We start from the raw sequence: 72,089 nt of genomic DNA on the forward strand, positions 1-72,089 counted from the left end.
ATCAATAGCCGGTTTTTGACAAGTCCTTTATTGTAAAATAGCTCCAAGCTGTCTTCTTCCCTGAGCCATCTTCTCCAGACGCTGTCTCTCCCTCCTCCATCTTCTCCCCGAGCTGTATTCTCCCAGAGCCGTCTCTCCTGCCGTCGCCATCTTCTCCATCTGCTGTGTTCTTCCGCACCGCTGGTTACCCGCTAATAAAAAAAGCTGCTCTTCTTCCATGGTGGTCTTCCTCCGCTGTGTTGTCACCCGCTGTGTGGCGTCTCTTACATGACGCCATGGAGCGGACTCTCCGGGTGACATTATCGGATGGCCACAGAAGACCGCCACAAGAAGAGCGGCTTTTTTTTATTAGTGGGTAACTGGCTGTGCTGAAGAACACATCAGCGGGAGATGATGGTGGCAGCAGGAGAGACAGCTCGGGGAGAAGAAACATCAAACACTAGTGAATGTATTTTCTATGTATTTTCTATGTATGACTGTGCTACACCCAAAAGGCTAGCAGTCAGCACTTCTACCTTGAAGAACTCATGGGTACAAATCCCACAGAGAAATACTAAAAGATTGAATTGTTAAAAAAAAGCAAATGACTATTAGCCAATTAGCCAAAGCAGCATATGCTGAAAATAGGTGAATGCCAATTAGCCAATGCACTTTAAATTTGGCTGATTCTATTATATTAACTCTTCAAATGCATGCAATGATATGTAAGTATTCAATACTATTATGGTGTGAAATTCCAAACACCACACACTAACTAATGGGCAGATTACATTTTTTTGTTTGTTCATTTTAATTCGCTTGTGCACTGAAAAAATAAACACAGCTGGGGGAAGGTAGGTTGGCTGGTATTTGAACTTGTACCGTGATTGCTGTGGAGACATCTGAGCAGACTACTAAGCCATTGTGCTAAGTATGAGACCTGCATAATAGTGTAGTATGATTAAAGAATGTATATTAATAATTACCGCTTTATAGTCACCTAAATAAAAAAATAAAAAACAACATACAACAAATAGGTAACCTAAATGATTAATACATGTAACTTTACAGAATAGCAGACATTACTATGTAATAATCATTCAGAACTGCATTTCTTAGCAAAAGAAGGAAAAAAAACTAGGAATACTAATTGCAATATAAATCAATAGATGCACGGGAACTAAAGCACATCTCTGATAAAAATGTTTCTTTCACATACATGGATCATGGCTACAGTACAGTGCTATATAACAACTTGATAAGAATTGGCATTTGTATATACGCGGAAGCGCTAATTAGCGGCAATTTTAGAATTCACAAACGTTTGTTCCCTGCTTATATCGCTAATTTTCATGCGCAAATTCGCTGTTTTGTTTCCATTTGGCTAAAATGGGCTCTATTATTTGCCATAGTGCCCAGTACCTCCTGGAGTTATAGTAAATGACCCCCTTTGTGTTCAATACCTTGTATCTATGTTGTTACATACGTCCCCATAGTGTATGAATACTGCCTAGGCCCTACTTGACTAGCACTGGTTGTGGGTTTTCCATTTCAGTATCTCTAATTCGCAATATATATTTTTATCATCTTGATATATGGTAGTCAATATTTTAGTAATTTTTCAGTATATTTTTTCTAGTTATATTTATTTGATGTTTTATATATTTCAGTAAATCTGCCCTATGTTCCTGAAGAAGCGCTATGGCGTGTAACATGTTGAGCGACCTCTAGACACCTATTACTACCAACTACATAGTTTTCTCCTGAAAACATAGTAATCCTATGGTGGAATGATTGGTATCCTATTCTTGTATTATCTGTTTATACCACATTGAGCTATGTATGGAGTGTATAATTGTAATTGTATTCTTATGGACTGAATTTTGTATTTGCTTTCTTTCCCTGTTTTTAATAATATTTGTACATTTAATAAATCTCAGTTTGTAACTTTACTATATTGGTTATCGTGCCCATAAAGTCCAAGCCCATAGATACTTCTCTATTCAATAATTATTCCGGGACGTGGCACATAATACTCTATATTTATCCACAGTACCACTATGTGTTGATACCTAATTGATTTAATCCTTAATAGAGCAAACAGATCTGCCGTGTCCATGGGAAGGTTTCTGCATCCAATGGTCTTCCACCAGCGTCTGTATGTGCGAGTGCCCTCGCATGAGTGTATTACAGCAAAACAGACACTGGGGGGCATCTGACAACATACATTAATAAAAATTTCCACAACAGCTCCTCCTCTTTGTCATATGCTCCCATGTGTCCCTCAATGAATCTAAAATGAATCAGTCCTTACAGTCCATAAGAGTTCATAACAAGGCTTGACTTGTAGACTCTGTTTTTCAGGAGGGATGACCTATAGGGAGGACACGACATGGTGAGCTGAACCATATCAGGCCACATGCCCTCAACATGGGGGGTGCTTTGGGGCAGGGGGGCTCTGCCTCCCCCCCAAAAGCACCTTTTCCCCATCAACAAAGCACCCCCCCCCATGTTGAGGACATGTGGCCCGGCATGGTTCACGAGGGGGGCGCTCACTTGTCCCCCCCTTTCATGACCTGCCAGGCTGCATTCTCGGATAAGAAAGTAGTGCAGGAAGTACTTTAAAGTCGCTGCAACTTGAAGTCACACTCATATGAATGGTTATCATTAGGAAACATGGGGTGTGACTTGTTACCAATCATTATCAGTAGCATACATTTCAAACTCTTTACTTTCAGAATAAAAAAATGAATTAAAACAAGTCCATTTCACTTGGGAAATATACACCTAAGTATAATGCATGGGTTTATATTTAAAAAAAACTATTATACATATTTAACTTGACTAAACAGTGGATGAAGACAGTGGAGGGCAGCATTGTACAGTAACAAAAGAACATCTCCCTTCACAGTTTAAAGTTAGTTGCCAACTGTCAGAGATTTTTGTGAGGGTTACTTTTTGTAACTCAACACAAAATGGGATTTTTACAATACAAGTCTGCTGAACTACATAGTGACAGATCACCAAGGACAGGCAGAAACAATTTTAGCCAAGATCATGGACAATTTCATTGTAGAATATGTCAGGTATTACAAGAGGATGATCTGTATTTGTAAAGGGGATGACTTTACTTTTCAGACCACAGTGTAAGTGTACTGTCAGCACTGACAACAGATATGTCCTATTATAAATCCCAGCTATATCTGTTATGCAAATTGATTGTCTGTTCTCAGGTACTTAAGGAAAGCAGGGGAGCGAGTAACATTTTACAACAACAGCTATCAATTTAGAAACAATGGATACAGTTGTGCTCTTTATTGCAATTTTCCCTTTAAGTATGAGAAATAATAATAATTAGTGTTTTTATATATTATAATAGTACTATAAATAATTGTTCTTAGCTGATTATTTGACTCATTAGTTATTGTGATTTTGTTTTTCAGGTGTCCTCTCCCAGACTTTACGAGAATCAGGCCCAGGAATTGTAAAACCCTCACAACAAATAAAAATCACCTGTACAATGTCTGGGTTTGAATTATCCAGCATTGATGTACACTGGGTGAGACAACTGCCTGAATCAAAATTGGAGTGGATTGGAGTTATATGGGGTGGTGGCGGCACTGCTTATGCTCAATCACTAAGAAACAGACTCTCAATCACCAAAGACAATGCAAAGAAAGAGGTCTACCTGCAAATCAATGCAGCAGAAAATAAAGATTCTGGAACATATTACTGTGCAAGAGCCACAGCAACAGAAAGTAACTGACAGGCCGCTCAATATCCCATTTCATATCTATGTGGTAACCCACACAGAGGAAGAGGAAGTATATTGCTTTCTATTTTTATTACTATTCCTTCAGAAAGTATATGTTTTAAATCAATTTTAGTACAACCATCAAAAAAGCATGAATAGTTAGGAAAACAATAATAAATATGAAATCACTATTTTTTAAAAAATACCTAGTATAATTTAGGATAGCTAGATAAATTGTATTATATTTTTTGTGATCATAGCTATTAATAATGTGGTCTTGCTGTCCTTGCTTTTTTGGCTGTATGATCTGAAGAGACTGGCCTGTCTGGTATAATATTAGTTACCTATTTATTAACACAAGATCAAATCACATTCATATGAAAATACTGATAATCTTACTTTAGTGAATAAACAACCTTACTGCCAGAATGGATGCCCTCCTTCATTTCATCACAAACTACTAAACCAAGGGTCTGGAAGGGGCTTTCTATATTCTATAGATGTACAGTACATTATTTTGTGTGATTAAGAGTAAGGCTGAATGAACGCACACTGTGTATAGTGACATGCGTTTTACTTTTTAAAATGCCTGTCACCTCAAGGGCACAGAGAAAAAAATTGTTTCCTCTGTGTCCCATTCACACTGCGACGCAGCCTGCTGCAATTACATGCACTGCTGTACCATGCCATGAATGAAGTGCACATTTTTACATTTCACGTAAAGTTTGTACAAAACAAAAAAAAAATAGGATCTGTGTGATGTGCTGAACACTACCACACTATAGGGTTGCCATCTCATCCCTTTACCACTTCAGCCCCAGAAGATTTTACCCCCTTAATGACCAGAGAATTTTTTGCGATATGGCACTGCGTCATTTTACCTGACAATTATGCAGTCGTGTGATGCTGTACCCAAACAAAATTGATGTCCTTTTTTCCCCCACAAATAGAGCTTTCTTTTGGTAATATATGATACCCCGCTTTTATTTTTTTGCTATAAACAAAAAAGACTGGCAATTTTGAAAAAAAAGCAATATTTTTTACTTTTTGCTAAAATAAATATCCCCAAAAAATATATAAAAAACCAAATTTCTTCCTCAGTTTAGGCCGATATGTATTCTTCTACATATTTTTGGTAAAAAAACCCTAAAAAAAACACAATAAGTGTATATTGATTGGTTTGCGCAAAAGTTATAGCGTCTACAAAATAGGGGATAGATTTATGGCATGTTTATTATTTTTATTTTTTTATTAGTAATGGCGGTGAGCTATGATTTTTATTGGGACAGATCGGACACTTTTGACACTATTTTGGGACCATTGACATTTATACTTGTACAGCGATCAGAGCTAAAAATAGCCACTGATTACTGTATATATGTCACTGACAGGGAAGGGGTTAAACACTAGGGGGCGATCAAGGGGTTAAGTGTGTTCCCTCAGCTGGTTCTAACTGTACGGGGGATGGGCTACCACTGACATGACAGAAGATCCCTGTCATGTCACTAGGCAAAACAGGGAAATGCCCTTTTTTTCCCCGTTCTGCCTCTCCTCGCTGTGATTGCTGGCCGCTGGCGGACACCGAATCCACAGGACCGGCGGGCAGATACCGACGCACGTGCGGCCATCCACTATCCTGCTTTTGCGGACAGACGTACAGGTACATCAGTTTGCGCAGGAGTGCCATTCTGCCGATGTGTATCAACTTGAGCCGGTCGGGAAGTGGTTAAACACCTATGAATTACACAGGTTCTGTGACTGATTAAGTTGGTAATTAAACTCACTTGGTGCCTTAGCTGCATTAAATTTCCTCAGAACCTGTGTAATTCATATGTGTTTGGTTTTAAAGGGATGAGGTGCCAACCCTACCACACTATCCCCTACCACAGCCAGACCGGACAGCTGCCGTAGTCAGGGCCGCCATCAGGGAGCACAGCCGTTACAACTGGAAGGGGCCCGGGGCCCGCCCGGGCCAGAAGAAGGCAGGACAGGTGAAGGGGGTCTGTTCTGACTCAACTACAAAGCCATAAACATTATCTCCAGCTTCATATAGGGCTTATACGACCTGGTGTTCCATTTATCCCTTGCATCAATTCAGACAGCTTAACTCAATGAATAAACTCACTGTATGGAGTGACAGACGATGAATCCTTTCAAATGTTCCGTTTAATGATGGATAGTCATAGGTAGAAAAAAGTTGGTGTTGTAAACCACATGGAAAGACGTTACAACATGGTGGTATACTGAGAAAATGAATCAGAGACAGGAAGAGGAAGGGAATATACAGAACTACGGTGGGGCAGAGAGTTCAGATAGACAGAGGGAACAGAGCTTAAAGACACAGAGCAATAATAAATCACATAGTGTAACACAACAGGATCCGTGCTGTGCAGTATAGAAACAATCTCACAGTTTCTGCTGTTCTCGTGTCATTGACTCAGACATCAAGCTCTTTACTGCCACCTCTTTCTACTATGTGCATGTGCACCCCTCGTGTGACAGTGATCTGCCTGTACTATGCTTCACAGGAACAGGTCAGCTTTGTTTAAACAAGCTGGGACCAGATAGGAAGCTACAAGTAGGGGCTGTGAAGGTAAGGGAGGGGGACTGTTTGTGTACAGGGAGGGGCCAGAGACTTGTGTGTGTACAGATTTATGTATGTGGGGCTGCCATATATACAGGTGTGTGTGTGTGTGGGGGGGGGGGTGGCTGACATATATGCAGGTGTGTGTGTGGGGGGGAGCTGACATATATACAGGTGTGTGGGGGGCACTGACATATATACAGGTGTGTGTGTGTGTGGGGGGTGCTGACATATATACAGGTGTATGTGTGGGAGGGCTGACATATATACAGGTGTGTGTGTGGGGGGGGCACTTACATATACACAGGTGTGTGTGGGGGGGGCTGACATATATACAGGTGTGTGTGTGGGGGCTGACATATATACAGGTGTGTGTGGGGGGGCTGACATGTATACAGGTGTGTGTGGGGGGGTTGACATATATACATGTGTGTGGGGGGGCTGACATATATACAGGTGTGTGCGTGTGGGAGGCGCTGACATATATACAGGTGTGAGGGGGGCTGACAAACATACAGGTGTGTGGGGGGCTGACATATATACAGGATTGAGGGGGGGGCTGAGTGCGTACAGGTGAGGTGGCTGGTGTGCGGATTCGGCAGGATGGCCCATAGGCAAGCTCTGGGGAATGTTGGTGGTCAGGCTCGGGAGGGTGGGGGGTCCAGGCCTAAAGCTGTGTAAGGGGCCCAAAAATTTCTGATGGCTGCCCTGGCCGTAGTGATAAAACCCTCTGGAAGCTTTCCATGCAGGTGTGAATTCACACTAAGAGGACTAAGATGGAGGTTATGTACATGGGATCAGAAGTCATGTGGGAAGGGAAGCCTCGAAGTGTCACTAAATTGTCCAGAGATACAAGCAGTGATCTCCCATTGACACTAATCAAAGCTCCCAATTATTAGGTTTTTAAAACCAGCTCCAGCATTCTGTAAGGCTCAGTTATCTGAAGAGAGGTAAAGCCTAGTGTGTGCTCCCATGGAGAGACAGGAGGAGGCGTGTGTTTCTATAAATGTAATGTGTTTTTGTTTTCAGGTAAATAAAAAGATTGTTGCCAAATGCCTGCTGCTTACAGATTCAGTAGCATAAACTGGAATTTACAAACTGAAGTGAATGGATCTAAGCATTGCTCCCCACCCAAATTCATCCTGCATATGGCATTATTCAAAGTTTCAGTGTGCCTGAAATGAGATAACTTTTGCTATAATTTCTCTATAGTGCTCTGCTAATCCCTTGTCATGTATAATAAAAACAATGTTAATTTTTCCTATTTAAATTGCCACTAAATTACATTTCCTGCATGCTTTCTTCTTCTTTTAAACAAATTGCACAGATTCCCCCTTAACATTCACATCAGACCCTTGATTAGGTTCTGGTATGAATGTTCATGGGAATGCCACAAAAAATGAGGGGTCCTTCACAAAATTCATGTGGGACTCCATTTTTTTTCTTGTTTTTGTGCATGATGTACCCCCACAATCCATATTAGACTCTTATCTGGGCGTGTAGCGACTGACTAGTAAAGGGGCAGTGGGCTTGCCTCCTCTCCTGAGCCTTACTAGACCACATGTTCTCAACATTGGGGAGACACCTTGCTAGGAAGGACCCCAGGCAAAGAACCTTGTACCAGTGTTCAAAAGGATAAAGGCCCCCTTTCCCACATTCCTGGCCAGATGGATGTGGTTTAGTAAGTGGTGCAAATCCATCATCAATTGCATTGTCTAAAGCCTCGTACACACAATCCGATTGTTGGCCAACAGAGCGTCAGACTTTTGTCCGAAGGGCGTGTGCCAGGAACTTGTCTTTCATACTAACGGCACACAATTGTCGGGCAACAAACACGAACGTAGTGACGTACTACGTGGAGTTTCAGTTCTTGAGAGCCACCCTTTGGACACCTTCTGCTAATGTCGTGTTTGGTGAGCAATGATTCCGAGCATGCATGTTTGTACTTTGGACTTGTGTACACATGATACGAAAATCTGACAACAGACCGTTGTCCACTGAAAATTTATTAGTCTGCTATCCAACATTTGTTGGCGGAAAGTTGGACAACAATTGTCTGATGGAGCCTTCCAACGGTCGGATTTTAGGCAAACAGTCTGTCATCACACAATTCCCTGCCGAAAATCTGATCGTGTGTACAAGGCTTTACTTGATCAATTATGTCACCCAGCCCTTTGTTTAGATTCAGCTGCCAAGCCAGGAAATGTCAATTGAGGAGTCTGTCAGATGCAGATTATGTTGGCATTGTGTGAGCCTAATAGGAAATTGAAAGAGTAGTTCCCCATCAGGTCCACCTTGCTGTTGACAGCACATGGCAATGGACTGATTTAAAAAATACTATTGGACTGAATAGAAATTATAGATCTACCCACTGCTGTGCACTGCTAGTCAACAGCCAGGTGATCCTCATGGCTACAAGAGCCCTTTCACATTACTAGCACAGCCGCGTTAGCGGTAAAGCGCCACTAGTTTTAGTGGCACTTTACCATTGTTTTAGAGGTTCTCTTTGGCCGCTAACGGGGCACTTTTAACCCCCGCTAGCGTCAGAAGAAAGGGTTAATAGCGCCCATGTAGCGCCGCTCCTGCAGCGGTGCCCATTCATTTCAATCGGCAGGGGCAGTGGAGGAGAGGTGTATACACCTCTCCTCCACTGCACCAAAGATGCTGCTTGCAGGACTTTTAATATCCTGCCAGCACTCGGGCTTTCACATTGGTGTGGCAGGGGAAGTGTTTTTCAGGCGCTTCACAGGCTCCATTTTTAGCCCTTTAGCGCCTGAAAAATGACCATCAGGCTTTACCCACCCTACTAAAAAACACCTTGGCCATGAGACCGTGTAAGGCCTGGTACACATCTATGCAGGTTGCAGTTTGCATATTCCAGGTGCATTTTTGTCAATACACGTTTTTGATCCATTGAAGTCTATGGAATAAAAACCAGAAAAAAAAATCCCTGGCCCTTTCCATAAAATGCACAGATGTGAACATGACCCATAGGAAACCATGCAAAATGCATAGGTGTGAACCAGGCCTAAGGGAGGGAGGAAGTGGACATGGGAGAGGCCTGGGGCCAACAAATTCCTGTACCAGAGTGTCTATGCCACCCTCTATGAATTCTCCAGAGAGAGTTTGCAGTGTGTGATAGAACTGTATATCTGTACTATTACAGAACTATATTCAGTGTTGTATATTGCCAGCAATACTTTGCAGTCAATTGCAGTTTGCATGGCTATGGAGAGTGGAATGCAGGCCCACCTGCATTTACTGTGATTTCATAAGGTTCTTAAAGCGGTTGTATACCCAGCTTGCACATTTTTAATAAGGCTTACCTGTAGGTAAAATGAATATTTCCTAAACCTATACATGTTCTGACTCAACTACAAAGCCATAAACTTTATCTCCAGCTTCATATAGAGCTTACGTGACCTGGTGTTCTATTTATCCTTTGAATCAATTCAGACAGTTTAACTCAATGAATAACTCACTTTTAGAGAGACAGACGATGGATCCCTTCGAATGTTCAGTTTAATGATGGACATTCATAGGTAGAAAAACGTTGGTGTTGTAAGCCACATGGAAAGATGTTACAGCATGAGGTATACTGAGTACAATGAATCAGAGAGAGGAAGCGGAGGAGAATATACAGAACTACGGTGAGAGAGAGTTCAGCTAGACAGAAGGGAACAAAGCTTAAAGACACAGAGCGATAATAAATCACATAGTGTAACACAACACTCCCCGTCTGAAATCTTTAGATTTCATAAACTAATATATATAATCAATAAGTCCAATACTGTTAAATGTCCTGAAACCTGAAATGAAAAACATGCAACAAGCAAGCATAAACATAGGTCCAACAGGATTGAAGAACATGTAGTCTGACGTATGACATCTTCAAAGAATTCCAAAGTTCTGAGTAGAACCTGAAGATAGCAACAATATACTCCAATGTACTCCAATGTACAACAGCATGGCTAGTCCTTGCATAAGTCACTCACTTGGCAAAAGGAGTACTAACTCTGTAATTGGTCGAGTAAAGCTTCATGTCGATTCACCCTTAGTTACCTTGACTTCTACCTTCTGGACCTTGTTATCGTCACTGGGCATAACTTTAGTAATAAGACCCATAGGCCACTCATTCCGACAAACTTCCTTGTCTTTTAGAAGGATGAGATCTCCAACCTTAAGATTAGGCTTAGATGTTGTTATGACCATGAAGGTGATGAAGATACTCCTTCCTCCAGCGATGCCAAAACACATTGGCTAGATGCTGCACCTGCTTCCATTGATGCCTGTAGATATCCTTGGGTTCAATCTCACTTGAGGATATCGAAGTAGTCCCAATCTTTTGAGTAAGAAGCAAAGCTGGAGTAAGGATCACTGGAGCATCAGGATCTGCAGATCCCGACACTAAAGGTCTTGCGTTCACTATGGCAGACACTTCAGTGAGAAAGGTAGACAAAGTATCATGGGTGAGTGGTAAAGACTTATGAGTCTGCAACATGGAGTCAATAGGGGGTGAGTAGGACTCCTCACATAAAAAGCTTGGAGGTGACAGCCACAAGCTGTGCTGAAGAACAGCAGATGACAAGGCTCTAGTCCCACAGTCAGCTGGGAAGAGTTTAGTTGGAACGTGATGCCATTGACTTGGTAGAGAGAATCTCTTAATATGTTCAACCCTGTTGCTGACGTACACACAAAACTGTTTTGTTTGGTTGTATATGTAACCAAGTACTACCTTACTGTCTATATAGAAGGTGAAGGAATCAATTCTAGTGTCCATTTCACTTCATATGACTTCGGAAATTTCTACTGCTAGCACGGCTGCACAAAGTTCAAGTCTTGATATGGTACATTATCTCACAAAAGTGAGTACACCTCTCACATTTTTGTGAATATTTTATTATATCTTTTCATGTGACAACACTGAAGAAATGACACTTTACTACAATGTAAAGTAGTGAGTGTACAACTTGTATAAGAGTGTAAATTTGCGGTCCCCTCAAAATAACTTAACACACAGCCATTAATGTCTAAACTGCTGGCAACAAAAGTGAGTACACCCCTAAGTGAAAATGTCCAAATTGGGCCCAAAGTGTCAATATTTTGTGTGGCCACCATTATTTTCCAGCACTGCCTTAACCCTCTTGGGCATGGAGTTCACCAGAGCTTCACAGGCTTCCTCCTCCACTCCTCCATGAGGACATTACGGAGCTGGTGGATGTTAGAGACCCTGCGCTCCTCCATCTTCCATTTGAGGATGCCCCACAGATGCTCAATAGGGTTTAGGTCTGGAGACATGCTTGGCCAGTCCATCACCTTTACCCTCAGCTTCTTTAGCAAGGCAGTGGTTGTCTTGGAGGTGTGTTTGGGGTCATTACCATGTTGGAATACTGCCCTGCGGCCCAGTCTCCGAAGGGAAGGGATCATGCTCTGCTTCAGTATGTTACAGTACATGTTGGCATTCATGGTCCCCTCAATGAACTGTAGCTCCCCAGTGCCAGCAGCACTCATGCAGTCCCAGACCATGACACTCCCACCACCATGCTGGAACGTAGGCAAGACACACTTGTCTTTGTACAGTATTTGACTGTGATATTGTGTCAATCTTGCCGCTGTTATCGGCAAGATTTGACACCTGCGAGCCCCGTTGCGGGTGCCAGCGCCAAGCTGGCTCGCTCATCGGGAAAGGAAAACTTTTTTTTCCTTTCGCGATGAGCGACAGGCAGTGCTGAAAGCTGTCTGGTATGAATCATGAGGGGTAACGCCGCGCCAAATTTTAAATAAAAAAATGGCATGGGTTTCCTCCCCAGGGGCATACCAGGCTCTCTGGTATGGATTGTAAGGGGAACCTCCCTACGCTAAAAAATCGGCAGGAGGGTCCCCCCCAAAATCCATACCAGACCCTTATCCGAGAACGCAGGCCGGTCAGGAAAGGGGGTGGGGACAAGTGAGCCCCCCAGAACAGTACCAGGCCGCATGCCCTCAAGATGGGGGGGTGGGCGCTTTGGGGTAGGGGGGCGCCATGCGGGCCACCCCACCCCAAAGCACCTTGTCCCCATGTTGATGAGGACAAGGGCCTCTTCCCGACAACCCTGGCCGTTGGTTGTCGGGGTCTGCGGGCAGAGGGCTTATCAGAATCCAGGATCCCCCTTTAATAAGGGGGCCCACAGATGCCGGCCCCCCACCCTATGGGAATGAGTATGGGGTAAATGGTACCCCTACCCATTCACCTAGGGAAAAAAGTATAAAAAAAAAAAACACACTACACAGGTTTTAAAAGTAATTTATTAGGCAGCTCCGGGGGTCTTCTTCCGACTTTGTGGTCTTCTTCCGACTTCAGGGGTCTTCTTCCGATTTCTCCGCTCTCTCCAGCCTCTTCTCCCGGTGTTCAGGTTCTTCTCCCAGTGTTCGGCCTCTTCTGCCGGGCTCCTCCGCTATCTTCTGCTCTTTTGATGCTCTTTTGCTAGCGGTTGCCTGGTCTTCGTCGTCTTATGTCTTGTTCCTTCTTCTCTTCTTCTCTTCTTCTTCTGATGTTGACACAATGCTGTATCCCGCTGTTATGCTGTGTGAGCGGTGCACGATCACTTATATAGGCATGGGGGCATATGCTGGGACTGTGATGTCACAAGGGGGCGGGGTCACCACCTATATAAATGGTTGCGCAGCTCGCACACAGCATTCCAGCGGGAGAGAGTGTCGTGTCAATATCGGAAGAAGAGAAGAGGGGACAAGACAGCACAGAAGACCGGGCCACCGCTAGTAAAAGAGCAGAATATAGCGGAGGGGCCCGGCAGAAGAACCGGACACCGGGAGAAGAGGCGGAACACCGGGAGAAGAAGCCGGAAACAGCGGAGAAGTCGGAAGAAGACCCCCGGAGCTGCCTAATAAATTACTTTTAAAACCTGTGTAGTGTGTTTTTTTATTGACACTTTTTTCCCTAGGTGAATGGGTAGGGGTACCATGTACCCCATACTCATTCACATAGGGTGGGGGGCCGGGATCTGGGGGCCCCCTTATTAAAGGTGCTCCCGGATTCTGATAAGCCCTTCACCCACAGAACCCGACAACCAACGCCAGGGTTGTAGGGAAGAGGCCCTTGTCCTCATCAACATAAGGACACGGTGCTTTGGGTTGGGGGGGCCGCAGGGCGCCCTCCTGCCCCAAAGCGCCCACCCCCCCATGTTGAGGGCATGCGGCCTGGTACGGTTCGGGGGGGGCTCACTTGTCCCCACCCCCTTTCCTGACCGGCCGGGCTGCGTTCTCGGATACAGGTAAGGGTCTGGTATGGATTTTGGGGGGGACCCCCACGCCGATTTTTCGGCATAGGGGGTTTCCCTTAAAATCCATACCAGACCCTTAGGTCTGGTATGCCCCGGGGGGGAAACCCACGCCATTTTTTTTTTTTTTAAATTTGGCGCGGCGTTCCCCCCATGATTCAAACCAGACAGCTGTCAGCACTGCCTGTTGCTCATCCCGAAAGGAAAACAAAAGTTTTCCTTTCCCGATGAGCGAGCCAGCACAACACGCACAGTACCCTGTCGCCGAAGACCAGCGCGATAGGATCGGGCTGGAAACACAATCTCGCGGTCAGGTACTGTACTTTTCACCTGGTTGCCGCCACACACTTGACATCATTTGAACCAAATAAGTTTATCTTGGTCTCATCAGACCACAGGACATGTCCATATCCTTAGTCTGCTTGGCTTTAGCAAACTGGTTGCGAGCTTTCTTGTGCATCATCTTTAGAACAGGCTTCCTACTGGGATGACAGCCATGCAGACCAATTTGATGCAGAGTGCGGCTTATGGTCTGAGCACTGATAGGCTGACCCCCCACCCCTTCAACCTCTGCAGCAATGCTGGCAACACTCATACATCTATTTCCTAAAGACAACCTCTGAATATGACGCTGAGCACGCGCACTCAACTTCTTTGGTCGACCATGGCGAGGCCTGTTCTGAGTGGACCTGTCCTGTTAAACCCGCTGTATGGTCTTGGCCACCATGCTGCAGGTCAGTTTCAGGGTCTTGGGAATCTTCTTATAGCCTAGGCCATACTTATGTAGAGCAACAATTCTTTTTTTCAGATCCTCAGAGAGTTCTTTGCCACGAGGTGCCATGTTGAACTTCCAGTGACTAGTATGAGAGAGTGAGAGCAATAACACCAAATTTAACACAACTGCTCCCCATTCACACCTGAGACCTTGAAACACTAATGAGTCACATGACACCGGGGAGGGAAAATGGCTAATTGAGCCCAATTTGAACATTTTCACTTAGGGGTGTACTCACTTTTGTTGCCAGCGGTTTAGACATTAATGGCTGTGTGTTGAGTTATTTTGAGGGGACAGCAAATTTACACTGTTATACAAGCTGTACACTCACTACTTTACATTGTAGCAAAGTGTCATTTCTTCAGTGTTGTCACATGAAAAGATAGAATAAGGGGTGTTCTCACTTTTGTGAGATACTGTATGTGCAGGTTTGGGAGTGAGTTTTGCCTTGCCTAGGACAAAACTACAGTGTGATTCTCCATTCATTTCAGAGGTCTTCAAATAGGCTACTGTAGCAATAGCTTTGGAGAAAATATGAATTTTTCTCTGGTTAACAGTTAAAATGGAACCTGGAACATAGCAACGGGAGATCTGAAGTTTTTCTAGTGACTTCAAAGAATATGTCCACCTTTCCCACTTGTGTTGCTTCTCACTAGGCAAGGGAGTATCCCAGTCTATGTTCTCAGTAGATAACTGTGTTAGTAGAATCTTACCTTGAATGGTAACTGGAGCAAGGAAACCCAATGGGTCATAGATGCTATTCACCACTGACAGGACTCCTCTCTTAGTGAAGGGTTTGTCACAAGTTGACTGTGACTTTTTGATGTTCCACAACAAACCCAGACTCCGCAGTACAGGAGGCACATCGGTACCTAAATCAAGGTTTTTTAGACTAGTGGCATAGTCCTCAGAGTGAAAGGCATTCATAAGTTCCTGGCTGTTGGATATAATCTTGTGCAGTCTAAGGTTTGCTGTAGCCAGCATCTCCTTTGTTCTAGTGAGGAGATCAAGCGCTTCCTTAGCGGTTTGAAAAGACTTGAGTGCGTCCTCAACGTAGAAGTTTCCTTCAACAAATTGACGAGCATCAGATCCATATTCTTCTCCAGTCTGAGCTGTTCTCCTTAGCCCATAAGTTGCCACTGCAGGGGAAGGACTGTTACCGAAGACATGTACCTTCATTCAAAAGTCTATAACTTCCTTGTTGATGTCATTGTCTTTGTGCCATAGAAACCTGAGGTAGTTTCTGTTGTCTTCTCTGACAATGAAGCAGTGAAACATCTGTTGAATGTCTGCCATTACTGCTACAGGCTCTTGTCTGAAGTGAATCAAGACTCCTATTAGACTGTTGTTCAAGTTGGGCCCTGTAAGGAGCATGTTGTTAAGAGAAACACCTTCATGCTGAGCACTGGAATCAAAGACTAACTCTGATTTGGTCTGGTTTGCGTGGGTGATACGCACCAAAGGATGGAAGGTACCAGCATTCTTCTCCCTCCTTTAGTGGGGGTACAGGCTCTGCATGATCTCTGTCAAATATATTTTGCATAAAGTCCACAATGTGCTTTTGCATCTCCGATTTCCTGCTTAGGTTTCGCTTTAAGGAGGAGACTCTACTGATGGCCTGCTGTAAGTTGTTGGGCAATCTCTCTCTTGGGAGACGAAAAGGTAGGGGTGCTACCCAGTTATTGGAGTCGTCTTGAAAGAACTCATTGTCCATTACCTTGATTAATTCTTTGTCTTCCATTGAAGGAGCCAGTATGTCATCTTCACTGGTTGCATTAAACACTGTAGAGACTAAATCATCCTCGTGGCAGGAGAAAGGGCTTGTGTTATCTGAGATACCATGTTTCCATCCGTGGCTGGCTATCTTCTCTTTTATCCAGCAGTGATGTGGGCATGGCTCAAAGTAAGTGTTTCGCCTATTTGGCAGAACATTTGTTTTGAATGACGAAATGTTGGTAGATCTCTTTGTTTTGCCTATACAGACATTGCCTATGATGACCCACCCTAGATCCCTGCGCTGGGCAAATGGGGCATCTGGGGGTCCACTGACTTGTCTGTGTACCTTGTGAACTCGTAGAATGTCTCTTCCTAGCAGAAGGATCTGAGCGTCTTTGTTAAGCGGCAAATTTGCTATTACCTTCAGGTGAGGGTGGTGGAAAGCAGCAGCTGGAGTAGGGATTTCTTCCCTGTTAGCAGGTATCTGATTGCACTCAACAAGTGTAGGTAGGTGTAATTGCAAGTTACCTTTGAGAGAAGATACCATGAATCCATGAGTCCTTCTTCCAGAAACCTCTGTAGTTCCATTACAGGTACCCAAGGTGTAAGGATGAGCTTCGCCTTTTATTTCAAATGGATTAAACAGTTCTGATTTTGCAAGCGATCTATTACTCTGATTGTCTAGGATAGCATACGCCTTTAGAGTCTTTTCTGGTTGGTCCTTGCAGTATATATTCACCAAGCTTATTTTAGCACAGGACTTATCACAGTGGTCTTCTCCATAAACTTCAGTGCAGGATGAAGAAATGATGGTAGAATTAGGCACTTGGTCTGTATTCTCCCCGCCATGTGTTAACCTGGGAGGAGAGTTAGCAGGTTGTGCAGAGCTGGGCTCAAGCAGATGGAGGTCTTGCACATGTTCTTCAGAGCCACACTCTATGCACTTGATGGACACATTACAGTCCCTTGCAAAACGTTCTGTAGAAGCACAACACCTGAAACATACCCTAAATGTCTTTAAAAGCTCCTTACGCTCTTCAAGAGGCTTTTTCCTAAAGCTGATACATTTTTTGAGGGGGTGTGGCTTCTTGTGAATGGGACACTCTCTGTTAGGGTTTTCAATCTTCCTACACTGTTTGTCCGTGGCCACAACTGTGGTAGGAGTGGGAAGGATGTCAGTCTTTTTCACGGATACTGGGCCTGTATGGCTTCTATAGTTGCCCTGAAGACTGGTTCTCTTAGGAAAGGGTGAGAAGAGACTGTACTCATTGTAGGAAAAACTTGGATCATTCTTGGTCTCTGCAATTTTCCTGATGAATTCACAGAAGAAAGAGAATGGAGGGAAGGAAACCGTGTTCTCTTTTTTGTATGCTGACTAGGGATGAGCTTCGAGTTCGAGTCGAACTCATGTTCGACTCGAACATTGGCTGTTCGCAAGTTCACCGAACAGCGAACAATTTGGGGTGTTCGCGGCAAATTCGAATGCCGCGGAACACCCTTTAAAAGTCTATGGGAGAAATCAAAAGTGCTAATTTTAAAGGCTAATATGCAAGTTATTGTCATAAAAAGTGTTTGGGGACCTGGGTCCTGCCCCAGGGGACATGGATCAATGCAAAAAAAAGTTTTAAAAACGGCCGTTTTTTCAGGAGCAGTGATTTTAATAATGCTTAAAGTCAATCAATAAAAGTGTAATATCCCTTTAAATTTCGTACCTGAGGGGTGTCTATAGTGTGCCTGTAAAGGGGCGCATGTTTCCTGTGTTTAGAACAGTCTGACAGCAAAATGACATTTTGAAGGAAAAAACTCATTTAAAACTACTCGCGGCTATTGCATTGCCGACAATACACATAGAAGTTCATTGATAAAAACGGCATGGGAATTCCCCAAAGGGGAACCCCGAACCAAAATTAAAAAAAAAAAAAAATGACGTGGGAGTCCCCCTAAATTCCATACCAGGCCCTTCAGGTCTGGTATGGATATTAAGGGGAACCCCAGCCAAAATTAAAAAAAAAAAATGACGTGGGGTTCCCCCTAAATTCCATACCAGACCCTTCAGGTCTGGTATGGATTTTGAGGGGAACCCCGCGCCAAAAAAAAAAAAAAAAACGGCGTGGGGTCCCCCCAAAAATCCATACCAGACCCTTATCCGAGCACGCAACCTGGCAGGCCGCAGGAAAAGAGGGGGGGACGAGAGTGCGGCCCCCCCTCCCTCCTGAACCGTACCAGGCCACATGCCCTCAACATTGGGAGGGTGCTTTGGGGTAGCCCCCCAAAACACCTTGTCCCCATGTTGATGAGGACAAGGGCCTCATCCCCACAACCCTGGCCGGTGGTTGTGGGGGTCTGCGGGCGGAGGGCTTATCGGAATCTGGAAGCCCCCTTTAACAAGGTGACCCCCAGATCCCGGCCCCCCCCTGTGTGAAATGGTAAGGGGGTACATAAGTACCCCTACCATTTCACGAAGAAAGTGTCAAAAATGTTAAAAATGACAAGAGACAGTTTTTGACAATTCCTTTATTTAAATGCTTCTTCTTTCTTCTATCTTCCTTCATCTTCTGGTTCTTCTGGTTCTTCTGGTTCTTCCTCCGGCGTTCTCGTCCAGCATCTCCTCCGCGGCGTCTTCTATCTTCTTCTCCTCGGGCCGCTCCACACCCATGGCATGGGGGGGAGGCTCCCGCTCTTCTCTTCTTCTCTTCTTCTCTTCTTCTCTTCTTCTTTTCTTCTCTTCTTCTTTTCTTCTTTTCTTCTCCGGGCCGCTCCGCAATCCATGCTGGCATGGAGGGAGGCTCCCGCTGTGTGACGGCGCTCCTCGTCTGACAGTTCTTAAATAACGGGGGGCGGGGCCACCCGGTGACCCCGCCCCCCTCTGACGCACGGTGACTTGACGGGACTTCCCTGTGACGTCACGGGGAATGCCACAGGGAAGTCCCGTCAAGTCACCGTGCGTCAGAGGGGGGCGGGGTCACCGGGTGGCCCCGCCCCCCCCATTATTTAAGAACTGTCAGACGAGGAGCGCCGTCACACAGCGGGAGCCTCCCTCCATGCCAGCATGGATTGCGGAGCGGCCCGGAGAAGAAAATGAAGAAGAGAAGAAGAGAAGAAAAGAAGAAGAGAAGAGCGGGAGCCTCCCCCCCATGCCATGGGTGCGGAGCGGCCCGAGGAGAAGAAGACAGAAGACGCCGCGGAGGAGATGCTGGACGAGAACGCCGGAGGAAGAACCAGAAGAGCCAGAAGAACCAGAAGAACCAGAAGATGAAGGAAGATAAAAGAAAGAAGAAGCATTTAAATAAAGGAATTGTCAAAAACTGTCTCTTGTCATTTTTAACATTTTTGACACTTTCTTCGTGAAATGGTAGGGGTACTTATGTACCCCCTTACCATTTCACACAGGGGGGGGCCGGGATCTGGGGGTCACCTTGTTAAAGGGGGCTTCCAGATTCCGATAAGCCCCGCGCCCGCAGACCCCCACAACCACCGGCCAGGGTTGTGGGGATGAGGCCCTTGTCCTCATCAACATGGGGACAAGGTGTTTTGGGGGGCTACCCCAAAGCACCCTCCCAATGTTGAGGGCATGTGGCCTGGTACGGTTCAGGAGGGAGGGGGGCCGCACTCTCGTCCCCCCCTCTTTTCCTGCGGCCTGCCAGGTTGCGTGCTCGGATAAGGGTCTGGTATGGAATTTAGGGGGAACCCCACGTCATTTTTTTTTTTTTTATTTTGGCCGGGGTTCCCCTTAATATCCATACCAGACCTGAAGGGCCTGGTATGAAATTTAGGAGGACTCCCACGTCATTGTTTTTTTTTAATTTTGGTTCGGGGTTCCCCTTTGGGGAATTCCCATGCCGTTTTTATCAATGAACTTCTATGTGTATTGTCGGCAATGCAATAGCCGCGAGTAGTTTTAAATGAGTTTTTTCCTTCAAAATGTCATTTTGCTGTCAGACTGTTCTAAACACAGAAAACATGCGCCCCTTTACAGGCATACTATAGACACCCCCCAGGTACGAAATTTAAAGGGATATTACACTTTTATTGTTTGACTTTAAGCATTATTAAAATCACTGCTCCTGAAAAAACGGCCGTTTTTAAAACTTTTTTTTGCATTGATCCATGTCCCCAAACACTTTTTATGACAATAACTTTCATATAAGCCTTTAAAATTAGCACTTTTGATTATTCATGTTCGTGTCCCATAGACTTTAACGGTGTTCGCATGTTCGAACGAACTTTTTTCCTGTTCGCATGTTCTGGTGCGAACCGAACAGGGGGGTGTTCGGCTCATCCCTAATGCTGACCCTAGTGCAGACTATTTCTCTTGTAAACCATACGGGAGCTTGGAGACGATTGGGCTTACTCCTCTTGCAGTGTCAAGGTAACTGAGTCCAGGTAATTTTGGGTCTGCCTTGGCTAGCTGAAGCTCAAGGAGAAGGTCGACCAGCCTATGGAACTCCTTGTTGTCCTTACCAGATATCTTTGGAAAACTTTCCAGACGCATGAACAAGGCATTTTCTATAGCTTCTGGACTGCCATAACTTTACTCTAGTCGCTCCCATGCAGCTGTCAGGCCTGCTGTAGGATTGTCCTTGAAAACTGATCTTAATAGCTTAACACGTGCAGCAGATAGGGGACCAAGCCATCTGATCAACAGTTCCAATTCTTCAGCAGCTGTAATGCCAAGGTCGCTGATTGCAGTTCTGAAAGCACATTTCCAGCTTCTGTAGTTCTCAGGTTGGTCATCAAAACTTGTAAGACCAGTCTTTGTGAGCTCTCTGCAAAGTATGTACCTCACAAACTCTGTGGTCTCAGTTGTCCCTGCCCTTATTCAAGATGTTGTTGGCTGAATGGTGCTGATTGCGCTATCTTTGACATTGTTGTTAATGGACACAGGGAAATATGGTGCAGCAGATGCTTTCAGGTGAGTTGCTTGCTTGAAGTCACTTGTTCCAATGGTACGTTGATATAAGGCTGTACCGATGACCGGAAATTGATGACTTGCTTGCAGCTTGCTCTGATGCTCTGTGACATAAGAAGGAAGGTTAGATAGACAGGCAGGAAATGCATTGGAGTGATTTTGCATGCAGGAAGTTGCTGGAACCTCTTTAACTTGAAGCTGTGCAGGAGTCTATGTTGTCAGGAGTAGGGATGAGCTTCGAGTTCGAGTCGAACTCATGTTCGACTCGAACATTGACTGTTCACCTGTTCACCAGTTCGCCGAACAGCGTACAATTTGGGGTGTTCGCGGCAAATTTGAATGCCGCGCAACACCCTTTAAAAGTCTATGGGAGAAATCAAAAGTGCTAATTTTAAAGGCTTATATTCATGGTATTGTCATAAAAAGTGTTTGGGGACCTGGGTCCTGCCCCAGGGGACATGGATCAATGCAAAAAAAGTTTTAAAAATGGACGTTTTTTCGGGAGCAGTGATTTTAATAATGCTTAAAATGAAATAATAAAAGTGTAATATCCCTTTAAATTTCATACCTGGGGGGTGTCCATAGTATGCCTGTAAAGGGGCGCATGTTTCCCGTGTTTAGAACAGTCTGACCATTTCACATAGGGGGGAGGGCCGGGATCTGGGGGTCCCCTTGTTAAAGGGGGCTTTCAGATTCCGATAAGCCCCCTGCCCGCAGACCCCCACAACCACCGGCCAGGGTTGTCGGGAGGAGGCCCTTGTCCTCATCAACATGGGGACAAGGTATTTTGGGAGGCTACCCCAAAGCACCCTCCCAATGTTGAGGGCATGTGGCCTGGTACAGTTCAGGAGGGGGGCGCTCTCTCTCACACCCCCTCTTTTCCTGCGGCCTGCCAGGTTGCATTCTCGCATAAGGGTCTGGTATGGATTTTTGGGGGGACCCCACTCCGTTTTTTTTATTTTGGCGCGGGGTTCCCCTTAAAATCCATACCAGACCTTAAGCGTCTAGTATAGATTTTGAGGGGGACCCGACGCCATTTTAAAAAAAAATTTGGCTGGGGTTTTTGCATTGATCCATGTCCCCTGGGGCAGGACCCAGGTCCCCAAACACTTTTTATGACAATAACTTGCATATAAGCCTTTAAAATTAGCACTTTTGATTATTCATGTTCGTGTCCCATAGACTTTAACGGTGTTCGAACAAATTTTTTGCCTGTTCACAAGTTCTGGTGCGAACCGAACAGGGGGGTGTTCGGCTCATCTCTAGTCAGGAGTAGGGATGAGCTTCGAGTTCAAGTCAAACTCATGTTCGATTCGAACATCGGCTGGTCGCCAGTTCGCCGAACAGCGAATAATTTGGGGTGTTCGTGGCAAATTCGAATGCCGCGGAACACCCTTTAAAAGTCTATGGGAGAAATCGAAAGTGCTAATTTTAAAGGCTTATATGCATGGTATTGTCATAAAAAGTGTTTGGGGACCTGGGTCCTGCCCCAGGGGACATGTATAAATGCAAAAAAAAGTTTTTAAAAAGGCCGTTTTTTCGGGAGCAGTGATTTTAATAATGCTTAAAGTCAAACAATAAAAGTGTAATATCCCTTGAAATTTCGTACCTGGGGGGTGTCTATAGTATGCCTGTAAAGGGGCGCATGTTTCCTGTGTTTAGAACAGTCTGACAGCAAAATTACATTTCAAAGGAAAAAAGTCATTCAAAACTACTCGCGGCTATACTGAATTGCCGGTGTAGTGTCGATGAGTGCCTCCTGTCGAATAATGCCTCCTACGCTATGTCACACCATCTGATTTACCGATCAGCTGGCGTGATGTAAGACTGCACATGCGCAGTTCATCGGATGCATTTTCCGATGGGAGGCAAGCCTCAGGAAGAGAAAACAGTTTAGGAGAGGCTCGGGAGATAATTTGAGCTCCTGTATCCGTGAAAACCCACCAAACTTGGCACACTTGTAGGGAAGACCCATGGCTGCATGTGGAAGAAATTTTGGGTCCAGGGAACTGAAGGGCAGCCAGTACCGAATCCCCAAATTGGGCCCCTCGGTTCATTTTTCCGTGCGGAGGAAGCGAAAACAGTGTAGGAGTGGCTCGGGAGGTATTTGAGCTCCTGTATCTGGGGACCCACTCAGTGAAATCACACTGAATTTGGCACACTTGTAGGGGGGAGACATGGCTATATGTGAAAGAAATTTTGGGTCCAGGGAACTGAAAGGCTGCCAGTACTGACTCCCCAAATTGGGCCCCTCGCTTCATTTTTCCGCCTGGGGGAAAAAAAGGGCGTTTGAGCTCCGGTTTCTGGGGAACCACCAAGTCAAATCACACCAAACTTGGCACACTTATAGGGGAAAGCCATGGCTACACGTGCAAGAAATTTCCTGGGAACCGAAGGAAGGCCGGTACCGGCTCCCCAAAATAGGACCCTCACTTAACATGGGAGTCTATGGGGAAACCAGGCCAAATTGTGGCGGATTTCACTTATCGCTCAACCATTCGACGACTGAATGAGCTAGCGACACCAAACTTGCAACCCTTCTTCCCAGATATCACAGCTACACCTCATAAAAATTTGGAGGTTCGGGGACCCTTTACCGGGGATTTACCGGGGCCAAAATGTTGACCGTCTTCACTGTACCGGTGCTCACTGACCATGGGTCACAAAATTACAAAACTTGGGGGTGATGTAGAAGCACTCTATGGGTACCACCACAACAAACCGGGGCCCGGTACCCCAACCAGAACATTCCGGTAACCAGAAAATGGCACTTTGAAACAGTGTAGTTCGGATCCGGTTAACCATAGAAAGCTCAAGGGGTCTCATTATAATATTTCAAGCCTTTTCCACCATATGGCTCCCCACTCGACTTTCGGGGACTGGTGGCCCCCTTACACAACACTGGCAAAGATGTGCGTGGTGCTCTCCGGTTCTTTGGATCATAAAAATACACCAACACTGGGAGGCTGTGGGAATGCTCTTCAGGTACTCACTGGCCAAGTTTGGGGTTCAGGGAACCTATGGCGGACCGCTGGCACCCCAAAAGGTCAACTGGTAGAAATCGCACGTTTAACATTGGAGTCTATGGTAAACTTGGTCAACTTGGGGGGATGATATTTATTCGGCTTTTGGGGTTAGGAACACCAAACTTGGCACACTTATAGGGGAGATGATGCACTACATTTAATCCAAATTTGGACCCTACGGTTGGCCCGTAACCGTCTCCCAAAGACGGCACCCCTCGCTTCACTTTGCCGCCTAGGGGAAAAACTGCCTATATTTGGGCGACTTTGAGCTCCGGTTTCCGGGGACCCACCGAGTCAAATGACACCAAACTACACGTGCAAGAAATTTTCAGGGAACCGAAGGAGGGCTGGAACCGTCTCCCCAAATAGGCCCCTCACTTAACATGGGAGTCTATGGGGAAACCAGGCCAAATTGTGGCAGATTTCACTTATCGCTCAACCATTCGACGACCGAATGGCCTAACGACACCAAATTTGCACTCCTTTTTCCCAGATATCACAGCTACACCTCATAAAAATTTGGAGGTTCGGGGACCCTTTACCGGGGCCACAATGTTGACTGTCTTCACGGTACCGGTGCTCCCTGACCATGGGTCACAAAATTACAAAACTTGTGGGTGATGTGGAAGCACTCAATGGGTACCCACACACCAAACCGGGGCCCGGTACCCCAACCGGAACCTTCCAGTAACTGGAAAATGGCACTTTGAAACGGTGTAGCTCGGATCAGGTTAACCGTAGAAAGCTCAGGGAGGTCTCATTATAATATTTCAAGCCTTTTCCACCATATGGCTCCCCCCTCGACTTTTGGGGACTGGTGGCCCCCTCACACAACACCGGCAAAGACGTGCGTGGCGCTCTACGGTTCTATGGGTCTTAAAAATACACTGACACCTAGAGGCTGTGGGGATGCTCTTCGGGTACTCACTGGCCAAATTTGGGGTTCAGGGAACCTATGGCGGGCCGGTGGCACCCCAAAAGGTCAACTGGTAGAAACCGCACGTTTAACATTGGAGTCTATGGTAAACTTGGTCAACTTGGGGGGATGATATTTCCTCGGCTATTGGGGTTAGGAACACCTGGGGACAGGAACTCCATCTCCCCTGAGGACAGGGAACCCACCTCCACTAAGAACAGGAACCTGATCACCCAGTGTATACCAAACTCACCTCCCTGCCCCTGTGTGTGCCAACCTCACCGTCCTGCCCGATCACCCTGTGTGTGTCAACCTCACCACCCTGCCTGACATGTGTCCTGTGTGAGGGCCCTCCTGTGACAGCTGTTATCAGGACTTTAACCCACTTGGTGCTCCCCTACCTGGATGTGCTCTCACTGCACGACTGTATATAAGGGATGAAGGCCCAGAGACATGTCCAGGGTACACAGAGGATACATGAGATAGATTATAAGGGATGGAGGTCCAGAGATATGTCCAGGGTACACAGAGGATACATGAGATAGATTAGAAGGGATGGAGGCCCAGAGACATGTCCAGGGTACACGGAGGATACGTGAGATAGATTAGAAGGGATGAAGGCCCAGAGATATGTCCAGGGTACACGGAGGATACATGAGATAGATTAGAAGGGATGGAGGCCCAGAGACATGTCCAGGGAATACGGAGGATACATGAGATAGATTAGAAGGGATGGAGGCCCAGAGACATGTCCAGGGTACACGGAGGACACATGAGATAAATTAGAAGGGATGAAGTCCCAGAGACATGTCCAGGGTACATGGAGGATATATGAGATAGATTAGAAGGGATGGAGGCCCAGAGACATGTCCAGGGTACACGGAGGATACATGAGATAGATTAGAAGGGATGGAGGCCCAGAGACATGTCCAGGGTACACGGAGGATACATGAGATAGATTAGAAGGGATGAAGGCCCAGAGACATGTCCAGGGTACACAGAGGATACATGAGATAGATTAGAAGGGATGGAGGCCCAGAGACATGTCCAGGGTACACGGAGGATACATGAGATAGATTAGAAGGGATGAAGGCCCAGAGACATGTCCAGGGTACACGGAGGATACATGAGATAGATTAGAAGGGATGAAGGCCCAGAGACATGTCCAGGGTACACAGAAGACACATGAGTTAGATTAGAAGGGACGGAGGCCTCCTCTGTGTACCCTGGACATGTATCTGGGCCTCTATGCCTTTTAATATTACTGTCCAAGGGGGAACTTTGTGAATCCTGATGTAAAGGGGAACACTGATGTAAAGGGCAATGCTGCAGACTCTCATGTAGTTAGGAACCCCTTACATCAGAGTTCCTCTTTAGATCATGCTCTGCATAATTTTTTACATCTGAGTTCCTCTGCACTGCAAGGGGGAATCCTGTAGACTCTGATGTAAAGGGAAATGCCAGTAACTCTGATGTGGGAGGGGGGGACTGTGCTGACCAGAGACCACCTTCCGCAGAGTGAATACACTAAGGTAAGTGGGGGGTTTCTGATATAAGGGGAAACCTTTATATCAGTGCCCCCTTACATTTTTGTATTCACTACCCCCTTACATCAGTGACCCCCTTAGATTGGCCTGGTGGTGCTGTCACTGACCTCTCAGGTGCACTGTGCAGGGCTCAGTTAGATGGCTCCAAGTTGGTGGCTCTGGTTTTATTCTATAGTCTCCACAGTACATAAATGTCTGACGCTGCCCATAATACCCATCCCGGTGGCACTCTTAATCTTGATCCTTCTACAGACTTCCCCTCAGAGAATGCAGATATGATAAAAGACAAGAGATAGTCAGAGATTGTAGACATGAGGTGGTTAGAGGCTGCGGACATGGTACAGGAGGTAGTCAGAACATGTGTACAGGATAGAGGAGATGGTCAGAGTATGCAGACATGTAGGGGGAGCACACAAAGGGGTCAATCATGTAGAAGTAGATGAAAAGATCTGGATGCCACACACCCGACAGGATGACAAGTGCCTTTATTGATAAAAAGCTGGATCACAAAAGTATACAAGACACTACAGCAGGGATGTACAGAGATCAGCTGACGCGTTTCGCACTCATAACGGGTGCTTACTCTTACTCATACTTACTCATGCTTTGCTTGCATCTCTGGGTCAGTCATGTAGTGGGAGAAGATCCATGTATTCATTTAGGGGGAGCACACAGTGAGGTAAAGGCCTGATAACAGCTGTCACAGGAGGGCCCTCACACAGGACACATGTCAGGCAGGGCGGTGAGGTTGACACACACAGGGTGATCGGGCAGGACGGTGAGGTTGGCACACACAGGGGCAGGGAGGTGAGTTTGGCACACACAGGGTGATCAGGTTCCTGTTCTTAGTGGAGGTGGGTTCTCTGTCCTCAGGGGAGATGGAGTTCCTGTCCCCAGGAGAAATGGAGTTCCTGTTCCCAGGTGAGATAGGATCCCAGTCCCCGGGTGAGAAGGGGTCCCAGTCCCCAGGTGAGAAGGTGTCCCAGTCCCCATGGGAGAAGGGAGTCTCAGTCCCCAGGGAAAATGGGTGTCCCTGTCCCCAGGTGAGTGGCCTAGAGGGTCCTAAGTCCCCAGGGGAGATGGAGTGGGGTATGGGATGGTGTGGGGGATATACCACTTTGTGACTTGGTCACTCACCATGACCAAGTCTGTAGGGCTCTCATTTATGGTCACCTGGGCTCCCTCCAGCAGCAGCACGGATGGGCGATCAGCATATCCCCAGGGAGCACAGCTACGGCTTGACATGCTCTATCTAAAGCACACTTGTCAAAAGAACAAAGAGTAAACCAGAGATAAACTGTATGTCATTTTAATAGATTGCAAGCTCTTGTGAACGGGATCTCTGATGGGCTTTCTTAAACTGCAGTGTAGGTCACTTACACATACATAGCTATTCAGGGCCCCGCCCCCCTCTTGAAGCACAGACCTTGGCCCTCCCGCTGGCACCGCTGTGTCAATCCAAGCTTCCCTGACAAATACACTGCTTATGCATGGCGCTCGCCCCCTTTCTCTAGAGCAGCCTAGGGGTGTGTTGGGGGCGGGGCTGGATGCGGTGTTGCCCCTGACGTTATTAATCCAGCGGAGTTATCCCTTACGTCAGTGTTCCCTGCGGAGTTCTCCCTTACGTCAGTGTTCCCTGTGGAGTTCTCTCTTATGTCAGTGTTCTCTTTCCGCGCGCTCCCGTGGCTTGCCTCTCGTCGAAAAATGCATACGACTAACTGCACATGCCCAGTCCATACGTCACTCCACAGAGAGCAAGGCAGAATCTTACATTTAAAGCGGAGGTTCACACAAAAATTGAACCTCCGCTTTTCAGAACCCTCCCCCCTCCAGTGTCACATTTGGCACCTTTCAGGGGGGAGGGGGGTGCGGATACCTGTCTAAGACAGGTATTTGCACCTACTTCCACGGGAGTCTATGCCCCCTCCCGCCCCCCCGCGCTGTCTGCTGGGACACACACAGGTCCCAGAGACAGCGGGGACCAGTAAGGAAGCGCAGCGCGACTCGCGCATGCACAGTAGGGAACCAGGAAGTGAAGCCGCAACGCTTCACTTCCTGATTCCCTTACAGAGAATGGCGGCGGCAGCACCCGAGGACCGAGGGACGACTCGGACCTCAGGTGCCGACATCGCTGGACCCTGGGACAGGTGAGTGTCCTTATTTTAAAAGTCAGCAGCTGCAGTATTTGTAGCTGCTGACTTTTAAATTTTTTTTCGCGGGACTCCCTCTTTAAGATCCTCTCCCTCCACACGCTCCCCGTGGCTTGCCTCCCATCGGAAAATGCATATGACGAACTGTGCATGTGCAGTCGATACGTCACGCCAGCTGATCGGGAAATCAGCTGGAGTGATGTGACGTACTGCGCATGCGCAGTACGTAGGAGGCATTTTTTGACAGGAGGCAATAATCGACGTTACATCGGTGTAGTGTTGATTATTGCCTCCCGTTGAAAAATGCATACTACGAGTCCCCTCTTTTCTGGGGTGGTATTTTGGGCTCAATCGGAGAGAAACTTCCACATGGTTGCTCGCAGGAGGGTCGGTCTACCTGGATCTTGTGTCTAAAATCCATCGGTACTGACCTGCCAAATTTGGGGTCTCTAGCTAAAAGTATGGGGGAGATATGGACCTCCAAAGGGGACCAACCCATGGTGCCCACCAAGGCCGAGGGGGCAGCGAGCGACCGCTAGATCGGAACCGGTCCCTTGGTGCCCCATGGCCGGTATGAACTTTTCGCTTTACCGGTCCATATCTCCGGAACCGTAGGTCACAAGAACTTCAAACTTGGTAGTTGGGGGTTCATAGAGGCCCCCTAGCTGCAGGCCAAATTTGAGGTCTCTGGAACGAAAACTGTCCGAAATGACTTTTCTGAAACCACCATGCATGCTTTGTGTCGACCTAACTTTCAAACTCAAGCATTTTTGGGGCTCCAGGAAAGTCATCTTCCGAACCGTTTGAGCTAGGAGTCCAATTTTTGGATATGTTGTAGATCTAGATCCCATGAGTCGGCAAACCAAATTTTGGGTTCCGGAGATATGAGCCCTCAAAGTCATCCGACCGGTAGACGCCAGAACCTAAGTCCGAATTTTCTGAGTAGCAGAACCGGTTTTACTGCCCTAGGGGTGCCATCTTTGGGAGACTGTTATGGGCCAACCGTAGGGTCTAGGAACCCCAAATTTGGACCACATGTAGTGCGTCGTCTCCCCTACAAGTGTGCCAAGTTTGGTGTTCCTAACCCAATAGCCCTCAAATTGACCGAGTTTACCATAGACTCCAATGTTAAACGTGCGGTTTCTACCAGTTGACCTTTTGGGGTGCCACCGGCCCGCCATAGGTTCTCTGAACCCCAAACTTGGCCAGTGAGTACCCGAAGGGCATCCCCTACCAGTGTGCCAAGTTTGGTGTGATTTGATTTGGTGGGTCCCCAGAAACCAGAGCTCAAATTCGCCCCAATATCGGCAGTTTTTCCCCTAGGCGGCAAAGTGAAGCGAGGGTTGCCGTATTTAGGAGACGGTTACGGGCCAACCGTAGGGTCTAGGAACCCCAACTTTTGTATCACATGTAGTGCATCGTCTCCCCTACAAGTGTGCCAAGTTTGGTGTTCCTAACCCCAAAAGCCGAGGAAATTTCGTCCCCCGAAGTTAACCAAGTTTACCATAGACTCCAATGTTAAATGTGCGGTTTCTACTGGTTGACCTTTTGGGGTGCCACTGGCCCGCCATAGGTACCCGAAGAGCATCCCCACAGCCTCCCAGTGTCGGTGTATTTTTAAGACCAATAGAACCGGAGAGCGCCACGCACGTCTTTGCCACTGTTGTGAGAGGGGGCCACAGGTCCCCAAAAGTCAAGGGGGGTGCCATTTTGTAGAAAAGGCCTGAAATATTCAAATAAGAACTACCGGAGCCTTCCCCGGTGAACCGGGTCCGAGCTATACCGCTTCAAAGTGCCATTTTCCGGTTACCGGAGGGTTCCGGTTGGGGTACTGGGCCCCAGTTCGGTGTGGGAGTACCCATAGAGGGCTTCTACATTACTTCCAAGTTTTGTAATTTTGTGACACATGGTCAGGGAGCACCGGTACCGTGAAGACGGTCAACATTGTGGCCCCGGTAAAAGGTCCCCGAACCTCCAAATTTTTATGAGGTGTAGCTGTGATATCTGGGAAAAAGGAGTGCAAGTTTGGTGTCGAATGGTTGAGCGATAAGTGAAATCCGCCACAATTTGGCCAGGTTTCCCCATAGACTTCCATGTTAAGTGAGGGGCCTACTTTGGGGAGTCGGTACCGGCCTTCAGTTCCCTGGACCCGAACTTTCTTGCACATATAGCCATGGCTCTCCCCTACAAGTGTGTCAAGTTTGGTGTGATTTGACTCGGTGGGCGACCTGAAACCGGAGCTCAAATTTGCCCATTTTTTCCCCCAGACGGAAAAATGAAGCAAGGGGCCCAATTTGGGGAGTCGGTACCGGCTGCCCTTCGGTTCCCTGGACCCAAAATTTCTTCCACATACAGCCATGTTTCCCCCCTACAAGTGTGCCAAATTTGGTTGGATTTGACCCGGTGGGTCCCCAGAAAGCGGAGCTGAAATTCGCCCATTTTTTCCCCCAGGCGGAAAAATGAAGCGATTGGCCCAATTTGGGGAGTTGGTACCGGCTGCCCTTCAGTTCTCTGGACCCGAAATTTCTTCCACGTACAGCCATGGGTCTTCCCTACAAGTGTGTCAAGTTTGGTGGGTTTTTACCAAGTGGGTCCCCGGATACAGGAGCTCAAAATATCTCCTGAGCCACTCCTACACTTCTCTTCCTACGCGTGAAAAAATTAAGCGAGGGGCCCAATTTGGGGAGTCGGTACCGGCTGCCCTTCGGTTCCCTGGACCCGAAATTTCTTCCATATGCAGCCATGGGCTTTCCTACAAGTGTGCCAAGTTTGGTGGGTTTTCACTGAGCGGGTCCCCGGATACTGGAGCTCAAAGTATCTCCAGAGCCTCTCCTACACTCCTACACTGTTTGCTCTTCCTCTGGCTTGCCTCCCGTCGGAAAATGCATCCGACGAACTGCGCATGTGCAGTCTTACGTCACGCCAGCTGATCGGGAAATCAGCTGGTGTGATGTAGCGTAGGAGGCATTATTCGACGGGAGGCACTCATCGACACTACACCGGCCCGACAATACACATAAAAGTTCATTGATAAAAATGGCATGGGAATTCCCCACAGGGGAACCCCGAACCAAAATTAAAAAAATAATGACGTGGGGGGGTCCCCCAAAATTCCATACCAGGCCCTTCAGGTCTGGTATGGATTTTAAGGGGAACCCCGTGCCAAAATAAAAAAAAAAAATGGCGCGGGGTACCCTCAAAAATCCATACCAGACCCTTATCTGAGCACGCAACCTGGCAGGCCGTTGGAAAAGAGGGGGGGACGAGAGAGCGCCCCCCCTCCTGAACCATACCAGGCCACATGCCCTGAACATTGGGAGGGTGCTTTGGGGGTAGCCCCCCAAAACACCTTGTCCCCATGTTGATGGGGACAAGGGCCTCATCCCCACAACCCTTGCCCGGTGGTTGTGGGGGTCTGCGGGCAGGGGGCTTATCGGAATCTCGAATCGCCCTTTAACAAGGGGACCCCCAGATCCCAGCCCTCCAACCTGTGTGAAATGGTAAGGGGGTAGTACCCTTATCATTTCACAAAAAAAATGTCAAAAATGTTAAAAATGACAAGAGACAGTTTTTGACAATTCCTTTATTTAAATGCTTCTTATTTCTTCTATCTTCTTTCTTCTATCTTCCTTCGGTTTCTTCCTCCATCTTCTTCTTCTGGTTCTTGTTCTTCTGGTTCTTCATCCGGTCTTCTCGTCCGGCATCTTCCTCAGTGGCGCTGTCTTCACTTCATCTTCTTTCCTCGGGCCGCTCTGCATCCACGATTGGATGGGAGGCTCCCGCTGTGTGACGCTTCTCCTCTTCTGACAGTTCTTAAATAACGGAGGGCGGATGACCCCGCCCCCTCTGACGTCACGGGGAATGCCACAGGGACGTCCCCGTGCGTCAGAGGGGGGCGGGGTCACCCACCCTCCGTAATTTAAGAACTAGGGGGCGGGGAGGGGTTCAGTATGTCCTAGGGGAGTGATTACTAACTGTAGGGGGTATGGGCTAGCAGTGTCACTACACTGATCACTGCTCCTGATTACAGTGTTTACATCAGCATCTCCCCGTTCATCCTCTCCATGAGGCGATCGCGGGTATTCCTGCGGCGATCTAGTCCGCGGGACCCGGGACCCGACTTACGGAGCTCCCGGCCGTGCACGCAATGGCACGGCAGGAAATTCAAATGGACCTACCTGTAAGTCCATTTGCCCAGACGTGCCATTCTGCCGATGTACATCAGCGTGCAACGCTCGGGAAGGGGTTAAGGTTAAAGTAGAGGGCCACCCTAAAAAAAATTGCATGAAAAATCCTAAAAAAAAATTAAAAAAAAACATTTGAAAAAAAAAATTAAACTTACCTAAACCCTTGTTGCTAGGCAGTCTTCCTAATCTGCCTCTTCCTATTCTGCGGCGTGTTCTGCTCCTCAGTGAGGGGCCCCGTTGCCTTCTGGGAACTGTGTGCTTCCAGAACACCACGGGGACATTCACAGAGCACTCGCGCGTGCGCAGTAGGAAACTGGCAGTGAAGCCGCAAGGCTCCACTGCCTGTTTCCCTTACTTAGGATGGCAGCGCCGGGACCCGAGAACCGACATCGCGGGCGCCCAGGACAGGTAAGTACTTATTTAAAGTCAGCAGCTACAGTGTTTGTAGCTGCTGACTTTTAATTTTTTTTTTCAGGGACGGAATCCCGCTTTAACTCAATGAATAACTCACTGTTAGAGAGACAGACGATGGATCCTTTCGAATGTTCCGTTTAATGATGGATATTCATAGGTGTTGTAAGCCACATGGAAAGATGTTACAGCATGAGGTATACTGAGCACAATGAATAAGAGAATTGAAGGGGAGGAGAATATACAGAACTACGGTGTGAGAGAGAGAGAGTTCAACAATACAGTTTAGGAGATATTCACCTTGAAGGTCTGAAGGTCCGGCGTATGCCAGAACGGAGGACTCCTGAGCGTGGGAGTGACGTCATCGTAACTCCGGCCACTCCCAGCACTGGAGCCCTGAACCCAGAAGAAACGCAGATGGAACATGTCAGCCCCCTCAGCAGTCACCGTGAGGCGATGCCGATGCTTCGTTCTAAGGTAAGTCTTTCATAATGAGCTAGTATGCCTTGCATACTAGCTCATTATGCCTTTGCCTTACAAGTTTTTTTTTCCAGGGCATACAACCGCTTATTTTTATGCTTTTCTATTTAGTTGTGTAGCAGTATCTCTGACCTCTGCCAGTCTAATGGGAGCCTTCAAAGCCAGAGATAACTGACATCCTTCAATAAGTTGTGGGTTGTGAGGCATAGTGAGTACAAAGGGTGTAAAAGTCATTGGGCGCCAGACACTTCTTGGATGTAGAGGTTTTATTTCTTTGACAGTCCTTTTTATATTTTGCAGGGGAAAGAGGGTCAGGGCCAAGAAACCCTTAAGTAGTTACAATTTCAAATGGCAGACTCAGATACTTCAATAGGAGAACAGCCGTACAGAGAAAGACCCCAGCAAGGTGCCACTTCTGCACGTGCCAGATTGATGTCTCTTATGGTAACAGTACTTAAACAGTTCCTAACTCAAAGTAACAGTTCTCTCAGCTGTACTACAACTTCTCTTTGTAGTTTGTCAGCCCCTTGAGCTCCTGGTCTCTCACTGGACCCTCTGATACACTAACTCTGAATCCCGTTAGCTCCTCAAGGCTTTTGTGGTGGTATCTCCCTCAAGCGTCACCCATGCTTCCCTGCTGGGTCCCTAGCTTGGCACTTCGGATACCTTCAAGCTTCACCCACACACAAGGCTGCTCTGCAAGCGTCACCTCCGCTGGATGGATCCCTGACTTGATCACCGTCTGAAGTTTCCCGATTCTCCACCATGCCCGTTCGGTGAGAATACTGCTCTGGTACTTGCTTCAGTTACTCACTGTGGTCCCTGGTAAAGGCGTTTGGTCCCTTAGTGGCGACAGCTTTCCTTCTACCCACGACAGGTTCTCCAGCTGGCAGAACATATTTACTAATACTACATATTTATTTATATTTCCAGTTTATTTCTGTACTCAACTCCTGATGAATGGCATATAGCTATGAAACGCGTCGAGTTTCCATGGGGTGCTCAGTCAAGTCTGGCTCATTACCTATTCACTGGCCCATATATATCTTTTATACATCTTAAATCCATTGAGTACTATGTAACTATTAATGTGTATGTGTCCCTATTATATAGCAGCTCTTTTGCATATGGTGTACCAATGCCTGCTTATATGAAATACCTTGTATTACATTTATCAATATTTACTGTCTCTTATGTGTTGCCAAGCTGACGTATACGTATTCATTATGTTTATGCCATGTGTGCATGTATATATATATGAAAATACTTTTTTACTATTGTTACAAATGCCATGTGTGCATGTATATATATGAAAATACCTTTTTACTATTGTTACAAATAAAAAGTGTTTACTAAATAGTCTACCTCCACAAGTCAATTGCCTCATTTAAAGTCCCACATTCCCTTCTTATGTATCTGGCCAAAGGAACCGTCACTTTTGGTTGGACTGCAAGCCACAGTCCCAACCCTGCGCTGCCCTCTTACTTCTAGATAGGCCCTCACACAGCCTGGCAGCCTGATGCCCCCAGGATAGGCCCAATCGCTGGCCTAGTAGCCCGAGGCATACGACACACATCCACCCAGATTGTGGTCTGGGTGGCACACAAGAACTTGGATCACCTGACCTCACCCGAATATATAGGCTCTCCCAGCAGGCCAAGGGATTCAACAAAATCCCTGCCCATTGGCTGAGATAACCCATATACCCATAACCTGATCATCAGTTGTCCTTCTCATTCTAATATCTCGAGGGGCCCGGCCAACTGGTGGTAGAAGAGGAAAGTGCAACCAGGCCAAACTTAGGGAGAAGTCAATGGATCCCCTTGTAATTAACTACAGTAACCACTTCTGACAAGGAATTTGGTGAGGAGCTCCCTGACTAAACCCCAGGACACTACACTTGTCATTAGCATTTTTTCTATGTTAAAAAAGGGTTTTATTTGCATGTAGTATTTTAGGGTTGCTGTTTGCTAGTTCTGGGCACCAATCCTTAGGAAGCATGTTCTGGAACTGGAGAGAGTCCAGAGAAGGGAAACAAAACTAATAAAGGGACTGGAGGACATTAGTTATGAGTAGGGTTGCCACCTCATCCCTTTAATCCGAACATATATTGTTTACACAGGTTCTAAGGTTAATTTAATGCAGTTAAGGCATCAAGTGAGTTTAATTACCACCTTAATCAGCCACAGAACCTATGTAATTAATATGTGTTTGGGTTTAAAGGGATGAAGTGGCAACCCTAGTTATGAGCAAAGGTTATGAGCATTAAACTTATTCTCTCTGGAGAAAATACGTTTGAGAGGGAATATGATTTCAATGTACAAATACCATACTGGTGACCCCACAATAGGGATAATACTTTTCAACGAAAGAATTTAATAAGACACGTGGCCATTCACTAAAATTAGAAGAAAAGTGGTCTAACCTTAATCACTTCCCGCCCGGTCAACAGCATATTGAAGTCCGGGAAGTGGTTGCGTTATCCTGACTGGGAGTCATATGATGTCCAGCAGGATAACACGCCAGGACGCGCCCATGGGGGCACCCATGGGGGTGCGCAGCGCGGCGCTCGAGGATGGCGTGTGTCCCTCGGACACAGCTCTTCCCCGATCACGGTAAACAGCCAATGAATTTGGCTGTTTCCCACGTGATCGGCTGTGTCCAATCACAGCCGGTCACAAATGTAAACATTAAGGAGCAGTTACTATCTGATCCCTGCTCTCTCCTCACATACCGATCGTGTGAGGAGAGAGCAGGGATCAGTGAGTGAAATCAGTGTCTGTCTGACATATTTTATTGTATTGTACTGTGCACATCACATGTTTGTGCGTCTCTCCACGATTTTTTGAAGGCATCGCTCATCCTAAGTCGCATGCTGGCTGTCGGTACACTTTATGTTGTGCCTCCTCCACCTATTGCTTGTGAGTTGTTTCTTTTATCATTTTTATAATAAATGTTTTTAAAAAGTTAATGCACAAGGCTGGTGCGCCCCTGTTTTTCTTTTATTTCGATTCCCACAAAATCTGTTGACAAAAAAATTGCAAAATGGAGAATCGGCATTCATGAGGAATGAGGAGGTGTTGGCCATGAAGTGGAGGGACAAGATAGATGTCCACATCCTCTCTACCATCCACAATGACACCGTGGTGGAGATCCAAAGAAGACGTGGCCCCATTGTAAAGCCCAAATGTGTCCACGGCTACAATATGTATATGGGGGGTGCATTGAAATGATCAGATGCTACAGCCTTATTTATCAACCAGAAAGTCCCGTTATTGGTACAAGAAAGTTGCGTTTCACCTGTTTCACATGGCCCTTTTTAATTAGTTTGTCTGCTACCAAAAAGCAACTCAAAACCAACAAATCACATACCTCAAGTATATTGAAACCACTGCCCTCATTTACCAATAAGGTCCCACCCCAGGAAGCATTCGTTCTGATAGTGTGAGTCAACTTCACGGGCAACACTTTCCCTATAGCATTCCCCCCCACAGAATCTGGAAGAAGACGCCAAAAGAATTGCCGTGTATGCAGCAGAGGAGGAGTAAGAAGTAAGAAGAGATTCCAGCTATTATTGTCCCCAATGTCCCTCCCAACCTGGCCTGTGCATCGGAGATTGCTTCAAAAATTATCATACATCCATCCAATATTAGTTCCCTTTATTATTACTGTCACGGAACGTCCCACACTCCGCTTGAGTGCTTCCGTCATATACCACTTCCTCCCAGTCTGTATACAGATATCAGATATTCCAACCTCTCTGAGCAGAAAACAAGGCGACACTTACTTCACTGCTAACGTGGACTGTTTATATGAATCAAAGTTACAAGACTTAATATGCCGTTGGAACCTCCTCTAACAATACAACTGTAACTTAATTAACATGAGCTAATTATCTAATCCTCTATACAGTCTAGGTGACTGAGACATGACCTTTCGCCCAGACTTGTGGTCACCGAGCTTCACACAGTTATCAACACAATAGCAGTCGTCCCGTCTCCTACATTGTATAGAGGACAATGTTATTAGCTCATTCAATTAACATAAACACAGGTAGCTGGAACTGATGACACCAGCATCTCCTCACAGGATGTGTCCCAACAGAATGAATCAGTCTTATCAGCAGGGGGCTGCTGGAGGAACCCCCCCTCCCTCTTCAGGGACACAAATCTACAGTAAGGAGTTCCCATACAATATATACATATATACATGACTGAGTCCGATTAGTACAGTTCAGCCTGGATTTCTCATTCACCTCACAAAGAGTATTGTTCCATTGAAAATCCAGGGCCCATAATCAAAAGGCAACAGGCTTGCATACAGTCCTCTCCAACAGCCTCTGTTCTGGCTAGGTCTGTCACATTTCTCCCCTTTCGGCAGGAGACTAACACAGGAGGAGACCCCAGACGGGTTGACTCCGAAGTTAGTCCATAGTTCCAGTCCTCTACTGCCTGTACCCACACAGTACCCCAAACAAATTATTCCAAACAGAGTATTACTCACCCAGCCAACCTCTGCCTTTCTCAGAGAACATATCTGCCGCTGGGGAGAGGCCTGGACTGGCTCTTCTCTCTGGAATCCTTTCTGCCGCTGGAGAGAAGACAGGGTGTCTGGGCTCACTCTGTCATGCTGTTGGGGATCGGGGCCCACTGCCCAGCATCCCTGAGGTATACAGGTGGAGACTGAAGTCCCATCCACCTTCACAGGAAATCCATCCTCTGTTAGTTGAGGGCAGAGTCCAGCAGTCCTCGGCCCTGTTGCCAGCCCTTCTGCTGGAAACCCCACACCATCTGCTCTGGCTACCTGTTGGGGAGGGAGGCCAACTGCCCCACCTCCCTGGAACTCTGTAGTTGTTGCAGGTGATGGCCAGAGGTTGGTAGCACTCTGCCCGGTTGCCGGTGCTTCAACTGGGGAAGTTCCCTGTAACTCCACAGATACTGCTGTTGGTGCGGGGCAGAGCACAGTGAAGTTTGGCCCCAATAGCAGCTTTTCTGCTGGAGGCTCATCAGGTTGTTCTTCCTCAGCAGAAAAGTCTATTAAATCCCCTACCTCTATAACTGGTGTCTGTGGATAGAGGTTCACCATCTCCTGTCCGTGGAACTCAGAAGATGCCATCAGTGCTGAGCAGAGCGCAATGAAGTTTGGCCCTATGCCCAACTCTTCTGCTGGGGGCTCACCCGATGGTTCTTCCTCAGCAGAAAAGTCTATCAAATCCCCTGTCTCTGCAACTGGTGTCTGGGGATGGAGGTTCACCATCTCCTGTCCATGGAACCCAGAAGATGCTATCATTTCTGGGCAGAGGTTAGCTGTGCTCTGCCCTGTTGTCAGCACTTCAGGTTTGGGGACGGCAATCTCCGGATTTTCCACTGCCGATTCTCTGGCATGCTGCTGAACTTGTTCTAGCAGTTTCCTGTATGCCCTTTCCAGATGCTGTTCCTTCCTTAGCAAATGGTCCAGATCAGGTTTGAGCTCTGAGACCCCTGCAAGACCGAGCATAGACTCTCTATAGTCTCTCAGGTCCTCAAGGTCAGGTTCCCCTTCATCGCCAAACATAAAAAGATCTGTAAGGTTCTCCCACAGCAATCCAGGGCCGCCAAAGTCATATCCCTCTGGAGAGCATTCTGTTGTCTCCCCTAAATATCCCTCCTCTGCGTGCCATTGCAGAGCCCGATAACGATTGTCCAGCTCTATCTCCTGCTGGACCAACCTGTCCAACTCAGTCACCCATTGCTCCTGGGGCTGCTCTCCCAGGAATGCCATCCGCAATGCCCGTTGGTCACTGGCCCGTTGCTCTTGGGTTGGAAAGCACTTGCCCTGTTTTATACCAGCGAGACGGAGGGCTGCAATCCAGAGCTCCACCCGAATCAGCTGCCTGAGCTCCAGGTATTCATCCTCAGACACAGTCCTGGTGTACGTTGAAAGGATGATCCGCAGCAGCCCCGGGAATTCTGATGCCAGGTCCATATCTCCGCTGGGGTGACTGAAGTCTGCTATGCTGATCCTGGATCCAGTTGGAGGTTTGGATGTCCCAGACTTCAGGAAGCTTTCCCGCTGCTTGCCACCAATGTCACGGAACGTCCCACACTCCGCTTGAGTGCTTCCGTCATATACCACTTCCTCCCAGTCTGTATACAGATATCAGATATTCCAACCTCTCTGAGCAGAAAACAAGGCGACACTTACTTCACTGCTAACGTGGACTGTTTATATGAATCAAAGTTACAAGACTTTATATTGGAACCTCCTCTAACAATACAACTGTAACTTAATTAACATGAGCTAATTATCTAATCCTCTATACAGCCTAGGTGACTGAGACATGACCTTTCGCCCAGACTTGTGGTCACCGAGCTTCACACAGTTATCAACACAATAGCAGTCGTCCCGTCTCCTACATTGTATAGAGGACAATGTCATTAGCTCATTCAATTAACATAAACACAGGTAGATGGAACTGATGACACCAGCATCTCCTCACAGGATGTGTCCCAACAGAATGAATCAGTCTTATCAGCAGGGGGCTGCTGGAGGAACCCCCCCTCCCTCTTGAGGGACACAAATCTACAGTAAGGAGTCCCCATACAATATATACATATATACACGACTGAGTCCGATTAGTACAGTTCAGCCTGGATTTCTCATTCACCTCACAAAGAGTATTGTTCCATTGAAAATCCAGGGCCCATAATCAAAAGGCAACAGGCTTGCATACAGTCCTCTCCAACAGCCTCTGTTCTGGCTAGGTCTGTCACAATTACCAGACTGCCATTTCCCCATTTGCCTGCTACCATGTTAATTAACTGACCCTGGCCTGTTTACCGACAATGTTTTTGCTTGCCGATTTAAACCACGTTTATGACTTCCACGTGCACCAACCTGAGCCTGTTTACCGACGATGCTTCTGCCTGCTGATTTAAACCACGTTTCTGACTTCCACGTGACCTGACCTTGGCCTGTTAATTGACCATGTTTTTGCCTGCCACTTGGACTGATCTTTTGGCCATCTACTTTAGTACACAGGGGTCTCACATATGTGAGGGGCTTCAGAATAGCGTTCTGAGTAGAGAAAAACAGTTTTTCGTTTTCTGTGCTCCCAGAACAGGGTCTGGTTGCCCGGAGGCTTCAAAGCGATTTGGGTGGGAGAAGCCTCTACCCCTGTCCCCCTGGCCCTAAGCTTGATGATCCTTCCTGCTGCCTGAACCAATACTTTGGCTGTGCTGACCATATTTCTGCCTGTAAGGACCCATGACATTATGGACCATGTTTCTTCCTGCTGTTTGGACCAATACTTTGGCTGTGTTGACCATATATCTGCCTCTACTGACTTTGGACAGTATTTCTGCGGGGACACCTCTGCCTGCTACCTGGACCTGTGCTTTGGCTGTGCTCTGGCTGTGCTCTGGCTGTGCTGACAGTATCTCTGCCTGTATGAACTATGGACAGTATTACTGCCTGCTGCCTGGATGATTGCTTTTGCTGTCGCTGACCTCATTCCTGCCTGCTGCCTGGACCGATGCTCTCCTCTGTGGACCACTGCACTTCTAAAACCACAGGTAATCTTTTGTTATTTGGTATGTACCTGCTATGTGTTAGAAATATGAAGGGCCTTCAAAAATGTGATCGGTAGTCAGAAAATGATATGTGTATTTAATGCTGCTAGAATGCCTGGAGGTGCTACTTGGATTTTGTGCCCCTGTATGTGGCCAGGCTGTGTAAAAGTCTCAAACATGTGGTATCGCCATATTCAGGAGGAGTAGCAGAATGTATTTTGGGGTGTTATTTTTGCTATGTACATGCTATGCGTTATAAATATCTTATAAAGGGACAACTTTGTGTAAAAAAAATGCATTTTCATTTTTTCTCCACATTATCCAAAAACTTCTGGAAAAAAAGGAACTGTTCAAAAGACTCATTATGCCTCATAGGTTATACGTTGGGGTGTTTTCTTTCCAAAATGGGGTCATTTTGTGGACAATTCCATTGTCCTGGTGCTCACGGGCCTTCAAAAATGTAATAGGTGGTTGAGAATTGAGATGTACAATTTATGCTTGTGGAACGCCTGAAAGTGCTACTTCAATGTTGGGCCTTTGTATGTGGCCAGGCTGTGTAAAAGTCTCACACATGTGGTATTGCCATACTCAGAAGGAGTAGAGGAATGCATTTTGGGGTGTCATTTTTGCTACGTACATGCTATGTGTTAGAAATATCTTATGAAAGCTGAAAATTGGTCTGGGCGGGAAGGTGCATAAGTGCCTGGTATTGAAGTGGTTAAACTGCATAGAGGGTTCTTTACTGTAAGAGCGGTAAGCAGGACCAATGCTAGGCTATTTTACACCCTAGGCAAGACCAGCTACGTGCGCCCCCCCCCCCTCCAAAAATAAAAGGTCACTGCATTATGGGTGAGCGGGGACTTAGGTAGAAATACACCTGCATAATTGGAAAAAAGTTCCTGCCCATTGATGGTGTCTGGAAGAAAAAAATTGTCCTTGCATCCATCATATGTGACGTGCACCAATAACTTTAAGGAGGTGGGGTAGTAGGAAGCTGACAGTGGGGTACAGGTGGGGATGAAGATGACAGGAGGTATGTTGGTAGGAAGCTGACAGTGGGGTACAGGGGGGGTGAAGATGACAGGGGCTGGGGTGGTAGCAAGCTGACAGTAGAGTACGGGAGGATGAAGATGACAGGAAGTGAGGTGGTAGGAAGATGGCAGTGGGGAACAAGGGGGATATAGATGACAGGGGGTGGGGTGGTAGGGAGCTGACAGTGGGGTACAGGGGGATGATGATGACAGGGAGTGGGGTGGTAGGAAGCTGGCAGTGGGGTACAGGGGGGTGAGGATGACAGTGAGTGGGATGGTAGAAAGTTGACAATGAGGTACAGGGGAGATGAAAATGACAGGGGGTGGGGGGGCAGGAAGCTGACAGGGGGATGATAAAAGGGGGTAGGATATGGCAGGGGGTACAGGGGGGAATGATGATGACAAGGGGATGCATATGGCAGGGGGGTACAGGGGGATGACGATAACAGGGGGATGCATATGGAAAAGGGGGTGGTGATAATGACAGGGGGATGCATATGGCAGGGGGGTACAGGGGGGATGATGATGACAGGGGGATGCATATGGCAGGTGGGTACAGAGGGGGATAATGATGACGGGGGATGCATATGGCAGGGGGGTAGAGGGGGGATGATGATGACAGGGGGATGTATATGGCAGGGGGGAACAGGGTGGATGATGACCGAGGGAAGCATATGACGGGGGGTACAGGGGGGATGCATATGACAGGGAAAAAAAAAAGAACAAAAAAATACAGTCACTGCCACCAACATGCCCAGTGTCTAAGTTCAAGATTGTCGAAGCTGCTGGCTTTACAACTCCACCTGGTGAATTCTGCCCCCCCCACGTGATTTTGCAGACTGTACTGTACCACAATGGCAGGTTCCCAGTCGCTATTTCTTTGCACGTGAGGCCATTCCAACTCTGTACCATCATGTAGAAGGCAATGACGTGGCCATGTTGGGCAAGGCACTGAGCCGCAAGGTCCACGTTACTGCTGACACGTGGTCCAGCAAGCATGGTCAGGGACGATATATTTAGTTCACAGAACACTGGGTAACTCTGCTTGCAACTTTGAAGGATGCAGGACAGGGCTCAGTGCTGAAGCATGTTTTGCCGCCACATCGCCATACAGCTGGTGGTATATCACATTGCTTCCTTGCCACCTATCAGTAGCCTCTGATGTGTGACCCGAACACAGATCGGGCTTCAGAGCAAAGGGATAAAGGACTGTGATAGGTAAAAAGTAATGAGGATATAGAATCCATTCACACTCGTGTGACCTAAAAATTGTTCGATTTCAATTGTGACTTTACCCTGCAACTTGATGCGATATTGATGCAACTTTGGATGAGTGTGAATTTGTTACGACTTTGACCAATGTGATCATTTTGTTTGTGCTCCACAAAGTCACTAAACATGTGCAGAATGGAAAAATGTGTTTAGTTTTGTTTGGTTACTTTATAACAAATTCCAAATTTTCACAATGATTCAAATTCAAATTGGTAGAAAATGTATCGACCAATTCAAAGAATAGCTGGTTGTTAAGGAGCAGGTTGGAAAGCTGGCCGCCTGACTCATCGGTTGACAGCAGGTTTCCCCACTGTCAGCTGTGATGTAAAAAAAAAAGAATGCCGGCAATGAAAAATAAATGAAAAAAATGGTGTGGGGTTCCCCCCAATGCATACCAGGCCCTTCGGGTTTGTCAAAATAAAAAAAAAAACAGCGTGCCCCCCCATATCCATACCAGGCCCTTATATGAGCATGCAGCCCAGCAAGCTAGAAAAGGGGGGGTGAGTGAGCACCCCCCCTCCTAAGCCATATCAGGCCACATGCCCTCAACATGGGGGGGTGCTTTGGGGCAGGGGGGCTCTGCCTCCCCCCAAAAGCACCTTTTCCCCCATCAACAAAGCACTCCCCCATGTTGAGGGCATGTGGCCCGGCATGGTTCAAGAGGGGGGCGCTCACTTGTCCCCCCCTTTTCTAGCTTGCTGGGCTGCATGCTCATATAAGGGCCTGGTATGGATATGGGGGGGCACGCTGTTTTTTTTTTTTCTTCATTTTTTTCATTGCCGGCATTCACAAGTCGAATGCAAATCACATCTGTATGAAGCAGTTGTGACTTTCCAGCAACTTCTGAGGGTTTACATTGAGGTCTGTGGACCTCAAGGCGCATGAAAGTTGGACCAAAGTAGTGCAGGAAGTACTTTAAAGTCCCTGCAACTTGAAGTCACACACATATGAATGGTTATCATTAGGAAACATGGGGTGTGACTTGTTACCAATCATTATCAGTAGCATACATTTCAAACGCTTTACTTTCAGAATAAAAAACTGAATAAAAAAAAAAAAACATTTCACTTGGGAAATATATAACTAAGTATAATGCATGGGCTTATATTTAAAAAAAAAAACTATTATACATATTTAACTTGACTAAACAGTGGATGAAGACAGTGGAGGGCAGCATTGTACAGTAACAAAAGAACATCTCCCTTCACAGTTTAAAGTTAGTTGAAAACTGTCGGAGATTTTTGTGAGGATTACTTTTTGTAACTCAACACAAAATGGGATTTTTACAATACAAGTCTGCTGAACTACATAGTGACAGATCACCAAGGACAGGCAGAAGCAATTTTAGCCAAGATCATGGACAATTTCATTGTAGAATATGTCAGGTATTACAAGAGGATGATCTGTATTTGTAAAGAGGGTGGCTTTACTTTTCAGACCACAGTGTAAGTGTACTGTCAGCACTGACAACAGATATGTCCTATTATAAATCCCAGCTATATCTGTTATGCAAATTGATTGTGTGTCCTCAGGTACATAAGGAGAGCGGGGGAGCGAGTAACATTTACATCAACAGCTATCAATTTAGAAACAATGGATACAGTTGTGCTCTTTATTGCAATTTTCCCTTTAGGTATGAGAAATAATAATCATTAGTGTTTTTTTTTATATTATAATATTGCTATAAATAATTGTCCTTAGCTGATTGACTATTGTGATTTTGTTTTTAAGGTGTCCTCTCTCAGACGTTACAAGAATCAGGCCCAGGAATTGTAAAACCTTTACAACAAATAAAAATTACCTGTACAGTGTCTGGGTTTGAGTTATCCAGCTGGAGTGTAGACTGGATTAGACAACTGCCTGAATCGAAATTGGAGTGGATTGGAGTTATATGGGGTGGTGGTAGCACTGACTATGCTAATTCACTAAAAAACAGACTCTCAATCACCAAAGACAATGCAAAGAAAGAGGTCTACCTGCAAATCAATGCAACAGAAACAAAAGATTCTGGAACATATTACTGTGTGAAACGCACGGCAACAGAAAGTAACTGACAGGCCGCTCAATATCCCATTTCATATCTATGTGGTAACCCACACAGAGGAAGAGGAAGTATATTGCTTTCTGTTTTATTACTATACCTTCAGAAAGTATAGGTTTTAAAACGTTTCAGTACAACCATCAAAAAAGCATGAATAGTTAGGAAATTAATAATAAATATGAAATCACTTTTCTTTTTTAAATATCTAGTATAATTTAGGATAGCTAGATAAATTGTATTATATTTTTTGTGATCGTAGCTATAAATAATGTGGTCTTGCTGTCCTTGCTTTTTTGGCTGTATGATCTGAAGAGGCTGGCTTGTCTGGTATAATACTAGTTACCTATTTATTAACACAAGATCAAATCACATTCATATGAAAATACTGACAATCTTGCTTTAGTGAATAAACAGAAAAAAAGCGAGATGCGGGCTTAGCACATAATTATCTATTCATGTAGAGTGTTCACTCATAGATCATTCACTGTGTGGGGTGCTGCTGATGTAACCACAAAAAGGCATACTGTATATCACAGAAAGGTACCCGGCAGAAGACATCGAGAAAGGGTTACATATGACAGCAGAAATCTGATCATACTAGAGTTGTCTTAAAAAATCTGATTTTTTTTTATATAATGTAATGGAATTGGCACAAATTCGGGCCAAGATATCAAAAAGTACGGCTTCACCAAGGCTGGCCTATTGGTAATTGGCCCCTTTTGATTTTTTGACATTTTGATATACCATACCCACATTTAACAACAAGGTTGGTCTCTATTTGAGAAAATATAAAGTACAGTACATAATAATCGAAAATTAGTATATTAGATACACAGAGCAATTATGCAATATATAGATATCAAACTTCAGACAGCAACAGTCTCACATCGAATATTGTCCCATATTTATGTCTACCGGGCGGGGGGGGCAATAAAATAGCAGAAAAATAACAAATAAATGATAAAGGGGGGGGCGGCCCATTCCCTCACAGCATGTAATATATATCCTTTAAGCATATATAGTATGTATATAAAGTGGGAGGTCAAATAGGGTCAGTCCACGGCTGCTAGACCTCGGCAAATTTCTGGGGGCACCCTCTACCTATATAGGTTAATTTATACATAGGTATAACTGCATTTATCGAGTTCTCCCAGGCTCTTATTGTAGGGGGGCGATGAGATGTCCATTTTATTAGAATCTCTCTTTTAGCATAGAATAGTAATAGTGACAATAATAATTTGGTATAACGAGGTCTCTGTTCGTTATCCTGTATACCCAGCAAAGCTAACTCAGCCGATAGAGAGATCTCCAATTGGAGTCGGACATTTACGAATTCCTCTATAGCGGCCCAATACTCGGAGAGTCTAGGACAATTCCAGAACATATGGATATAGTCACTATCTGGTGATTGGCACCGCGGGCAATTCGGGGACCTCTGTGGGAATATTATGTGCAGACTCCGAGGCGTAAAGTATATTCTGTGTAGGAACTTGGCTTGAATTAATTTATCCCTAGAGGAGATCATTATTTGGAGGCTATTTTCAAAGCACTCCTCCCATGATTCCCTGTCTAAGGTCGGGATGTTCGACTTCCACTTACTCCATAGGGCCTCCATCTTGGGCGAGTCTTTCTTAAGTAATGTCAAGTACAGCGTAGACAGGGGTTTATGCAGAGTTTCTTGCGAGAGTAGTTCCTCAATCGCATCAGCCTGAAGGACAGGCAGAACTGGGAACTGTGCGCGGAAGGCATGTCGCAACTGATAGTAGTGAAATAACATCCACTCAGGGAGATTGTGTCTGTCTGCAAGTGCACGAAAGGGTGTAAGGGATCCTGACGAAACAATATCCTTCAACACTCTGATACCACACCGGGCCCACACCAGCGGGTCCGGAATGGTCCGAAAGTGTGGGAGGGCCGAATTCCCCCACTACGGGCAATATGGAGACCATTGGTTAGTAGCTAAAAACCTTCGCCTAGCTACTCCCCAGACACGCAGGGTAGCTCCAGTAGGAGCAGGTAAAGAAGGGTACGAAAAAGCCCCGTGATATGCCAGATTGCTTAGCTCAGTAAGGGACCCCACAATAGCGGCCTCAAGGCAGACCGCAGCGTTGGTCCTGGATTGTTCAAACCACCACCTGATCGTGACCAGGACGGCCGTCCAGTAGTATACCATCAGGTTAGGTAAGGCTAGACCCCCACAACTCACAGGGAGCTGTAGAGTTGACAGTGCTACACGCGGAGACGATCCCCTCCACAGAAAGGAGCCAATACATGTGTCTAAATCTCTGAAGAAGGCCTGGGGTATCCACGTCGGGCAATTCCGAAATATGTTGTTGAGTTTGGGTAGATAAATCATTTTTAAGATATTGATTCTCCCCAGGAGATTAAGGGGTAAATTAGCCCAACGGGAGCAGTGGTCTTTCATTTGAGCAACTATGGGTAGAAGATTAAGGCGTTGGAATGCCTGGGACTCCCTCGTAATCCTTATACCAAGGTACGTAAATTCCTTCACCCATCTTAATGCCGTGTGGGGCGCCAGCTCTTTCGCCCACACATCTAGAGGGAAAAGGACTGATTTGGTCCAATTTATACATATCCCTGAGAATTTCCCAAATTCGTAAAAAAAGGCCTCGAGGGCAGCCTCTAGCGAAGCATTGGCATCTAGTAGGTATAGCAGGGTATCGTCAGCGTATAATGATATCTTCTCCTCCAGAGGGCCAATCCTTAATCCCACAATGCGGTTGGATTCCCTGACTAAAATCGCCAGGGGCTCCAAGGCCAACGCAAATAGGCTGCGGGAAAGGGGGCAACCCTGTCGGGTCCCCCTCTGAAGGAGAAAGAAATCCGAGAGGGTATCATTCACTCAAATCCTTGCCTTAGGGGCTTTGTACAAAATACAGAGCCATTGCATGAATCTAGGTCCTATTCCAAATCTCTGCAGTACCGCCCACAAATACTCCCATTCAACAGAATCGAAAGCCTTTTCTGCGTCCAGAGAGGCTATGACTCTAGTACCTCTATTATCATGGGTGGCAGCCAGATTCAAGAATAAATGACGGATATTGATATCGGTGCCCTTTCCCGGCATGAAACCAGTCCGATCAATCTGAACTAGGTCTTCTATCACTTTACCAAGCCTGATAGCCAATATTTTTGCCATTAATTTGGCGTCAGCATTAATAAGAGAAATAGGCCGGTAGGAGGCGCAATCCTCAGGGTCTTTGCCAGGCTTGGGCACCAAGACCACAATCGCGTCGGATAATGAATCTGGGAGAGATCCCAGTTCAGCAAACTTCAGCAGTAAGGATGTAAGCCTAGGTGCCAAGAGATCCTGATGCGTAGCGTAGAATTCGATGGGGATTCCATCTGGCCCCGGGGCCTTCCCTGATTGCATAGCACCTAGTGCTTCCTGTACTTCCTCTAGGGAAATATCCTTATCTAGTTCCTCGCGCTTTGCAGCTTCCAAGGAGGGGAATGGAATCCGCTCCAGATATTTGAGTAGCTCGTCACTGCTAAAGTCTGCTCTAGATGAGTATAAGTTGTGATAAAACTCAAGAAATCTTGCATTAATGTCAGCCGGGGTCGTCAACAGCCGACCGTCCAGCGCCCTCAACCTTCCAATGTGAGTCATATTATACCTTCCCTTTGCCAACCAGGCCAACAATCTTCCATTCTTATCGCCAAATTCAAAAACCCTCTGTGCAATGTCTAGCATAGATTTTTGAGTTAGCTCAACTCTTAGAAGGGACAGTTCCCTCAGAGAGTCCTGCCATAGCACATAGTGAGTCTGGTCAGGGGTTTGTACATATGCCGGTTTCTTCTACCTCGCCTGCTCCTCCAGATGTTTCAGAGACTGCACAGATCCTCGTTTTTTAATTGCTATGCGGGCCATGTATTCCCCCTAAGCCAAGACTTGAATGCATCCCACAGCACCAATGGCCCAGTGGACTCAGCATTGTCTATCCAAAAATTACATAAAGCCTCAGGTAGCTCTTCCTGAATGTCAGGGTCCATAATCCAGTATTTAGACAACCTCCACACTCTTTCACCCACCACATGTGAGATCCGGATAGTAACCGATACCGGAGCATGATCCGAGATGCCTCTGGAAAGGATTTCGGAGGAATCTATCCTACGAAGTAGTGCAGAGGAGGCAAAGGCCAAATCAATGCGGGACATGGTCTGGTATGTTGTAGAAAGACATGTGAATGCTTTATCCGACGGGTGAAAATGGTGCCAAACATCTGTCATGTGGAAGGCGGAGGCCCAATGAGAGAGTCCATGCTGGGGTGGTCCCGAAGCATGACGTCTGTCAATGTCTCTGGAGGGGGCTAAATTAAAATCGCCCATAAATAATAAATTTTCAACGTTGTACAATGTAACCTTTTGCATAAATTTGTGAAGGACAGTAACGTCAGAGGGGGGGAGATATATCCCCACTATTACAAAGGGAATCACTGAGATTAAAGCATGTAGGAGAATGTATCTGCCTCCCGGGTCCAACTTGACCTCTATAATCTGAAATGGAAGGGATTTATTCACTAAAATACTAATTCCCCTTGCATAGTTAGAATATGGTGCATGATAGTGCACGCCTACCCAGGCCTTTTTCAGACGAAGAATGCGGGAGCCAACAAGATGTGTCTCCTGAAGGATACACACTTGTGGGCGGAGCCTCCACAGGTAGGCGAATACCAGCGAACGCTTGACCGCCAAATTAAGTCCTCTCACATTCCAAGATACCACCATACACTTAGATATGAGAGGGGTGCAGCATTAAAAATAGAAATAAATTGTTAAGAGCGCCTGGGACCAATACCTCCAAGGGGGAACTACAGCCTTACGGGACATACTGGAGATCCAAAACAAACACATCCCCAAAATGGGTTAGTTCTGTGTAATAGGGACATACCATCATATACTTGCACACAAAGACCAACTGCAATTTGCATCTACATAACTCAACATAAAAATAATAAGTAAAAACAACAAAAAGAAAAAATAACGTGGGCACCCAATCATGAGCAGCCTCAAACAACCCCCCACTCCCACCCCGTGCACCTCGGAAACATGAGGAGCACCTGGATCCCAAAACACCCATAGTGCTGAAACTAGTAACCTGAGTTAGGGTTGTGTCCTGGGTAGAGACCTCACATCCTCCCCAATAACCAGGGGTCTATATGTGAATGTGGTAAGTTCCTTCTTGGAGCTGGTGGAGTGAAAAGCATTCTAAAAATAAAAGGAAAAAGAAAAAAAAGAATGTATAACAAAAAAAGAGTCTCAGTTTTCACCTGCCTAAGCAGGGGCACATTCTTAGAGTCTGTTACCAGAGGTTTTTTTTTTTTCTTGTCCGGTTTCCTCCCCAAAAAATAAACGAAAGGACCCATATGAACAGTTCCAGTGTAGTCCCGAACGTAAGAAAAACAACAAACGAAGACTAAAGGAGGGCTAAGAGAATATAATCTGTATCTCCGGATCACTTACACAATCTTCACTGGGAACCAGGCTAAGCAGATTAATAAGAGCAAGTGTCATTCTAACATAATCTGTATCAGCCACGACTATTACAACAGGAACACAAGTACCTGACATAGGGCAGAGTCCAAAGCCGGGAGGCACTCAGGGTAACTCAGTCTAGTAAGGCAAGAAAGGCAACTTGGCTGACAGCATATAGTACAGACCTTATAGTGTAATCCTCTTATGGGGGCAGGGTATCCAACCAGGCCGATGCATCCCTAGGGCTGGTAAAGAAGCGTGCCGTCTCCCCATCAATCACTCTCAATTTGCCCGGGAACAAGATACTGTATTTTATACCTTTCTTCCGCAGGGCAACCTTCAGAGCATCAAAGGAATGGCGTTGTTGTTGTGTTTCCATTGTATAATCCGGGAACAGTAGGAGCTTGGAGTTTTGAAAGGGTAAGTCTCCTGCAGCCCGAGAAGCCCTAAGTAACTCATCCCGATCACGGAAGTTCAGCAGCCTAAGAATAAAAGTCCACGGAGGGGCTCCTTCAGGGCCAGGTCTTGGCGGCACTCGGTGGGCTCTTTCAACCGCAAAATAGGGGGAGAGCTGAGCTGCCGGTAGCAAGGAGCGCAGTAGGCCCTCCGTGAACTGAGATGGGGAGCGACCCTCTGCTCCTTCCGGCAGCCCCACGATCCTCAAATTATTCCGGCGGCTCCGGTTCTCGGCATCTTCAGCCCGGTATTCGAGTGCCTTAACCTTCGTCTGGAGCATGCGGATAGAAGCAGCGTGGTCAGATACTGTATCTTTCACCATCCCCACCCTGTTCTCTGCCTCCGTTACTCTGGAGCGGATCCTGTCCAGATCTTGCCGAATCAATCCTACGTCCAGCTGGACCTCTTCTATTTTTGAAGCCAAGGTGGACTGGCATGAGGTAATTGTAGCTTGGCAGGTTGTAATAGCCGCCATGATCTCTGGCAGCCCCGGAGACGCCGTCGATGGGTTCGCCTCGTGGTCTGTTTGCGACGCCATGTTGCTATGGCGCGCAGGAGAACTTGTGGAGCAGGAGATCGGGACAGTCTCCACCGGGATATCTGGGGGGAATTTCAATTTCTTACCCCTCTTTTGGTAGCTGGAGGAAGGCATCCAGGGATCACTAAGTCTCTTTTTTCGGGCAGATGTGTTAGGTACGGATAAATTACCGGAACGCACTCCAGGAGAGCTCAGGAACACTTCCACTCAGTCTTCCATCCCGGCCACGCCCCCACCATACCCACATTTACTAGCTTTTGTCTTTTCCTCTATTGAAATCCTCCCTGGGGCCACACGTGGCTGGCCTGTCATTTACTGATATAGCCAAAATGGCTTTTCTTCCTTTTATAGGGATTTTTTTAATAATGACTTTTTTCATCTGACAGCCTGCCTGTGTGCTGTCACATGGCGTTCGGACGTTTCTGTTTTAATTGTCTTTATTGTTGTCTTGTGTCCGTGTGTGTTTTTTGTGTGGTGACTATTTCATCACTGTGATTACCAATAGGCCAGCTTTGGTGAAGCCGTACTTTTTGATATATTGGCCTGAATTTGTGCCAATTCTTTTACATTATATAAATAAAAATTTACGATTTTTTAAGACAACTCTAGTATGATCAGATTTCTGCTGTTCTGTGATTTTGTGAATAAACAGCCTTACTGACAGAGTAGATGTTCTCCTCATTTCATCACAAACTACTAAACCAAGGGTCTGGAAGGGGCTTTTTCTATATTCTATAGATGTACAGTACATTATTTTGTGTGATTAAGAGTAAGGCTGAATGAACGCACACTGTGTATAGCAGTGGCGACTGGTGAAGTTTTAGGCCCTTCCTTTTTGACCCCTCCCACTTGGTGAAAATGGGCGTGGTTTCAGAAAAATAGTGGGCGTGGCTCTTAGGTGGTGTGGTTAGCGTCTGAAATGAACGAGGGATGGAGAGACAGCAGGCCCAGATCCTACTCAACAATAGAAATATCTGTATTCTAGAAAGTTTAACAATCAGCAGATAAAGATATTCCAAACACCTGGTGTTAGCACTTCAATCATCCCGTCACCATGGTTGTTATGGCGTCAGCATGATTGAAGCGCATTATTTCTGTTATTATATTGTAATATAAAATGAAATCATTCAAATCACCATAATGCAGATTCAGTGGGAGCCCTGAGCGTGTCACTAGCTATGTCGCCTGCCACCAAATGCCATCAGGTGTCCCCAATTGAGTCAGTCCTTACATGCAGCCTGTGTCCCATAAAATGCAGCCTGTGTCACACAAAATGCAGCCTGTGTCTCATCAAATGCAGCCTGTGTCCCACCAAATGCAGCCTGTGTTCCACCAAATGCAGCCTGTGTCAGCCAGGAATGGACAGCTGCCGTAGTGATAAAATCCTCTGGAAGCTTTCCGTGCCTATGTGAATTCACACTAAGAGGACTAAGATGGAGGTTATGTACATGGGATGGGAAGTCATGTGGGAAGGGAAGCCTCAAAGTGTCATTAAATTGTCCAGAGATACAAGCAGCGATCCTCCCATTGACACTAATCAATGCTCCCAATTATTGGGTTTTGAAAATCAGCTCCAGCATTCTGTAAGACCCAATTATCTGAACAGAGGTAAAGCCTAGTGTGTGCTCCCATGGAGAGACAGGAGAAAGTGTGTTTTCTTTAAATGTAATGTGTTTTTGTTTTCAGGTAAATAAAAAGATTGTTGCCAAACGCCTGCTGTTTACAGATTTCAGTAGCATAAATTGAAATTTACACACAGAAGTGAATCAGGGCCGTCTTTAATGTTGATTGGACCCTGGGCAAAGATTTTCTTGGGGCCCCCCACTCCCCATGCAATTTCACTCCACCTGCTCTGAGACATACAATAAATAGCAGCTAGACTTGAAATCAGTTTACTGTGTCAGATCAGGCAGCAATTGCGATTGGTTGCCAGCGGTTACAGCATATCATTACTGCTTACTGACTGGTTGCTAGAGGTTACAGCACACATTACGTCTCACCGATTAGTTGCTAGAGGTTACAGCAAATTATTTCTGCTTGTTAATTGGTTGCTAGAGATTACTGTACAGTAATACTGCTCACTGATTGGTTGCTAGAGGTTACAGCACATCATCTCCTCACTGCAGGGGAGCATGATATACATATGAATGGAGCCTTTATTTATATATCAATGCCGCCAGCCGCATGCTATTTATTTGGTAATGCCGCCGCTATTTACATATAAATGACGGTAATTTACATGTAAACACAGGGTCTGCAGGTGAGTCATCCATACACAACAATAGGGCAGAGCAGGGCAGCATTAGTAGCAGCACTTCACTCTGAGATATTGGGACACAGCACAGGACTAAAGCTTCAAGGGACAAGGGAATTTAAACTGGGATAGCTGGCAAGTATGAGGCAGCTGCTTTGGGCCCCACAACACTGACAGGGCCCAGGGCAGCTGCCCCTTTTGCCCTGCCTTAAAGACGGCCCTGAAGTGAATAGATCTAAAGCATTGCTCCCCACCCAAATTCACCCTGCATATGGCATTATTCAAGGTTTCAGTGTGCCTGAAATTAGATAACTTTTGCTATAATTTCTCTCTATAAATCCCATAGTGCTCTGCTAATCCCTTGTCATGTATAATAAAAAATGTTTTTTTTTCCTATTTAAATTGCCACTAAATTACATTTCCTGCGTGCTTTCTTCTTCTTTTAAACAAATTGCCCAGGATCCCCCTTAACATTCATATCAGACCCTTATCCCTAATTAGGTTCTGTTATGAATGTTCATGGGAATGCCACAAAAAACGTGGGGTCCTCCGCAAAATTTATGTGGGACTCCATATTTTTTTTTCTTGTTTTTGTGCATGATGTCCTCCATATTAGACTCTTATCAGAGCATGTAGCCAGACTGACTAGTAAAGGGGCAGTGGGCTTGCCTCCTCTCCTGAGCCTTACTAGACCACATATCCTCAACATTGGGGAGACACATTGCTAGGAAGGACCCCAGGCAAAGAACCTTGTACCAATGTTCAAAAGGATAAAGGCCCCCTTTCCCACATTCCTGGCCAGATGGATGTGGTTTAGTAAGCGGTGCAAATCCATCATAAATTACATTGTCTAAAGCCTCGTACACACATTCCGATTGTTGGCCAATAGAGCGTCAGACTTTTGTCCAAAGGGCGTGTGCCAGGAACTTGTCTTGCATACTAACGGCACACAATTGTTGGCCAACAAACACAAATGTAGTGACGTACTACGTGGAATTTCAGTTCTTGAGCGCCACCCTTTGGACACCTTCTGCTAATGTTGTGTTTGGTGAGCAATGATTCCGAGCATGAGTGTTTGTACTTTGGACTTGTGTACACATGATACGAAAATCTGACAACAGACCATTGTCCGCCGAAAATTTAATAGCTATCCAACATTTGTAGGCGGAAAGTTGGACAACAATTGTCTGATGGAGCGTACTAACGGTCGGATTTTAGGCAAACAGTCTGTCATCACACAATTCCCTGCTGAAAATCTGATCGGGTGTACGAGGCTTTACATGATCAATTATGTCACCCAGCCCTTTGTTTAGATTCAGCTGCCAAGCCAGGAAATGTCAATTGAGGATTCTGTCAGATGCAGATCATGTTGGCATTGTGTGAGCCTAATAGGAAATTGAAAGAGTAGTTCCCCATCAGGTCCACCTGGCTGTTGACAAAACATGGCATTGGACCGATTTAAAAACCACTATTGGACTGAATAGAAATTATAGATCTACCCACTGCTGTGCACTGCCAGTCAACAGCCAGGTGATCCTCATGGCTACAAGAGCCCTTTCACATTAATAGCACAGCCGCGTTAGCGGTAGAGCGCCACTAGTTTTAGCGGCGCCTTACCATCATTTTAGCGGTGCTTTTTGGCTACCAACGGGGTGCTTTTAACCCCCGCTAGCAGCCGAAGAAAGGGTTAATCTCGCCCGTGTAGCGCTGCTGCTGCAGCGGTGCCCATTTATTTCAATGGGCAGGGGCAGTGGAGGAGTGGTGTATACACCTCTCCTCCACCGCCCCAAAGATGCTGCTTGCAGGACTTTTTTTAACATCCTGCCAGTGCAGCGCCCCAGTGTGAAAGCACTTGGACTTTCACATTGGGGTGGCAGGGGTAGTGTTTTTCAGACGCTTTACAGGCGCCGTTTTTAGCCCTTTAGTGCCTGAAAAATGCCTCAGTGTGAAAGGGGTCTTAGTCTCTCGGTTACCCATCAGGTCTGGTTCACATCTATGCAGGTTGCAGTTTGCATATTCCAGGTGCATTTTGCGTTTGTCAATACACGTTTTTGATCCACTGAAGCCTATGGAATAAAAATCAGAAAAAAATCCCTGGCCCTTTCCAAAAAAAATGCAGATGTGAACATGACCCATAGGAAACCATGTTAAGTGGAATGTAGTGTGTTTCTGCAAAAATGAAAACACACTAAAACATGCATAGGTGTGTCCAGTGTAGTGTAGCAGTGTAGTGTGATAGTACAGATATACAGTACTATTAAAGAACTATATTCAATGTTGTATATTTCCAGCAATACTTTACAGTCAATTACAGTTTGCGTGGCTACGGAGAGTGGAATGTAGGCCCACCTCCATTTACTGCAATTTCATAAGATTCATAAGATTCTTAAAGCGGTTGTATACTCAGCTTGCACATTTTTACCTAGAGGTAAGCCTATAATAAGGCTTACCTCTAGGTAAAATTAATATCTCCTAAACCTATACAGTTTAGGAGATGTTTACCTTGCATGCAGCCGCTGATGTCAGTGGCACATGCGCTCTGAAGGTCCGGTGGATGCTGCCGAACCTTACCAGAAAGGAGGACTCCTGAGCGCGGGAGTGACGTCATCATGGCTCAGGTCACTCACAGCACTGGAGCCCTGAACCCAGAAGAAACGCAGAGTTAACATGTCAGCCTCCTCAGCGGTCACCGGGAGGCAATGCCGGCACTTTGTTTTAAGGTAAGTATTACCTTAGAACGAAGCGGTGCATACTAGCTCATTATGACTTTGCCTTACAGGTTTTTTTCTTTCCCCAGAGCATACAACTGCTTATTTTTATGCTTTTCTATTTAGTTGTGTAGCAGAATCTCTGACCTCTTCCAGTCTAATTGGAGCCTTCAAAGCCAAAGATAACTGACATTCTTCAATAAGTGGTGGGTTGCGAGTAGAGGTCGACCGATATATCGTCCGATACTTAGCCTTTTTTATAAGTAATCGGCATCGGCCGATTGTGCTGATAAAAAAGGCCGATTATAACTTCAGCGCGACTTGCAAATGACTTCTGTAAAATGCAAGATGCCTGAAAGTGGTGTACCGGCTGAAATTATACTTTTTAAATAAAAATACCCCTATAATACAAAAGCTTAATGTATTCTAGTAAAGTTAGTCTGTAAACTAAGGTCTGTTTTGTTTGTTTATATCAGTAGTTTGATATTTTATAAACTTGCAGCAGGCCGTGGCCATCTTAAGTGTGGGCATCTGAAGCCAGACTGTATTTCTTCCTGGATCTCATCCTTGCAGATCTCGCACATGCTCAGTGCAGCACAAGCAGTGTAATAGGTTTCAGGTCAGGTTTCCATAGCAACTGCAGTGTCAGAGGAAGTTGCCCCCCCTTCCCAAAAGGCATTGCAAACAGGAAATGATGCGATGGGCCATGGCCAGGGAGGAGGAAGTGAAAAATGAATACAGCAGATATACAGTAGGTGCTGAGAAAAAAAAAAATATCCAATTCGTTTACAGTGCACAGTTTAGTGAGGGATGCTGAAGAGTTGTAAAAGTGGGTGGAACTCCACTTGAAGTCTTCTGTGGAGTAACTTCTCTCCTCTCTGGGTAGCCTGTCAAGTCTGATAAAAGAAGCTAAAAAGATACAATGTTTCTAATTATCAATGGACTGAACTCTGTGTGTGGGAGTTCTCAGTTTAACCATTTAAAGACTAAATCTTTTCTGACACTTGTTGCTTACAAGTAAAAATCCTGTATTTTCTGCTAGAAATTCACTTAGAACCCCAAACATTATATATATTTATATATATATATATATATATATATATATATATATATATATTTTTATATATATATATATATATATATATATATATATATATATATATATATATATATATTTTTTAGCAGAGACCCTAGGGAATAAAATAGCGGTTGTTGCAAAATTTTATGTCACACGTATTTGCGCAGCAGTCTTTCAAACGCAATTTTAAAAAAAAATACACTAATGAATTAAAAAAAAAAACTAAGCAGTAAAGTTAGCCCATTTTTTTCATCCAAAAGTTTTGATTACCTGTTTTTGTGTATTTAATATTTAAGATTAGAAGAGGTTTTTTTTTTTAATCTAAATTATACATACAAGTGAACTGATTGGAGGTTTGTTTTGTTTAATAGATGTTTAAATGTAAAAAAAATTCTGTATCACTTATTACTTAAGGCTGCTTGCACACTCTAGCGGGCATGCGTTGACGGTAAAACACTGCTAGTTTTAGTGGTGCTTTACCGTCATTTTAGCGGTGCCATTCGGCTGCTAGCGGGTCGCTTATAACCCAGCTAGCGGCCGATGAAGGGGTTAAATGCGCTGCTGCCGAAACGCTTTGCAGGCGCTTCAGCAGTGGTGCACATTCATTTCAATGGGCAGGAGTGGTGGAGCAGCGGTATACACCGCTCCAAAGATGCTGCTTGCATGACTTTTTTAACATCCTGCCAGCGCATTGCCTCAGTGTGAAAGCACTCGGGCTTTCACACTGAGACTGCAGGGAAGCCATTTTGCAGGCACTATTTTTAGCCCAAAAGCGCCTAACTGTTAGATTTTATGAGATAAAGGAAAAAAAAAATCGGCCTAACACATCGGCCCAAAAAAATCGGCATCATATATCGGCCACCGCGATTTCTAAATATCGGAATCGGCCAGAGAAAAACCCATATCGGTCGACCTCTAGTTGTGAGGCAAAGTGGGTGCATTGTGGGTGCAAAAGTGGTAAAAGTCATTGGGCGCCAGACACTTCTTGGATGTAAAGAGGTTTTATTTCTTTGACAGTCCTTTTTATATTTTGCAGGGGAAAGAGTGTCAGGGCCAGGACAGTAGTTGGGAAAGGCCCCAGCAAGGTGCCACTTCTGCACGTGCCAGATTGCTGTCTCCTATGGTAACAGTACTTAAACAGTTCCTAACTCAAAGTAACAGTTCTCTCTGCTGTACTACAAATTCTCCTTGTAGTTCTTCAGCCCCTTGAGCTCCTGGTCTCTCACTGGACCCTCTGATTTACTAACTCTGAATCCCGTGAGCTCCTCAAGGCTTTTGCGGTGGTATCTCCCTCAAGCATCACCCACGCTTCCCTGCTGGGTCCCTAGCTTGGCACTTCAGATACCTTCAAGCTTCACCCCTCCTGACCGGCTTCGTCCCTAGCTTGACACACAAGGCTGCTCTGCAAGCATCACCTCCGCTGTTTGGGTCCCTGACTTGATCACCACCTGAAGTTTCCCGATTCTCCACCATGCCCGTTCGGTGAGAATACTGCTCTGGTACTTTCTTCAGTTACTCACTGTGGTCCCTGGTAAAGGAGATTCAAAACAACGGGATTCCCCTGGGTGGACTTTCCTGGCACTTGCAACAAGTAAAAAATATACAGAGGTGTGTAGAAAATCAAGGGCAATATAAAAAAGTACAAATTTTATTCGTATTCACAAGTACAGATGGATAAAAACAAACAGTAAATAATTTTGACTAACATAGTGCATAATACATGATAGCCATGATAAGCAAACAAACAAAACCAATGATGATGAAAAAGCTCTTCTCAAGCCCGACGCGTTTCGGGGTACTTAATAACTGTACAATCCTTCTTCAGGGGCATAATCTGAGAGAGAGGGGTTCATCTGAGTAGATAGGGAAAGAGATAAGAGAAAAAGAGGGTAAGGTAAAGGGTAAAGCTATAGGCAATATTCAATAGGGGGTATAGGTTGGTGAAATCATCACCTACCTGACCATGTGTGATTATTTACTTGTAGAAACTAGTTTTTTCTAAAAACAAGAAAAGCCATGGAGGAAGGGCAGAATGTGGGAAGAAGTATACGTATTATAGCTGGTATAGACGAGGATACTTAGGTGGTGAAAGGTGCAGGTTGGTGGGCTGCAGTCACCATGGAAGGGTATGGCAAAAACTCCCGTCCCGCCCGTCCCGGGCGCGCACAAACCAGAGCGGCGTGCTGAGGTCACAAAAGGCGTCCCTAAAAATGACAGAATATAAAGAGGACCTTAGGATAGGGTCCATCGTAGGTGGATAGAAAGTAATGACCTAATGTATAGATAGATAGTTTGGTTCAAATAAGGTTATTAGTGGAAGGAAAAATGTACAGAATAGTAAATAAATATTGGAGTACATCAAAAGTCGGTCGCATCAAGAAGAGCGGCAGCAGAAAGGTGCGGCTCATAATATATCCTAGTGGCAGCATATACATGCATATGAATAAATTTAAGTTTAGAGTTTAGACAGAGTATATAAAGTAAGTACATAGTTGTGCACATAGCGGGTAGATGTGCTGAACATGCGTACTGGGGGTACCCATAATACATAGTATGTAGCTAATATCTGGAATTTGAAAAGGATAAATTGATGCCAAGCCTGTATGGAAATGCTTATAAAAATTTGCAGGGACCAAAGTGAGAGATGACTCAAAACTAACGATGTATAATTGGTATGGGTAAAGCAAGAGAGTATTAAAGGTGTGTGGAAACAAACATACTGAAGTAGGGAAAAACAATAAGCAATAATGAAAGGACATACCTCAAAAATGCAAGTTGGCAGCCTCACAGCCAAGCGTCCGGTATGTGTAGCGGCTTGGTGTGGAGTGAGTGAGGCTGGTATAAATGGCGTAGCTGTCACAATCAGCTGGCGTCAAGAATGAGGCACAGCTGTGTTGTGAGCAGCGTAGGCCGGGACGCACTGTACTGACCCCCCGAGGCGAGCATGCGTGGCGCCGCCCCAACTGCGCGTGCGCGAACGTCACGGCGTTTGGAGCAGCGTCACGCACACCCGCCCCACCGGCACGGAAGTGACACTCCGGCGAGAGCGCATGCCCGCCTGGAGTGCCAACATGGAGGCAGTGGGCGTGAGCTGGAAAGACGCCCAAGTACCTCACTAGGCGCCGCCCAGGATTTCCTGTGGCGGCTTACCGTGCCGGGCAGCCGCTCCGGCCGGACGCGTCCCGAAGGAGGGGCGGGGAGAAGGAGAATCCGTCACAATAGGTGGCTTAAAGGAGAGTACCAACAATATAAATCAATAATTAAAGAGGAATGACTACTGCCCAATCACAAAAGCTAATTATAGTGTATGCCTCCAAGTATGGGGGAAACAGAGAAAGGGAGAAAGGGATGAAAGAAGGGAGAACAAGAAGGGGAACAACAGAGAGGAATATGGGGTTAGACTGGGAATAGTGAATTGCTGCATGAAACAGTGAGCATAATGGGTTAATACATAATAGGACAACAATGAACAATAACCAAATGGTTTCAGTACACGTGGGCAATGTACATGTACAAGCATGTGCAACAGATATAAATGTATGATGACAGAAAGTAAATAGCATACATGAATACATCTTATACATTGCCACTCTAAGAAATAGATGGTAAACATGAATATGACATATTGCTACTAAGGACCAAAAGAGCAAAAAATAAATAAATAATAAATAATATTGTATGTGTATGGGGGAACAGAAATCATAAAAGGGGAAACAACCAAGCTGGCTGTGCGTCCAGACACGCGGTCCCCCATGAGGTAAAGGAGATTGGTCCCTTAGTGGCAACAGCTTCCCTTCTACCTCCGACCACGACACGTTCTCCGGCCGGCAGAACCATCACTTTTGGTTGGACTGCAAGCCACAGTCCCAACCCAGCACTGCCCTCTTACTACTAGATCTAGGCTCTCACTCAGCCTGATGCGCTCGGGATAGGCCCAACCTCCGGCCTAGCAGCCCGAGGCATATGGCACACATCCACCCAGACAGCAGTCTGGGTGGCAAACAAGAACCTAGATCACCTGACCTCACCCGAATATATAGGCTCTCCCAGCAAGCCAAGGGATTCAACAAAACCCCTGCCCATTGCCTGAGATACCCCATATACCCATAACTTGACCTTGAGTTGTTCTTCTCAATCTAATACCTCCAACTGGTGGTAGAAGAGGAAAGTGCAACCAGGCCAAACTTAAAGAGAAGTCAATGGATCCCCTTATAATTAACTACAGTAACCACTCCTGACAAGGAATTCGGTGAGGAGCTCCCTGACTAAACCCCAGGGCGCTACACTTGTCATTAGCATTTACTTTTTTCTATGTTAAAAAAGGGTTTTATTTGCATATTATATTTTAGGGTTGCTGTTTGCAAGTTCTGGGCACCAGTCCTCAGGAAGGATGTGCTGGAACTGGAGAGAGTCCAAAGAAGGGCAACAAAACTAATAATGGGACTGGAGGACATTAGTTATGAGTAGGGTTGCCACCTCATCCCTTTAAACCGAACACATATTGATTACACAGGTTCTGAGGCCAATTTAATGCAGATAAGGCACCAAGTGAGTTTAATTACCACCTTAACCGCTAGCCTACCGCCCACCGTCATATGACGGCCGGACGGTAAGCCCATTGTTCTGAGCGGACGTCATATGACGTCCGCCGTTTAAACAGGGCATGCGCGCGATCGTGAGCGCGCAGCCCTGTACTGTCGGTGGCGGCGTGTCACCGAGACACCGCTCATCACCGACAGGGGTGAACAGCAACTGCGCATGGCTGTTTACCACGTGATCGGCTGTGATGAAGTCACGGCCGATCACTAATGGTACATCCCGCATTGCACGGCGCATGCGCGCGATCTTGAGCGCGCTGCGCGTGCACGTCGGTGGCAGCATGTTCCCCGGGAACACTGCTCGTCACCGACGATAGTTTACAGCAATTGGCTAGTACTGTGTACCATGTGATCGGCTGTAATCCATTCACAGCCGATCACCAAGTGTAAACAAAGAACTGTTACTAGCCCTTCTCTCCTCACACACCGTTTCCAGTGTGAGGAGAGAAGAGCCAGGAGCAGTGAGTTACAGATCTTTGTATTTGTAGTGTCTGCACCAACACCACTTCTGTCCCATCGCCCCCCCCAATTGTCATCTGTCACCCAACAGTCACCCCATAAAAAGTGCACCTGTCACATAGAGACTGCCATTAGTGACCATCAGCGGTGCCCTGTCACCCACCAGTGACCGTGCCCTGTCACCCATCAGTGACCTGCCCTGTCACCCGTCACCCATCAGTGACCTGCCCTGTCACCCGTCACCCATCAGTGACCTGCCCTGTCACCCGTCACCCATCAGTGACCGTGCCCTGTCACCCGTCACCCATCAGTGACCGTGCCCTGTCACCCGTCACCCACCAGTGACCGTGCCCTGTCACCCGTCACCCACCAGTGACGTCGTCTGTCAACAATCTGTGACTATCACCTGTCACCGTCCGTGGCCTGTCACCCATCAGTGACCGTGCCCTCTCACCCGTCACCCATCAGTGACTGTACCCTGTCACCCATCAGTGACCATCAGCGGTGCACCTGTCACCCATCAGTGACCGTCGCCTGTCAACTATCTGTGACCATCGCCCATCACACCATCACCTCTCAGTGAACGTCACCTGCCACCCATCGCACAGCCCATCAGTGACCGTCACCTGCCACCCATCTGTCACCTGTCGCACAGCTACCCGCCACACAGCCATGTCCAAAAGAGGATATACAAGTGAGGAGGCGTTCCAGATCCTCTCTATGACTGATGAGAGCACCGGGGAGCTCTCATCAGAGTCCCATTCTGATTCCGAAACAAGTTCGGCATTTGAGCCGATCGAGAGTAGCAATGGTTCGGATGAAGAATGGGTCCCTCCTAAAAGGGCACGACACTCTGGAATCCAGGAAGCCGCCAGCAACCGGGATTATATTCCCAGTACCAGCTCTGCCGCCAGAAATAGGCCCCAGGAAGAAAGGCCCAGTACCAGTGCTGCCGCCAGCAATAGGCCCCAGGAAGAAAGGCCCAGTACCAGTGCTGCCGCCAGCAATAGGCCCCAGGAACAAAGGCCCAGTACCAGTGCTGCCACCAGAGATGGGCCCCGCGCACAAATGCCCAGTACCAGTGCTGCCACCAGAGATAGGCCCCTTGCACAAATGCCCAGTACCAGTGCTGCCACATCACACCTTGAGTTCCAGCACAGGAAATTCAACTCCCCCAACTACTGGAGTGTCACGTACCCCAAGAGCCAGGGCCGCTACCTATATGCCAGATGGTCTTGCCAACCCAACATGGCTGCCTTCCAACTCGGGATCACCAAATATTCCCCCTTTCACAGCACAGCCAGGTGTGCAGGCCAACACCCAAAATTTTACAGAGATCAATTTTTTTCACCTGTTTTTGCCCGACACTTTGCTGCAGTTCATTGTGGACCAGACAAATTTGTATGCCCAGCAGTATATTGCCAGCAACCCCCAATCATCTTATGCCCGTCCGTTTGAGTGGAGAGATTTAAATTTGGAGGAGTTCAAATTGTTTTTGGGCCTCACCCTAAATATGGGGCTTACAAAAAAAATGAAGGACATACCTATTGGTCCACCCACCCCATCTACCATATGCCCATGTATTCTGCCGCTATGTCCATGTCCCGATATGAGATGATTATGAGATTTTTTCATTTTAACGACAACACCCAGTGCCCTCCCCGCAATCATCCAAATTCAGATAAGCTGTACAAGATTCGCCCACTAATAAATTCATTTTCCCAACGATTTGCAGAACTTTATGTCCCCGAGAAGAATATATGTGTGGATGAGTCCCTGGTACCATTTTCAGGCCGGCTAGGAATAAAACAGTATATTCCTAGCAAAAAGGCCAAATATGGAGTCAAATTTTACAAGCTGTGTGAGAGAGCCACGGGATATCTATATGCATTCCGCATATATGAGGGAAGAGATTCCCAGCTCCAGCCCCCTGAGTGCCCGGCCTACATGGGCACAACTGGAAAAATTGTATGGGACCTGGCTTACCCACTTCTAAAAAAAGGCTATCATATATACCTGGACAACTTTTATACCAGCCTGCCCCTTTTCAGACACCTATATATTGAAAAAACCCTGGCCTGCGGAACTTCAAGAAAAAATAGGAAGGGCTTCCCACAATCCATTGTGAACAAAAGGCTGAAAAAGGGGGAAAGAGCAACACTGAGATGTAATGAAGTGCTGGCCTTGAGGTGGAAGGATAACAGGAACGTGCACATGATGTCCACCATTCATGATGACACTGCAGTTGTAGTTCAGCGAAGACGAGGTCCCATTGAAAACCCGACATGTGTCCAAGACTATAATCTCTACATGGGGGGGGTGGATTTCAATGACCAAATAATTCAGCCCTATTTGTCAATAAGGAGGTCCCGATTCTGGTATAAGAAGGTAGTCACGTCCCTCATCTATCCACAAAGACCCCTCCCAGAATTACCTTGTTCTGATGCTGTTAGCCGACTTCATGAACGCCACTTCCTGTACAACATTCCACCATTGGAAGCAGGCCGAAGACGGCAAAAAAAATGTCGTGTGTGCAGCAGAAGAGGTTTTCAAAAAGATACAAGCTACCATTGTCCCCAGTGTCCCTCCCAACCTGGCCTTTGCATTGGTGAATGCTTCGAACTGTATCATACATCCCCAAGTTATTAGCCCATATTTTCCCCATTTTCGCTGATCATTTTCCATGCTTCCCCAAAATAACCATGCCACGGCCTTCAATGTGAACTGACCCTGGCCTGCTTTTTGACTATGCCTCTGCCTACCATTTGGACTGCTTCCACATGAACTGACCCTGGCCTGTTTTGACTATGCCTCTGCCCACCGTTTGGACTGCTTGCTCGTGAACTGACCCTGGCCTGTTTTGTGACTACTCTTCTGCCTACCGCTTGGACTGCTTGCACGTTAACTGACCCTGGCTTGTTTTATGGACTATGCTTTTGCCTACCACTTGGACTGATCTGTTGCCCTGCTACTATAGTACACAGGGGTCTCACATATGTGAGGGGCTCCAGAATAGTTTTTCCGGATGGAGATAACAATTTTTTTTGTTTTCTCCCGGTTTTGTAATTTCCGGATTAGGGTCTGGAGTCCGGAGGCTTCATAGAGATTTGGGTGGGTCGAAGCCTCTACCCCTGTGCCCCTGTGCACAGGTCTTACCCGATTGCGGCCCTCAGCCTTCTGCTGACTTACTGCCATCATGCCTTTGCCTGCCGCATGAACGGACCACACATCTGCCTGCTACCTGGACTATGCAAATAATTCGCTGTAGCAAGAGGCAGTATGTTTATGAAGGGCTGGAGAGCGGTACAATAATGTGTGTCTGCAGGTAACAGTGTACCAGGACCAATATTATGGCTGTGCTGGCTGTCTCTGCCTGGACAATTCCTATGGACTGTGCTGTGCCGACTATAGACAATATTCCTGCCTACTGCCTGGATAGTTATTGCTGTCGCTAAGCACATCCCTGACTGCTGCCTGGACCAGTGCTCTCTTCTGTGGACACTACTAAAAGCACAGGTAATACTTTTTTTTTATCCTTTCCGCAATAGAATTTATTTTGGATTGTAATTCTTGGTATGTACATGCTATGTGTTAGAAATATGAAGGGCCTTCAAAAATGATAGGTTGCCAGGAAATTATCTATGTAATGTATGCTCCTAGAACGCCTGATGGTGCTACTTGGATGTTGGGCCACTGTATGTGGCCAAGCTGTGTAAAAGTCTCACACATGTGGTATCCCCATACTCAGGGGGAGTAGCAGAATATATTTTGGGGTGTCATTTTTAATAAATTGTTGGAAATATCTTATAAATGGCAATTCCTTTTCCTGGTGCTCCAGGGCCTTCAAAAGTGTAATAGGTGGTTGAGAAATGAGATGTGCAATTTATGCTCGTAGATCGCCTGATGGTGCGACTTCAATGTTGGGCCTTTGTATGTGGCCAGGCTGTGTAAAAGTCCCACATATGTGGTATCGCCATACTCAGGAGGAGTAGCAGAATGTATTTTGGGGTGTCATTTTTGCTATGTATTTGCTATGTGTTGGAAATATCTTATAAATGGACAACTTTGTGTAAAAAAAAAATGCGTTTTCATTTTTTTTCCACATTTTCCAAAAACATCTGGAAAAAAAAATAACCGCTCAAAAGACTCATTATGCCTCATAGATTATACATTGGGGTGTTTGCTTTCCAAAATGGGGTCATTTTGTGGGCAATTCCTTTGTCCTGGTGCTCCAGGGCCTTCAAAAGTGTAATAGGTGGTTGAGAAATGAGATGTGCAATTTATGCTCGTAGATCGCCTGATGGTGTGACTTCAATGTTGGGCCTTTGTATGTGGCCAGGCTGTGTAAAAGTCCCACACATGTGGTATCCTCATACTCGGTAAGAGTAGCAGAATGTATTTTGGGGTGTAATTTGTTGTATGCATATGCTCTGTGAGAGAAATAACCAGTTAATATGAAAATTTGGAAAAAAAAAAAAAAAATCTTCCTTTTGCAAAGAATTGTGGGAAAAAATTACACCTTAAAAAAACTCACCATGCTACTTACTTAATACCTTGGAATGTCTACTTTCTAAAAAGGGGTCATTTGGGGGGTATTTGTACTTTTCTGACTTGTTAGTACCTCAAGAAATGAGATTCACCTGATGTACTGAAGGCCTGATCAGATGTTTTCAATTTTCAGTGATTGGCACCATAGTTTGTAGACTCTATAACTTTCACAAAGACCAAATAATATACACTAATTTGGGTTATTTTTACCAAAGATATATAGCAGTATAAATTGTGGCCAAAATTTATGAAGAAAAATTACTAATTTGCTAAATTTTATGACAAAAATAAAGAAAAAAGGCAATTTTTCACAAAATTTACGGTCTTTTTTTATTTATAGCACAAAAAATAAAAAACCCATTAGTGATTAAATACCACCAAAAGAAAGCTCTATTTGTGTGAAAAAAAGGACACAAATTTCATTTGGGTACAGTGTTGCATGACTGAGTAATAGTCATTCAAAGTGTGAGAGCACCGAAAGCTGAAAATTGGTCTGGGCAGGAAGGGGGTTTAAGTGCCCTGTATTGAGGTGGTTAATCAGACACAGAACCTATGTAATTAATATGTATTCAGGTTTAAAAGGGATGAGGTGGCAACCCTAGTTATGAGGAAAGGTTATGAGCATTGAACTTATTCTCTCTGGAGAAGAGACGCTTGAGATGGGATATGATTTCAATGTACAAATACCGTACTGGTGACCTCACAATAGGAAAAAAACTTTTCCGCGAAAGAGAATTTAATAAGACACGTGGCCATTCACTAAAATTAGAAGAAAAGTGGTTTAACCTTAAACTGCGTAGAGGGTTCTTTACTGTAAGAGCGGTAAACAGACTATTTTTCACCCTAGGCAAGACCAGCTACGTGAGCCCCCCCTCCAAAAAAAAGGTCACTGCACTATGGGTGAGCAGGGACTTGGGTAGAAATGCACCTGCATCCTTGGTGTCACGGAAAGAAAAAAAGTCTCTGCCCATTGATGGTGCCTGGAAGACAAAAATTGTCCCTGCGTCGATCATATGTGACGTGTACCAGTCAATTTAAGGGGGGTGGGGTGGTAGGAAGCTGGCAGTGGGGTACAGGGGGATGAAGATGACAGGGAGTGGGGTGGTAGGAATCTGGCAGTGGGGTACAGGGGGGATGAAGATGACAGGGAGTGGGGTGGTAAGAAGCTGGAAGTGGGGTACAGGGGGATGAAGATGACAGGGGGTAATGTTGTAGGAAGCTGACAGTAGGGTATGGGGGGGTGTGAAAATGACAGTGAGTGGGGTGGTAGGAAGTTGACAGTGAAGTACGGAGGGGTGATGATGATGACGACAGGGGGATGCATATGGCAGGGGGGGATGATGATGACAGGGGGATGCATATGGAAGGGGGTTACAGAGGGGGGAATGATGATGACAGGGGGATGCATATGGCAGGGTGGGATGATGATGACAGGCAGGGGAGATGATGATGACAGGGGGATGCATATGGAAGGGGGTTACAGAGGGGGGATGATGATGATGATGATGATGATAGGGGGATGCATATGGCAGGGTGGGATGATGATGTCTGGGGGATGCATATGGCAGGGGGAGTACAGGGGGGATGATGATGACAGGGGGATGCATATGGCAGGGGGGTACGGGGGGGTGATGATGACAGGGGGATGCATATGGCAGGGGGATGATGATGACAGGGTGACAGGGGGATGCATATGGCAGGGGGTACAGAGGGGGTGATGATGACTGGGGGATGCATATGGTGGGGGTGTACAGGGGGGGATGATGATGACAGGGGGATGAATATGGCAGGGGGATGATGATGACAGAGGATGCATATAGCAGGGAGTACAGGGGGGGGTGATGATGACAGGGGGATGCATATGGAAGGGGGGTGCAGGGGGGATGATGATGACAGGGCGGTACGATGACTGAGGGAAGCATATGACAGGGGGGATAATGACACGGGGATGCATATGACAGGGGGGGATGCATATGATAGGGGGGTACAGGGCGGATGATGGCAGGGGGATGCATATGACAGGGGGGGTACAGGTGGATGATGATAAAAAGTATGATGAAAGGACTCAGAGGTAGGGTGGTGGGATGCCAGGAACAGGGGGTGATGAGGAGCATGATCATGAATGGGGACAGTAGATGGCATCATATCATCAGGGCTGTGTGTGTGTGTGAGATGACAGGTGGCTAATAGCAGGGATGTTCGGGGTGCCCTCAGTCAGGGAATGACGTCAGAGGATGTGTCAGTGTCGGGCAGCAGGATGGTAATGCTGTATGTATCTTGAGACTCTGACAGACTGGCCCCCCCGATGATTGCGTTGCCTGCTCTGGCAGGTTCTCCACTACGGCCGTTCATCCCACAGATGAGGTCAGGGAGCTGGTCAGCCACAGCTCTGCACATGTTAGGAGATCTGCAGAGCGTGAGAGAAGGGGAGGAGTCGGGGGAAGGGAGCACATGAATCTACTCACTGACCCAACAAGTGTTGGATCGAAGTTGTGACAAGCTCCCAGCGCCTCCTCCTCTTCCTCTACAGGACTGCACGGCAGCGCCGCCCTGAAAGGACTACTACTGTCACACATCGAGATATGGAACCAGCGGCAGTGCGCCCTAGGCGACTGTAGAATTCTCTTCCGCAGACAGTAGTTTTAGCAGTGAGCATCGATAATTTCAAAAAACTATTAGATAACCACCTGAACGACCACAACATACAGGGATATACAATATAAAACTAACACATAATCACACACATAGGTTGGACTTGATGGACTTGTGTCTTTTTTCAACCTCACCTACTATATAACTATTTAACTTGTAACTATTTAACTATTTAACTAAAAATATAGCCATTTACTTGCCTGTTTGGCAAACTGCAAACAGCTTTAATTCAAGTTGAACTCATGACCTGATCCTGAAGCTTGCTCCTAGTATCAGTTATCTTTACCCTTTAGTAATGCCCTGCACACCCAGGTTGTCACAAGTGAACTTTGAGTTAGGTTATACATTACCATACTTAACCACTTGACCTCCGGAAGATTTACCCCCTTCATGTTTAGGACATTTTTTGCTTTTTGGCATTGTATTACTTTAACAACTTGCTAACCGGCTCGATATATGTAGGCAGAATGTCTCTCCTGCGCAAACTGACGTACCTCTAAGTCAGTCCGTAAAAGCAGGATAGCGGGCGCGTGCTTCCCCACCGCAAGAGCATACCCGCGGGTCCCGCAGGCTCGATGTCTGCCGGCGGCTCGCGATCGCGAAGAGGGGAGATGGAACAGGGAACTGTCTATGTAAACAAGGCATTTCCTCGTTCTGCCTAGTGACATGACAGGGATGCTCCCAGTGATCTCTGTCATGTTTCAGTAAGCCCATCCCCCTTACAGTTAGAACACACCGAGGGAACACACCTAACCCCTTGATCGCCCCCTAGTGTTAACCCCTTCCCTGTCAGTGTCATTTTTACATTGATCAGTGCATTTTTATAGGGCTGATCAATGTAATAATGTTGTCTGCCGCAATGTCACAGTCCCGCTAAAAATCGCAGATCGCTGTCATTACCAGTAAAAACAATAATTTAAAAAAAAAAAAAGTCCTTTTTTACACAAACCAATCATTATACGCCGATTGCAATTTTTTTTGCCAAAAATATGTAGAAGAATATATATCGGCCTAAACTGATGAATACATTTTTTTTTATTTTTATTTTTTGGATATGTATTATAGCAGAAAGTAAAAAAAAAAAATTCTCAAAATTGTCACTTTTTTTTTGTTTATAGCGCAAAAAATGAAAATTGCAAAAGGTCATCAAAAACCACCAAAAGAAAGCTCCATTTGTGGGAAAAAAAGGACGTCAATTTTGTTTGGGTACAGCGTTGCTGTGACACAGTACACAGTACCGTATCGCAAAAAATGCTCTGGTCATTAAGGGGGTTAACCTGAAGTGGTTAACTGACAATTGTGCAATGCTGCACACAAATTAAATGTATATAATTTTTTCCCCCTCAAATAGAAATTTCTTTTGGTGGTATTTGATCACCACTGGGTTTTTTATTTTTTGCACTCTAAACGAAAAAACAAAAAACAGCATTTTGAAAAATAAAAACTGAGTTTTTACTTTCTGCTATAGAAACATATTCAATAAAAAAAATGTAAAAAAATCAAATTTCTTCATACATTTAGGCCAATATATATCTACATATTTTTGGTAAAAAAAATCCCAATAAGCATAAATTGGTTTATGAGAACGGTATAACATCTACAAACTATGGTATATATACTGGAATTTTTTGTTTTTTTATTTTTTATACTAGTAATGGTGACTTTGATTTTTTTTTTTTTAAACCCTTTGTGTTCAA

The sequence above is a fragment of the Aquarana catesbeiana genome, linkage group LG01 (genome assembly GCF_042186555.1).
Source record: "Aquarana catesbeiana isolate 2022-GZ linkage group LG01, ASM4218655v1, whole genome shotgun sequence".
NCBI lineage: Eukaryota > Metazoa > Chordata > Amphibia > Anura > Ranidae > Aquarana > Aquarana catesbeiana.